This window comes from Hemitrygon akajei, chromosome 2 (assembly GCF_048418815.1).
Source record: "Hemitrygon akajei chromosome 2, sHemAka1.3, whole genome shotgun sequence".
In the NCBI taxonomy this organism is placed as follows: Eukaryota; Metazoa; Chordata; class Chondrichthyes; order Myliobatiformes; family Dasyatidae; genus Hemitrygon; species Hemitrygon akajei.
Window position 1 is genome coordinate 192226114 of NC_133125.1, and position 72089 is coordinate 192298202.

At 42.3% G+C, this 72089-nt stretch overlaps 1 pseudogene; it reads left to right on the forward strand.

Moving 5' to 3' along the window:
- The first annotated feature begins 20027 nt into the window (after positions 1-20027).
- Positions 20028-30755, forward strand: LOC140719438 (zinc-binding protein A33-like; annotated as a pseudogene).
- The last annotated feature ends 41334 nt before the right edge of the window (positions 30756-72089 follow it).

Sequence of the window (72089 nt, forward strand, 5' to 3'; positions counted from 1 at the left end):
GTGGTGGTGGAGGGGAATGGATATGTCCATCTACGTGTAGGGTTCTCAGATTATTAACTGTTATGTTAACTGTTAACTGCATATATAAAATGGCTTCTCTGTAGCGTTATAATGAAATGGCCTCTTTGTAGGGAACTGATGAGGTAATGCTCTGTTTAGTTGAAATGTTTGGGTTACAATTATTGATAACGGAGGAACGAACCAATGGAAGCGATGTTGTTCTATCTGTATGTGTGGGAACCTGAAGTCAGTGGCGGGTTTTTCGGGAGGAGAATTGCAGAGGGAGGATATGCTGGACGCGCTCTGGTCGACCACCGAGGTTGGTCCCCGGTGACGGGTCGAAGAGGTCAGAGAAGATCGACTGGGGACGGAAGGTTTTGATAATTGAGCTCCAACGGTTGCGCACAAACTGATTGAACTTTGATAAGTTTTGGCGCCTTTTTCTTTCTTTTAATATTGTATCGCTATTAATTACCTTAATAATTACCTTGGATCTTCAACTTCCTCACAGACAGGACCCAGGCTGTAAAAATAGGGGACAAGCTCTCCTCTACAATCACTCTGAGTACCGGTGCCCCACAAGGCTGTGTACTCAGCCCCCTGCTGTGCTCACTGTACACCCATGATTGTGTAGCCAAGTTTCCATCGAACTCAATATATAAGTCTACTGATGACACCACAATTGTAGGTCGTGTCTTGGGTAATGATAAGTCTGAGTACAGAGAGGAAATTAAGAACCTGGTGGCATGGTGCGAAGACAATAACCTATCCCTCAATGTCAGCAAGACGAAAGAATTGGTTGTAGACTTCAGAAGGAGTAGTGGACCGCACAACCCCATCTACATCGGTGGTGCGCAGGTGGAACAGGTCAAAAGCTTTAAGTTCCTCGGGGTGAGTATCACAAATGATCTGACTTGGTCTAACCAAGCAGAGTCCACTGCCAAGAAGGCCCACCAGCGCCTTTACTTCCTGAGAAAGCTGAAGAAATTTGGCCTGTCCCCTAAAACCCTCATTAATTTTTATTGGTGCACTGTAGAAAGCATTCTTCTAGGGTGCATCACAACCTGGTATGGAAGTTGTCCTGTCCAAGACTGGAGGAAGCTGCAGAAGATTGTGAACATAGCCCAACACATCACACAAACCAATCTTCCATCCTTGGCCTCACTTTACACCACACGCTGTCGGAGCAGTGCTGCCAGGATAATCAAGGATAAGACCGACCCAGCCAACACACTTTTTGTCCCACTTCCCTCTGGGAGAAGGTACAGGAGCTTGAAGATTCGTACAGCCAGATTTGGGAACAGCTTCATTCCAACTGTGATAAGACTGCTGAACGGATCCTGACCCGGATCTGGGCCGTACCTTCCAAATATCCGGACCTGACTTGCACTACTTAACTTTTCCTTTTCTATTTTCTAATTATGATTTATCATTTAAATTTTTATTATATTTACTTCAATTTGTACTTCAGGGAGCACGAAACACAGAAACAAATATCACTGTGAAGATTGTATGCTCTAGTATCAATTGTTTGGTGACAATAAAGTAAATTATAAGTATAAGTACCTGGTTCTAGTAAGATTTACGAAGCGTAATCTGTAAAACATACATTGTGTGCTGTCTGATATTGTATGTGTGAGTTTGTTCCAATGTGCATTACACCGCGTCTGTGCAAATGGGAGACACAATTTGGGTGGGTGGACGGCTTTTCCCGTAGACAAACACATGCCGACAGCCCCACACGCTACACTTGTGGGGTTTCTCGTCCCGGATTTACATTATCTGAATTTGCCAGATACAGTGTAATACGCCCTGGTTTAAATGAGGGGGATGGATTCAGATAAGATTGAACTCTGGTATGAGATTGAGGACATAACAGTTAATCATGCCTGTGTATTAAGTGGGGTGGTTATGCGTATCTTGGACGAAGTGTTAATTCGATGTTTGAGTACAGTTAGAGCTATCGGTAAGGTCGAAATTGTAGGCAGAAAGATTGGTAAAATGGGGGATTTAGGCTTTGTGTTAACACAGGTTGGTGCTGACGTCTCGGCAGTGGGACTGCCACCGTCTATTGGTGACTCAGTGACATGGGCCATGGGGCGTCAATATTGTCATAAAGGAAAGGTTTGATGGGTCTGATGGGACACCAGAGGCGTTGCCAGCCGCTGGGGTTGGAGATTTTTGTGAGCAGGTCCTATCATTTTTGAAGGATGAAGGAAGGGGGACATGGTCCGGGTGGAGAAGACACAACATGGCCCAGTGTCTTTGTTACTGAGAGAATGGCCTCGGTTGAGGTTGAAGAACCAAATGTTATACCGGGTAACGTCACCCCTGGACCAACCTCAGCATTGGGAGCTGGTCCTGGCTGAGAAGTATCACTGCATGATGACTCTAGACACTTGGGGGTGGAGAAGACCTATGGGTTGCTCAAGGACTGGTTTTATTGGCCCCAAATGAGGTCAGAGGTCAACGACTACTGCAGGTCCTGCATATGTTGCATACGCCGGAAGACGCTGCCTGTACAGGCTGCCCCTTTGTCCCACTTGCAGAGTGCGGGGCCTTTGGATCTGGAGTATATGGATTTTCTGGCCATAGAACCCAATACCAGCAACACAGCGAATGTCTTGGTCATCACAGACCATTACTCCAGGTATGCTCAAGCATTCCCACCAAGGATCAGAGGGCGACTACTGTGGCAAGAGTGCTATTGGAGAAGTATTTTGTGCATTATGGCCTTCCCCGGCGGATACATAGTGACCAGGGATGGGATTTCGAGAGTAAGCTCATCTATGAGTTATTGGATATGCTGGGAATTGAGAAATCGAGGACCACGCCCTATCATCTGCAGGGCGACCCCCAGCCAGAGAGGTTAAATCGGACCCTGCTAGACATGCTCGGGACTCTGGAGATCAGCAAAAAGAGTCGATGGAGTCAACATATTAGACATCTGGTTCACTGTTACAACTGTACATGCAATGACGCTACTGGGTATTCGCCCTATTATCTGATGTTCAGGCGCGAGGCAAGGTTGCCCATTGACCTCTGTTTCGGGACGGCCGCAGGTGAAGTATTGCCGAAGCCTTACTTGAAGTATGCGGCTGATTTGCAGAAGGAGCTGCAAAGGGCTTATGAGTTGGCTGGGGAGGCGGCCGCCAAGCAGAATCGAGGATATAAGAAGAGGTATGACCAGAAAGTGAAGTTCTCCCAACTGCTGCTGGGAGACCGAGTCCTCATAAGGAATTTGGGATTACCTGGGAAGCACAAGCTGGCTGATCGCTGGTCAGGCACGCTCGACGTGGTGGAGAGTCATTTGCCCAACTTACCGGTTTTCCGAGTGCGGCCCATGGATGGGAAGGGGCCCGTCAAGATTCTCCATCGGAATCACCTGTTGCCTCTAGGGCGAGATCTACAGGTACAGCGGGAGCCCGAGGTGCCAGCCGCACGTAGTACCAGGACTTTGCGTCCACTCAGGGTGGAGGAAGAGCCCACACCGGGAGAGGCGGGCCCGGGCCCAGTCCCTGTGAGGGATATTGACTCAGAGGATGATGACTCGGATGATTGGTACTTGCTGCCGTTCGCTGATGCTCCCGTGATGGAGGGGGAGGTTCCTGGCCCTTCCCTCACTGGGTTAGACAGGGTAAGGGGGGGCTAGTGATGGGCATTTGGGAGTACCACAGGGCGTTGGAGAGGAGGATGTGGGGGCCGAGCAAGAGATAGAGGGTTCTGAGGTGCAGAGGGGTTTGGGTGACCACTTGCAGGGGGGTTCGCCTCATGGTTTCCATGAGTCTCCTGTAGTGTCCGAGGTGGAGGAGTTAGAAGAGGGAGTGCGCAGGTCTCAGAGAAGTAGGCGTCCCCCCAGATAGGTTGGCCCATGTGGCACCTGGGGAACAGGCTGTGATCTCTACTGTTTTGGGGAGTTAGGCCACTGCTTTCTGCACTTGGATTGGGCTGTATGTTCTGCAGGAGGGGTTGGTGAATTATCTGAATGTCATGAGGGCATGTCTTAATTTGGTGGTGGGAGAATGCAGGGTTCTCAGATTATTAACTGTAATGTTAACTGTTAACTGCATATATAAAATGGTTTCTCTGTAGCGTTATAATGAAATGGCCTCTTTGTAGGGAACTGATGAGGTAATGCTCTGTTTAGTTGAAATGTTTGGGTTATAATTATTGATAACAGAGGAACTAACCAATGGAAGCGATGTTGTTCTATCTGTATGTGTGGGAACCCAGAGTTAGTGGCAGGTTTTTCGGGAGGAGAACTGAAGAGGAAGGAGGTGCTGGACGTGCTCTGGTCGACCACCGAGGTTGGTCCCAGGCGGGGGGTCAAGGAGGTCAGAGAAGATCGACTGGGGACGGAAGGCTTCGATAATTGAGCTCCAACGGTTGTGCATGAACTGATTGAACTTTGATAAGTTCTGGCGCCTTTTTCTTTCTTTTTATATTGTATCACTATTAATTACCTAGTTCTAGTAAGATTTATTAAGTGTAATCCGTAAAACGTACATTGTGTGCTGTCTGATATTGTATGTGCGAGTTTGTTCTGGTGTGCATTACACTGCGTCTGCGCAAACGGGAGACACGATTTGGGTGGGCGGACAGCTTTTCCCCTAGACAAACACACGCCGATAGCCCCACACGTTACACATGGTTGGGAACGGGTATCCAGAAAGGAACGGAGAGCTCTGAGGCCTTCCTGGTGGGGGATGGAGGTGTATAGGGACTGGACATCCAGAGTAAAAATAAGATGATGGGGGCCAGGGAACCTGAAAGTTCAAGCGCGTGTGTGGTGCCATGGATGTAGGTGGGAAGGGACTGAACCGGGGGGGGGGGGGGGGGGGTTAAAACAGAGTCTAGAAATGCAGGTATGAGTTCACTGGGACAGTTTGTGGATTTTGGGTAGGAGGTAGAAACAGGAAGTGCGCGATGTGGGCTGTGAGAGTCTGTTGGTTTATAATAGACCGGTTCCCTTCCTCCACCATCAACCGCATCTCTTCCATTTCATACACGTCTGCTCTAACCCCATCCTCCCGCCACACTACCAGGGATAGGGTTCCTCTTGTCCTCACCTACCACCCCACCAGCATCCGCATCCAGTGCATACTTCTCTGAAACTTTTGCCACCTCCAACTGGATCCTACCATAAAACACATCTTTCCTTCCCCTCCCCATTTTCTGCAAGGATCTCTCCCTATAAGACTCCCTTGTCCATCCGTCCCTCCCCACTGATCTCCCTCCTTTCTGCAAGCAGAAAGATGATTCACCCTCCCCTACACCTCCTCCCTCACTTACATTCAGAGCCCCAAACTGTCCTTCCAGGTGAGGTGACAATTCACCTGTGTGTCTGTTAGCCCATATGCTGTGTTCAGTGCTCCCAGTGTGGCCTCTTGTATATCGGTGAGACCCGACGTAGATTGGGAGACTGCTACGTCAAGCATCTATGTTCCATCTGCCGGAAAAAGCAGGATCTGTTGAGTTTCTCCAGCATTTTGTTTGTGTTGCTCAGATTTCCAGCATCTGCAGATTTTCTCTTGTTAGTGATTTGACAAATTAATGCGTGGCTGAGAAGCTGGTTCAGGGGGCAGGGCTTCAGGTTCTTGGATCATTGAGATCTCTCCTGGGGGAGGAATGACCTGTTCAAAAGGGACAGGTTGCATCTGGAACTGAGTGGGACAAATATTCTCACGGGCAGGTTTGTTAGAGCTGTTGGGGAGCGTTGAAACTAATTTGGCAGGAGGTGGAAACCAGAGTGAAGGGACAGGATAGGAAGTATGGTAACAAACCAAAGATAGCCTACATTCAGACTGTCAGGAAGGGCAGGCAGGTGATGGGACATAGTCTCAGCCAACAGGGTGAGTATCGGTACTTTAGGAACACAGAATCAAAAAGGGTAGCAAATACAGTACTCAAAGTGTTATATCTCAATGCACAGAGGATAAGAAAAGAGGTGGATGACCTTGTTGCACTATTACAGATTGTTGGGAATGATGACATGGCCATCACTGAATCATGGCCGAAGGATGGTTATAGTTGGGAGATGCACGTCCAAGGTTACATGTTGTATTGGAGGGATAGGAAGGTAGGCGGAGGGGGTGGCGTGGCTCTGCTGGTAAAGAATGATATAATTTCTAAGGTAAGGACATGTTCACAACAGCTTCGTGGGCTGAAGGTTTTCTATGTTTCTATGTTTTTAAATCAGTAGAAAGATGTAAAATAGGATTGGAAGATGTTGAATCCTTGTGGTTTGAGTCAAGAAACTGGAAGGGTATATACAGGCCTCCCAATAGTAGCTGGGATGTGAACCATAGATTACAACAGGATATGGAAAAGGAGTGTCAAAAGGGTAATGTTATTACAGTCATGGGAGATTTCAACATGTAGGACAATTGGGAAAATCAGGTTGGAAATGGATCTCAAGTGAGTGAGTTTGCTGAATGCCTGTGAGATGGCTTTTTAGAGCAGTTTGTCATTGAACCTACTAGGGGATCAGCAATACTGGATTGGGTGTTATGGAATGAACTGGGGACGATTAGGGTGTTTAAGGTAAAAGAATCCTTAGGAGGCAGTGATCACAAAATGATTGACTTCAACTTGAAATTTAATAAGGAGAAAGTAAAGTCTGACATAGCAGTAATACAGTGGAATAAGGGAATTTACAGTGATATGTGAAAGGAGTTGGCCAGAATACTTTGGAAGGAGATGCTGGCAGGGATGACAGCAGAGCAGCAATGGAGTGAGTTTCTGGGAAAATGAGAAGGTGCAGGATGGATGTATTCCAAAAACAAAGGAATAATTAAATGGAAAAATAGTACAAGGGAAGTCAAAGTTAATGTAAAAGCAAAGGAAAGGGCATACTGTAAAACAAACCAAAAATTAGTGAGAAGAAAGGATTGAGAAGTTTTTAAAAACTACGGAACACAGCTAAAAGAATCATTAGGAGGAAAAAGATGAAATATGAAAGCAAGCTAGCAAACAATATCGAAGTGGATAGTAAAAGCCTTTTCAAGTGTGTAAAAGTAAACGAGAGATTAGTGTGGATGTAGGATCGCTGGATAAATGAGGCCAGAGAGGTAATGACAGAAGCCAGGGAGGTGGCAAATGAACTCAGTGAGTGCATATAATTTTACAAGGGAGAAGGTGTTCAAAAAGCTGAAAGACTTAAGGGTACATCAGTCACCCAGACCAGATGAACTGCAGACTCGGGGTCTGAAAGAGACAGTGGTACAGATTGTGGAGGCATTAGAAATGATCTTTCAAAAATCATTGGAATCTGGCATGGTGCCAGATGACTGGAAAATTGCAAATGTCACTCCATTCTTTAAAAGAGGATGGCAGCAGAAAGGAAATTATGACCAGTTAGCCTGACCTCAGTGGTTGGGAAGATGTTGGAGTCAACTGTTAATGTTGAGGTTATGGTGTACTTGGTGACTCAGGACAAGATAGGACAAAGTCAGCATGATTTCATTCAGGGAAAATCTTGCATGACAAACCTGTTGGAATTCCTTAACGAGATTAAACATAGGATAGATGAGGGGAATGTTGTATAAATGGACGTTCAGAAGGCCTTTGACAAGGTGCCACACGAGGCTGCGACCAAGTTAAGAGCCCATGGTATTACAGGAAAGTTACTGACATGTTTAGAGAGTTGGCTGATTGGTAGGAAGCAGCGACTGGGAATAAAAGGATCATTTTATAGTTGGCTGCCAGTGACTAGTGGTGTTCCGCAGGGGTCAGTGTTGGGACCACTTCTTTTTATGCTGTATATCAATGATTTAGATGGTTTAGTTGCCAAGTTTGCAGATGATACGAAGATTGGTGGGGGTTCATGTGATGTTGTGCCATTGATCGGGTGCTTCCCTGAATAACTCCTACAAAAAGTTCTTTACAACCTGTTTATAAGGCTGTCATATAACCTTGATAAAAGCAATAGTTAAAAGGAAATATCATGGAAATCCTACCGGTGCTATTGCTGCCGGCCTTCCACTCCCGGGAGCGTCTGGAGTTGAGAGTCGCGGGAGCAAGGGTGATGAGGCCTGCTCGTCAGATCGTTCCTCTGAGCCTGTGGAAGGTCTGAGGACGGTGGCAGCGCGGCGCGGTGACCTCGCGGCCGCGGTTCATGAGTTGGCCGATGCAGTCCGGACTTTAACCAATAGGATGGACAAATTTGAGAGTCACTTAGATCGTATCATGCAAGAATCTAAGGAAATGAAGCAGACTTTGGAATCTTTAAATTTGCGAACCCAGGACTCAGAAAATAATACGAAGGATGTTGTGAATAGATTACAAAGCCTGGAAAAAGAAAAAAATTCCTGGAGAACTGAGAAAGTAAAAATAATGGATAAACTGGACTCCCTTGAAAACTATAGCAGAAGAAATAATATCAAAATAGTGGGTTTAAAAGAGGGACTGGAAGGAAGAGACACAGTAATTTTCTTTCAAGAATGGATCCCCAAAATTCTGGAAAAAAAGCATTTTAACAAAGAATTAATTATAGAAAGAGCCCACAGGACTTTAATCCCCTGACCACTTCCAGAGCAAAGGCCGTGCTCTATAATTAAACACTTTTTGAAGTATCAAGATAAACAAAAAGTATTATGAGCTGCAGCAATAGAGGCCAGAGAGAGAAATGGCCTATTAGAGTTTGAAGGGGGAAAGATATTTTTCTTTCCGGATATTAGTGTGGCCTTGTTAAGAAAAAGGAAAGACTTCAACTTAACAAGGAGTTTATTAAAGAATAAATGTCTTCAATGTTCTTTATTATATCCAGCAAAGCTGAGAATTGCTCTGTTGGATGGAGGGAGGAAATTTTTTACTAAACCCCAGGAGGCGATAAACTTTAATCAAAAAATATCTGAGACATTGTGATTCAGAATATTCTTCTGGAACAAGCCTAGAAAGATGTATCTTGATAAAATATATGAAGAAAATTATTTGATTTTCTTTATAAATATAGATTAATTTTAACAACATTATAATCTTGAACTTTGATTCTATATGATTATGGATAAAGACTATTATGATTTAAAATATTGATTATGGATGGTTTTTTGAATTATACTACTTAGGAACTATATAGTTCATCTAATTTTGTTATAACTAGTATGAATAGCTTTGATTATATAGATATCATCTTATGATATGTTTAATTTTTGGTATACTGGATATGTATTAAGTTACAATACTTAGGTTTCTTTGAATTCTCTTCTTTATTTGGATATATTGCTATATTAAAGATATTTACTTTCAATATTATAGATTATGTTAGATATTTACTAATAATGGGTGTAGAATATAATTTATTTTTACAGATGTTTAATTAAGGAGTTAATGGGGGAGTGGATAAATTTTTTGTTTTCTTTTTAAAAAAAAAGACTAATTATGCTACATGTTAACGAATGTCCATCTCTAGTGTGATGTTTATCGGACCCCACAGTACGAGGGGTTAAGGCACCGTGGACTTTAAGTGCCAGCTGGGAGGGTTTTTCTCTTTTTCTTTTTCTTTATTTTTTTAAATTTTCTTTCCTCTTTGGTTTCTTTTCTATTTTTTATACTCTGTTGAGAATGGCACCAAATATCTCAGAGTCACTCAAAGAAGTGGGATTAATTTATACGTTTTTTGTGGGCAGGATTTATCAACCAATAAAATCTGATAATTATTAATAGAGCAATTATTTTTTTAAGTCTCAATGTTAATGGGATAAATGGACCAATAAAAAGGAAAAAGGTCCTGGCATATCTTTTAAAAAATCATATTGATATTACCTTTCTTCAAGAAACTCACCTTACAGTGACAGAACATAACAAAGTAAAGAGAGGGTGGGTTGGTCAAGTAATAGCATCCTCCTTTAATTCTAAAGCCAGAGGAGTGGCAGTATTGACAGGGAGGAATTTACCAGTGAAGGTGGAGGGTACTATCATAGATCCTGCCGGGAGATTTGTTATGGTCAATTATCAAATATATTTAGAATCCTGGACACTTTTGAATTTATATGCCCCCAATTATAATGACGAGAAATTTATCCAAAATATTTTTTTGAAAGTGGCTCAAGGATATGAAAATACCTTAATTGGAAGGGATTTCAATTTTTGTCTGGATTCAATTTTAGATAGATCAGTTAAAAAAGTCGTGAAGATCAAGGCAGCAAAAACCACCCTGGACTTGAATATAGTAGATGCTTGGAGATGGCAGCATCCAAGGGAAAGAGATTACTCTTTTTATTCAAAACAATATGATTCCTACTCCAGAACTGACTTATTTCTAAGATCAGCTAAATTAGAAAGTAGAATCATTCAAACAGTATATGCTGCTAGACTACTCTCGGACCATCCACCTTTAATTTTAGCAATTGAAATGCCTGATAAACAAAAAACGTTATATAGATGGCGTTTTAATCCTTTGCTGTTGAAAAGAGCAAAGTTTTGCAGTTTTATTAGAGCCCAAATAGAATTGTTCTGTGAGACGAACTCACCCTCTACTGCCAATAATTTCTTGTCATGGGACACATTAAAAGCATACTTAAGAGGACAGATAATTGGATATGTTAAAGGTATAAAAAATAAATATGTACCAGAATTAAATGAATTGGAGAAAGAAATAACACAAATAGAAAAAGATTGTCAGAATTCAACAACTAAGGAGAATTATTTAAAAAATTAATAAATAAAAAATAGAGTATAACACAAAGCAAACCTATAGAATAGAAAAAATGATACTAAAATCAAAACAACAATACTATGAATTAGAGAACCCATAAAGTACTATCTTGGCAATTGAGGGTGGAAGAAACCTCCAGAACAATAAATGCGATTCAAACAGGGGAAGGTAAGATTTCATATAAGCCAAAAGAAATAAATGATACTTTTAAGCAGTTCTATTTGGAACTATATAAATCAGAATCAGTGGGTGACTCCCTGAAAATTGATGATTTCTTGTCTAATTTACAACTTTCCAAATTGAGTCAACAAGATCTGGAAGAATTGAATGTCCCTTTTTCTTGGCATGAAATTGGAAGAGCCCTAGGCTTATTACAGGCTAATAAAACACCGAGAGATGATGGTTTTCCCCCTGAATTTTATAGAGAATTTAAGGATCAATTAATGCCCCTTTTTATGAGGGTTGTGATCAGGCTGAGGAGACCCATACGCTACCGGAATCCTTTTCAACAGCAATTATTACGTTGATTCTTAAGAAGGATAAGAGTTTCTTTCTTTTCCTGTATCCATCTGGATTCCCATTTATATATAAAATCTTCTGGTATATTTTCTCCTATCTTATCTAACTCTAAGAAAGCTTTTGGGGTGTTAGCTTTCATAAGTCGAGGGATAGAGTTTAAGAGACGCGATGTAATGATTCAGCTCTATAAAACTCTAGTTAGGCCACATTTGGAGTACTGTGTCCAGTTCTGGTTGCTTCAGTATAGGAAGGATGTGGAAGCATTGGAAAGGGTACAGAGGAGATCTACCAGGATGCTGCCTGGTTTAGAGAATATGGATTATGATCAGAGATTAAGGGAGCTAGGGCTTTACTCTTTGGAGAGAAGGAGGATGAGAGGAGACAAGATAGAGGTGTACAAGATGTTAAGAGGAATAGACAGAGTGGACAGCCAGTGTCTCTTCCCCAGGGCACCACTGGTCAGTACAAGGGGACATGGCTTTAAGGTAAGGGGAGGGAAGTTCAAGGGGGATATTAGAGGAAGGTTTTTCACTCAGAGAGTGGTTGGTGCGTGAAATGCACTGCCTGAGTCAGTGGTGGAGGCAGATACACTAGTGAAGTTTAAGAGACTACTAGACAGGTATATGGAGGAATTTAAGGTAGGAGTTTATATAGGAGGCAGGGTTTGAAGGTCGGCACAACATTGTGGGCCGAAGGGCCTATACTGTGCTGTACTGTTCTATGTTCTATATTCTATTCTAATCCATGCCGGTTTATCTTCATCAAAAAAAGATGCAATAAATCTAAGTTGATTTGCTTTATAATAATTCTTCAAATTTGGGAGTTGTAACCCTCCTAGGTCAAATTTACATGTCAATTTTTCTAATGATATTCTTGACATCTTACCTTTCCAAAGAAACTTCCTCACTCATTTATTCAGCTCTTGAAAAACTTCTGTGGTAGTTGTATTGGTAATGTTTGAAATAAATACTGTAATCTAGGAAATATATTCATTTTTACAGCATTAACTCTGCTTACTAATGTTATTGGTAACATCATCCATTTATCAAGATCTTCTTGAATTTTTTTCAATAATGGCAAATAATTAAATTTATATACATTTTTATTTCGTTATCAATTCTTATACCTAAATATTTTATACCATTTATCGGCCATCTAAATTGAGGTATTAATCAACATTGACTATAATCTCCTTTAGTAAGGGGTAAAATTTCGCTTTTATCCCAATTTACTTTATACCCTGATATTTTCCCATATTCTTCCAATCTAAAAGATAATTTATGTAACGAATGCAATGGGTTTGTTAGATAAATCAGAACATCATCAGCAAATAGATTTATCTTATATTCCTCCCGATTAACTCTAAAGCCCGTAATATCTGAATCAGTTCTAACTAATTCAGCTAATGGCTCTATCGCCAATACAAATAGGGCAGGTGATAATGGACAGCCTTGTCTAGTTGACCTTGTTAACTGGAATGATGTTGAAATTTGGCCATTTTTCACTATTTTTGCTTTGGGATTAGTATTTAAGGCTTTAATCCAGTTTATATAAGATTTTCCTAACCCTTATTTTTCCAATACCTTAAATAAAAAGTCCCATTCCAATCTGTCAGGAGCTTTTTCTGCATCCAAAGCAACTGCCACACTCATTTCCTCCCTCTTTTGTGCCGGATGAAGTATGCTAAGCAACCGAGTTACATTGTCTGCCGATTGTCTATTTTTAATAAAGCTTGTTTGATCCATATGTATTAATTTTGGTAAATATTTAGATAATCTATTAGATAAAATTTTTGCTATTATTTTATAATCTGTATTCAACAAAGAGATAGGCCTATATGATGTAGGTTTTAAAGGATCTCTATCATTTTTTGGCAATACTGTTAAAATCGCTGTCGAAAAAGATTCTGGAAGTTTATGTGTTCTTTCCACTTGATATATTAACTCCATAAAGGGAGGGATTAATAAATCTTTAAATTTTTTATAAAATTCAGGTGGAAAGCCATCTTCTCCTGGAGTTTTGTTACTCTGAAGTGATCCAAGAGCTTCTTCAACCTCTTTTAATGTAAAAGGCATATCTAATCCTTTCTGTTCTTCCAAATTCAATTTTGGAAGAGTTATTTGTGATTAAAAATCTTTCTATCTCAGCAACCTTATTTTGTGATTCTGATTGAATCACAATCATAGTCGGTCAAGACTATGTTTTGACAGTATGACAAATACAATAAATGTCTGACTTAGATTAGTACAATATAATTTTTTACATCAATTATATATTACACCACAAAAAGTAAATAGATTAAATCCAAATTTATCTAATCAATGTTTTCAATGTAATCAAGAAATTGGCACTTTTTTACATTCTACTTGGTCTTGTTTTAAAATTCAACCTTTTTGGATAAATTTAAGAGTTTATTGGAAAAATCATTGGAATACAACTTCCACATAATCCAACATTATTTTTACTAGGTGATATTGAAGGGATAAACCCAAAACTTAAATTGAACAAATACCAGAAAAAATTTATAGAAAGTGCATTGGCAGTAGCCAAAAAGGCTATTGCAGTTACTTGGAAATCAGATTCATATTTAACTATGGACCAATGGAATAATGAAATTTTTAGCTGCATTCCACTTGAAAAAATTACTTACAATTTAAGAAATGAACATGATATATTTCTGAAAATTTGGCATCCTTATTTACAAAGGATAGGATTAAGTACATAGGCCCTTTGAAGATAAAGTTATTAGCTATTTGGGGAAATAAATAAATATATATATTAAAGTTATTTTAAACTGCATGGAGCATGTGGAGATCTTCCGATATCCAGGCAATCTTTCTTTCTTTCTTCTTTCTTTTTCTTTTTTCTTTTTTTTTCAGATGGGGATATTAAGGGGGGAATGGTTAAGGGGAGGGGGAAGGGCTGATACTATACTATTGTATTATACTATTCACACTATGTAATTATCTTAAAAATATCGAATAAAAAATATATTAAAAAAAGGATAAGGATCTGCTAAAACCAGCATCTGAAAGGCATATCTCACTTTTAAATGCGGACTATAAAATTATAGCAAAGGCACTGGCTAATAGATTAGCTAGATATTAGTCTGATAATATTGGCAGACTATTGACTATATTACATTTAGCTAAGACAAAGGTGGACCCAACTGTAGCAGTGGCTTTAGATGCTGAAAAGGCCTTTGATAGTCTTGAATGGGACTTTTTATTTAAAACAATGGAAAAATTTGGTCTGGGCCAAATATTCATAAATTGGGTAAGAGCACTTTACCATCAGTCTAAGGCCAAAATAATTATGAATGGGGAAATTTCACCAGTTCTCTAAATAGATCTACTAAATAGATCTAGTAGACAAGGTTGCCCACTATCTCCAGCTCTATTTGTTCTGACAATAGAGCCATTGGCTGAGGATGTTAGACGGGATCCAGATTTTAAACCCATAAAGGGTTTAGACATAGGGCCTTGCTGGACAATTATGGTATAATCTCGGGATGTAAAATAAATTGGAATAAGAGTGAATTTTTTCCTTTAGGTAGAGGAGACTAGGCCCAATATCAACATGGCACTCAGTTTAGATGGGTTAAATTCAACATGAAATATCTGGTGATTAAGTTTAATCGTTATTTGGATGACCTTTATAAACTTAATTATCTCCCCTTGCTGCGGAATATCGAGGAGGACTTACGTAGGTGGATAAACCTTCCTGTCACACTGATGGGCAGGGTAAACTGTATGAAAATGAGGCTAATGCCAAGACTTCAGTATTTTTTTCAGTCTTTATCTATCCCATTACCCAAAATTTTTTTTAAGATTCTCAATGGACATATTCACCTATTTTTATGGTCGGGTAAACCATCTAGAATCTCCATGGAAAAATTGACCTGGGACTATAAATTGGGAGGGTTAAAATTACCAGATTTTAAAAAATATTATTTAGCTGCACAAGCACGTTTTATTGCTTTTTTTTTGGTGAGACGACTATTCCTTCTTGGGTTACAATTCTCTTACATATGGTAGAAGAAGAGATGGCAGAAGAATTTATATATAAATGGGACTCCAAATTAATTAAAAAGAAAACAAACAATCCTCTACTGAGACATGTAATTTATATCTGGGAAAAATTAAACAATTTATGGGTCTAAAAAACGGAATATCCTCAAAGACGCCTCTATCTCAGAACAGATTAACACCCATGACTCTGGGTAGTAAATTTCTAGTCAACACAGTATCAGGCACATTGGAGATTGTTATAATCAGCAGAAGCAATTTATGTCTTTTGAGGTTCTTAAACATAAATATAATTTATCTAATAACACATTCTTCTGCTATCTCCAATTACGATCTTTTTTGAGGGACTGTTTGGGTCCATCACTGGCCCTACCAAGGTGCACAGACATAGAGATTCTAATTCGAAAGGGGAATACAACTAAATTTATTTCTGATATGTATTCTTTAATCCGGGATCAATGCCCAAAGCTTGGTATATACAGATCGAGGGAGATGGGAGTTGGATTTAGACATTGTAATTTGGGCATTTGGGCAGTGTTTCAGGTGTGGCATAGATGTTGGTACCTTTGTGCATTCCACCTGGCTATGTACGAAACTGAGGTCTTTTTGGGGGAGGTACTGGGAACGAATCTGGGGATGGATTTCCCTCTAGACCCAGAATTGATTCTTCTGGGGAACTTAGCAGTTTTGAAAGTTAACCTCCCCAGGAAAAAATCTAAATGTATTAAAATTGCGCTGTCAGTGGCCAGGAAATGCATAGCGGTAACATGGAAATCCTAGTCCGTTGTACATATTGATTGTTAAGAAATGCAAAGTTGTATACCCCTTGAGAAGATTACTTATACCCTTAGGAATGGATACACTATGTTCATTGAGATTTGGCAACCATATTTGGATTACTTAAATGCCCAGATTGTTTAATCTATTTATTTAATTTTTTTTAAATTAATATATCCCTTATTATAAACTAGTTTCTTTAACTGTATTTTAAACTGACTCTGACAGCTGGATGCCGACTCTTCTTTTTCTTTATTTTCTCTCTTTTCTTTCTTCTCTCCTTTCTTTCCTCTGTCTTTTATGTTTTTTTTTCTCTCTCCTTTTTTTCAGATGCAGGGAGATGGTGTTGGGATAGGGGTTCTTTTTTTTCCTCGGACTTATTTATTTATTTAAACTAATTGTTTTTCAATATGTATTAATTGTATTAATTGAGTCCTTGTATTCCTTCTTTAAAAATTTAAATAAAATATATAAGATTGGTGCAGGGAAGGTAGTGTTGAAAAAATTGGTAGGCTGCAGAAGAACTTTCGACAGATTACGAGAATGGGCAAGAAAGGAGCAAATGAAATACAATGTTGGAAAATGCATAGTCATGCACTTTGGTGGTAGAAACAAATATGCAGACTATTTTCTAAATGGGAAGAAAATCCAAAAATCTGAGAATCAGAAGGTCTTGGGATTCCTTGTGCAGAATACCATGAAGGTTAACTTGCAGGTTGAGTCAGTGGTGAGGAAGGCAAATGCCATGTTAGCATTCATTTCAAGAGGTCTAAAATACAGGAGCAAGGATGTGATGCTGAGGCTTTATAAGGTACTGGTGAGGTTTCACCTTGAGTATTGTGAACAGTTTTGGGCTCCTGATCTGAGAAAATATGTGATAACGTTGGACACGGCTCAAAGATGGGCCAAATAGATAATTCTGCTCTTATGTCTTATTGTCTCTAGTTCCCCTTCAGCCCTATTATTACAGCCATATTTTGTGTCTAATTATATCAAGGAGGCAGAGCGAAGTCGTGATGGCTCCCAACGGCAACTCTATAATTAATATCTTTATTTTTTCCTTTCAGGGTTCTTTTGAAGACCCTGACCTGGAGTTACACGCTGACAACGGTTCTTTGCGAGATGGGGTCGGCTTTTGGGGTTCCACAATCTGCCGCTATTCGGCATACTGAAGTCTTGCCCCACGATATCGGCACGTTTTCAGAAGTCTAGGTTCCCAAGCAACTGGAGATGGGCGAATCAAGGGTCGGTGTCCCCACAAGAGACCCGTGTGTCGTTGGTGGAGTCGGAACATCTGCTGGGTCCCTGGGGACGGGGATCTTTGTGATCTTCAGGCACAGAGCTCGGAAAAAGCGACATAATGGACTTTTAACATCGTAAACCAGCAAGCTGTTTGTTCTCTCTCCCGATGGCTGGAAAATTGGGGTCACCCCTCTCTCCCTTATTAGGAGAGAGAGTGCCTGCAGTGTGTCCAACTATCGGGTGAACAATGTAGTCTTTGGGGTAACTGCAAGTCTGTGTCTTTGCTATCGCTTAGCTCACGCTTGAGTGCTGGTAGCGGGTGCACTTTATTTTTGCCGGTGGGGGGAGTGGGATTGCTGCTCGCTGGTGCTTACGTGCGGGAGTGAGGGGAGCATTAGGGAGCTTAGGGGTTCTAACATTTAACTGTCATTCATTCTTTGGGGCACTTCTCTGTTTTTGTAGATGGTTGCAAAGAAAAAGCACTTCAGGATGTATACTGTATACATTTCTCTGACATTAAATTTGAACCGTTGAAATTGTGTCTCATAAACAAGGACAAATGAAACTGTATGTTTTACCTTGCTTAATGCCGTCAAACACTTTTTCCGACGATATCAGCAAATAGGGATGATTGAATTTTTCAGCCAGTAGGGCACCATCTGTCACAGACAATGCCTGGGCATCATCACTGACCCTGTAAATATTATACAGCTGGTTATAAACTGAGCATCAGCAATGTTTGAACTATTTTACAAATCCATACAGAGTACCAGTAAAGACCATTTCCTACCTCCTCTTCCGACGAGCTTCCTCCTGAAATAAATAAAACACAGATCTCAATTGACTGAAACTGACTGTCGGCATCCGAACAGCAGGAATCTGAGTCAAGTTATTACAAACTGCTGAAAATTCCCACTTACTCCCACTAACACACATGGTGAAAGAAACATAGAAAACCTACAGCACAATACAGGCCCTTCAGCCCACAAAATTCTACTGAACATGTCCCTACCTTAGAAATTACTAGGGTTATCCATAGCCCTCTATTTTCTAAGCTCCATGTATCTATCCAAAAGTCTCTTAGACGACCCTATCAAATCTGCCTCCCCCACCGTTGCCAGCAGCCCATTCCACGCACTCACCACCCTCTGCGTAAAAAAAAACCTACCCCTGACATCTCCTCTGTACCTACTCCCAAGCACCTTAAACCTGTGCCACAAGCAGCCATTTCAGCCCTGGGAAAGAGCCTCTGACCATCCACACGATCAATGCCTCTCAACCTCAAAAGGCCGAGTTCACTCAACCTGTTTTCCTAAGGCATGAAAGAGGGACACTGAACCATGGGGGTAAGCACAAGGAGTGTTTATGAAATTTATCCCATAACTGAGAGGATGGAACTTACAGGAGAGACTGGACAGGTTTCATGTTTTTATGTCAGTGAGGATAAGGTGGAGAAATTTAAGATTCTGAATGGATTTGATGGAGTGAGTGTGGAGAAAATATTTCTGCTTGGGCAAAGATCAAAAGTCAAAGTTAAAACATCAGTTGGCTGCCAATAAATGCCACAAGAAACGTAGTGAGGGGGGTCACCAGGAGACCCTCATGGAGTGAGCACTGTTTTAGATTCTCTCCATAACCTTTACTTTTTTAACCTATGATCACCCTTACTTAACTTATTTTTACCTACACCAGAAGATTCTTGTTACATTTTTGGACTTATCTTTAAGAGTATACTATGAATTTTGAAGAAATGAATACAGAAATGGCTTTAAGATCTAAAGGGCGAGACCCTGGGAAAGATTCTAACGGCAATGGAAAGAAAAAAAAAGACTGATCCTAAACGTACTGAATTGACTTATGATACGTTATTGGAGCTCTTGAATAAAACCGTTGTCTGCAGCTGCCTCCTGCTGTTCGGAGACGGGAGCTGTACTGCAGCGGCTGCTGGTGGATCTCTGAAGCTCTCACCACTCCCCTGTGCAGTGCCCCTGCTCTCCGGGGCTGACGGGGTTCAGAAGACAGGCAGGGGAAGAATCATTTCCACACGTGGGCCCTGTTCAGAACAAGTGAGACCGGATCTTTGGAGCCGGGCCGTATGTGGTGAAGTCAAGCAGGGAAATGGAAATCAGGAGTTGAATGTTTTCCACACTGTGACGTACAATGTCCAGTCCTGTGGTGATTCCTGCAGACACATCTTTGTCATCGCCACAGCATCCGTCTCCTCACAGCAGATTCCCTCCACATCCCGTGTTTCATACTATTAACTGATTTAATAGTTGCTATAAATTTACATTAACCACCGCTTTTACACCTCAGTTTAACTATCTTCAGTCCTCGAGCTAAACAAAAGGAACATTTGGAGGAACACCAAGGGTGAGGCATCATCTGTGTAGAGAAATGGACAATCGACAATTCAGTTCGAGAACCTTCATCTGGACTGTCACAGCCCGGAATTTCTCCTGTCTGTTTTTCTCCACAAATGCTGTCTGACCCGCTGAGTTCCTCCAGCAGCTCTCTTTTCCTTCCAGATTCCTGCAATTACTGTCCCTTTATTCTCTCTTTTCAGGACTTGCCCTTTCAGTTCTGCCGTAGACTGAACCAAGCTCTTCTCTCCGGCTTTATCTATGTTAGACTTGTTTAATGTGTTTCTGATCGCTGCTGTGGAAATGAACACGATTCCTGCTCACTGGAAAGGAACATTCATTCCCAGGACTGCAGCGCCCCTAGAGGACAATATCAGTACTGTAGACGTTCAGCAGCTCCCTGAAAGTGAAAGGATCCTGAACCAGGAAGTACCGGGAGTTAACATGGCTTCGAAAGGACAGCTCGAGAGTTTAACCGAAGAGGCAATTTGTTCCATCTGCCTGGATTTCTTCACCGATCCGGTGTCACTGGAGTGTGGGCACAGCTTCTGCCGCTCCTGTATCACACGGTGTTGGGAAAGGGAGGAGAGAAACTCCTGCCCGGAATGTAGAGAGGAGTTTGCAGACCGCACCCTCAAGGTCAATCGGGCCTTAGCAAATCTGTCTAAGAAAGCTCGAAAACTAAACCTGAATCCGAAGGAGAAGGAAAGTAAACTTCACTGCGAGGAACATGAGGAAGAACTGAAGCTGTTTTGTGAGACGGACAAGACACTGATCTGCCTGATCTGTAGAGATGCTCGGGAACACAAGTCTCACAACTTCATGCCGATTAAACAAGCCGTTGAAACCTACAAGGTAAAACTAAGCAGGTTTTGATTAGCTGTTTACTTAGTTGCATATTTTGGTCTAATGTCTTCACTCTCTGATTCCCAGGGTCGGGTTAAATCTTCCTTAGACTCTCTCACTAAAAAGAAATCGGACTTCGAGGAAATGGAGCAACAACAGATAGAGAAGATTTCTGGAGTTCGGGTGAGGCTCCTGAGCAGAATTTACAAATTCGCTGTGTAGTTTTGTTCCCTTTAATGCAGAATAGCAGAGTGTCGCAGCTCCAGTAACCTGGGACCGATCCTGACACCTGGAGCTGTCTGCGTGGAGTTTGTATGTTCTCCCCGTAACCAGTACCTTCCTTTAGTCGACATTGCATGGTTGAACGGTAAATTGGTTACTGTAATTAACCTTGTGAAGTTGGGTGGTCTATGACTCAGGTCGGAATTAGGGGGGTCAGAGACAGTGAAAACGTTTTAGGGAGTCATGGGGCAATGTGATGGGGGGGATTGTTCTGAGAACCAGCATAGACTTTAATGGGCTGAATGGTTACCATCCATGTCAGAAGGAAATACAAAAAGTAGCCTCAAATAGAAAACTAGCCTCTCCTTTCATTTGACAGGAACAGTCACACAGCCTTCAGTCCCACATCACATCCCAGTATGCTGAACTGCACCAGATTCTCACTGAGAAAGAGCAGCGTGCACTCCGAGATCTCAGAGAAGAAGAGGAGAGGATTCTGAATCCAATGGAAAAAAATCTTCGAGAAATTCAAGAGAATTTAAATTCTATTCAGGAGGAAGTCTCAAAGTTACAGGAACGGATGAGTCAACAAGAAAATATCACATTCCTCATGGTGAGAGATTTCAGTTTGGTTCTGTAAAAGTGCACCATCACAAAATGCATTTTATCGCAAATACTGTAGCTGGAAACTGATTTCCACCATGTGGACATCCTGACTGTTCAGGATTGTTGTTTGCTATCCCGAACCGGCCTCCTACTACATCTGTACATCACAGGACAGTCTGCAACCTTCTCGGGAATGAGTTACTCTGATCAGAGCACTGAGCTGGTGATCGTTTCTGTGATTCCCACGTATAATATCCCCTGAGACTCGGAGTAACACCCAGTTAGTCACAGGCTGTGAGTGTGTTTCTGATGTTCTCTTCACCACATTTGTTGTGGGATTTATTAACAACCAACTGATGTTTTATCTTTGACTTTTGGTCTAATACAAGGAGAAATATTTTCTCCACTGCCATCCCATCAAATCCATTTGGAATGTTAAATTCGTCCAACTGATCCTCTCTGACATAGTATCCAGATAAAAATGCACAACCTGTCCAGTCTCTCCTGTAAGTTCTATCCTCTCAGTTACAGTATAATTTTCATAAACATCCTTTGTACTTTCTCCCGTGGTTCTCCTCTTTCTCCATTCGTTTCAGTGGGAGAGAGTTAAGTGGGATTTTTCAGCAGCTTGTAATAACTTGACTCAGATTCCTGCTGTTCGGATGACTTCAGTCATCTCAGTCAACTGAAATCTGTGTTTTATTTATTTCAGGAGGAAGCTCGTCGGAAGAGGAGGTAGGACATGGTCTTTACTGAACCTCTGTATGGTTTTGTAAAATAGATGAAATATTGCTGATGTTCAGTTTATAACTAGCTGTATAATAGTTACAGGTTTTGTGATGAAGAACAGATATTGTCAGTGACCGATGGTGCCCTGCTGGTTGAAAAATTCTATCACCACTATTTGTTCGACATTGCATTGGGAGAAGCGTTTGACGGCATTAAGCGAGGTAAAACATACAGATTCATTCCAGCACCAACCCCACCTGCTGGGACGCATCACTGCCACATGGTCAGCTGGAGAGGTTAGACCCTTGAACACACCAAACCAGGGGAAAATACAAGCAATTCACTGGTCTGTTAGGTGAATCATTGCATCCTGATCTCATTTGCACTGGACAAACAAGCCAATGCACGAGTTTGAATCCTGACGTGGTAGCTCTGGAATTAATATTCCATTAATGACCTTAAGGGGGATAAAATCTGGTATCACTGTGGTGACAGGGTTTGTTAGAAAAATACAACAGTCCTTCGTGCCACACTCAACCCTGTCTGACCTGTCCGTGACCGCAGTCTGATTGACTCAGCTCTGCCCCCTGTTGGATGCATGATCTCACTGTTGTTAACTTTCCAATATTTTTATTAATTTATATATATATATATATACATACACGAAAACAGAGTACAGGAAAAATATATACACGTAAAAACATTAAACTAAATCGCATATAAAGACTCCTTACCCTATAATTGTTTAGTCAATTAGTTCGTAACATTGAAAAATAATAATTTTATTATATAAAAAATCTTATCCCCTACCAAGACCGAAGCTGATTAGTAGAAAAAAAAATAAAAAAAGGATGTTAGTCATCATCTGTGCTTTAACAGCAAATCAAAAGTTTTTAAAATATTTCAGAAAAGGTCTCCACAATATTTGAAAGTCTTGATTAGATTCAAAGTTTGAACATCGAATCTTCTCTAAATTTAAACATGACATCACATCACGTAACCATTGGGCATGATTAGAAGGGGCCTCGTCTTTCCATTTAAGCAAAAGCGTCCTTCTGGCCATAAGAGACACGAGGAAATCTGAAGATGCCGGAAATTCAAAAAACACACACACAATGCTGGTGGAACACAGCAGGCCAGGCTATTCGGAGAAGCACTCTTGACGTTTCAAGCCGAGACCCTTCGTCAGGACTAACGAAGTGCTTATCTCTATAGATGCTGCCTAGCCTGCTGTGTTCCACCAGCATTTTGTATGTGCAGATCAGATGGCTCCAAAATAATATCCAAAATAATATCTAAAATAATATCCTTTCCTCCAACAATACCAAATAAAGGAGTCAAAGGATTAGGCTTGAAATTTACTTTAAAAAGTATCGAAAAGTTTCGAAATACTTCTTTCCAATATTTTCCAAGAGTCAGACATGTCCAAAGCATATGAATGAGTGAAGTTCATTATTACATTTATCACAATATGGAGATATATCTAAATAAAAAACAAGACAACTTATCTTTAGTTAGATGGGCCCTGTTGACCACTTTAAATTGAAGGAGAGAGTGACGGGCACATAACAATGAAGTGTTGACCAATTTAAAAATTTGATTCCAAGTTTCCTCAGAAATTGAAGTCTGTAAATCTTGTTCCCAAAGATTTTTAATTTTATCTAAAGGAACACTTCTCATTCCTAACAGCATATTAAAAATATTAGATACTGATCCATTATAAAAAGGTTTCAGATTAAAGATTACATCTAGTAGATTCTTAACAGGACTTTTAAGAAATGTACCTATTTGAGACTGTAAAAAAATCTCTTATTTGTAGATATCGAAAAAAATGCGTTTTGGGTAAACTGTATTTAGTTGACAATTGTTCAAACGGAAAAAGACTTCTCTCTACAAACAAGTCCTGAAAGCATTTAATACCTAGTCTATCCCATTCTTTAAAAGCCACATCAATCATGGAGGATTTTAAAAAATAATTAGAAAAAATGGTACTTGAAAGAGAAAATCTCAATAAGCCAAAATATTTTCAGAATTGTATCCAAATTCTCAGAGTGTGTTTAACTACCAGATTATCAGTTAACTTACTCAAAGACAAAGGAATTGAGGATCCAAGAAGAGAAATAATAGAGAATTTATTAACAGAATTAGCTTCTAAAAAAAGCCCACATCGGGTAATCCTCACGATTTATATAATATAACCAAAATGTAAGATTTCTTATATTAACTGCCCAATAATAAAATCTAAAGTTTGGTAAGGCTAATCCTCCATTCTTTTTATCTTTTTGAAGATGAATTATTTAATCTAGAATGCTTATTCTTCCATATATAAGAAGATATAATAGAGTCAAGAGAACCAAAAAAGGATTTAGGAATGAAAACCGGCAATGCCTAAAAAAGAGTTATAAATTTAGGTAATATATTAATTTTGATAGAGTTAATTCGACCAATTAACAATAACGAAAGAGGCAACCAATTTGTTAGTATACTTTTTACCTGATTCAATAGAGTAAGAAATTTTTCTTTAAATCGACACATAATCTTTAGTGATTGTTACACTTAAATAGGTAAATTGGTTTCTTACAATTTTAAAAGGAAAGTTAGAATTTATTGGTATCAAATTGTTGAAAGGGAAAAGTTCACTTTTATGTAGGTTTAATTTATAACTTAAAAACTGGCTAAAACAGGAGAGTAAAGAAATCACATGGGGTAATGAAGTTTTAACATTAGAAATATATAGCAACAAATCATCAGCATACAAAGAACGAGACTTTATGAACAGTGTCTCTCCTTAAAATACCAGTGATATCATTAGATTCTTGAAAAGCAATGGCTAAAGGTTCCAAGGCCAGATCAAAAAGCAAAGGGCTCAACAGACCACCCTGTCTAGTGCCACGTTGAATCTTAAAAACCACTATCTTTATTAGTATCTACTTAATGTAGCAACTTAAACAAGAATAATCAAAAGTTAACAGTGTTCTGAGTATACATATGCGTAAATGTAACTCACAAACCACTGAGCTCGGGGAAAGGAAGGTGGGAGGCACCAGGCTTAAAATATTGTGATGGTAAGGTATGAAAGTTCAATTCATCCACGGATTAAATGATGTGAGAGAGATATTTGTAATCCAAGGTGAAAGTCGAGAGAAGGCATTTATGTCATATTCCACAGGTTCCACGGTGGCAAAACAGAATAACAATCACAGTAGGTTTTATCCCTTATCGTTCCAAATCCACTTACGAATTATCACCAATAGTAGCTTATCACAGGGGCACCGTCATCAAAGGGAACTACCATCCAGGCAAGGGTTAACACACAGGTAGACTCCACAAGGTTGCCCCAATCACTCAACGTGATAGCCAGTTATCGATGTGCTGGGTCGATGTTCAACCCACCCATGTGGGAACTCAGATGTTCCAAACAGTGACCCTTTAGTCACTGGCTTCCTTCCATTGTCCGACTCCAACTGCGACTGGCTTTATGTGAGTGAGTGTTCTTGCTTAAATCAAAACAATCTGCAGTGTCAAATAGTTCCGCCCCTCTGTCTCTCTCGGAGAGATTTAGGCCAGTTAGAAGAGTGGGCTGAACGATGGCAGATGGAGTCATCTGCTGATAAGTGTGAGGTGCTACATTTTGGTAGGAATAATCCAAATAGGACATACATGGAAAGATGGTAGGGCATTAAAGAATGCAGTAGAACAGAGTGATCTAGGAATAATGGTGCATTGTTCCCTGAAGATGGAATCTCATGTGGATAGGGTGGTGAAGAAAGCTCTTGCTATGCTGTCCTTTATAAATCAGAGCGTTGAGTATAGGAGTTGGGATGTAATGTTAAAATTGTACAAGGCATTGGTAAGGCCGAATTTGGAGTATTGTGTACAGTTCTGGTCACCGAATTATAGGAAAAATACCAACAAAATAGAGAGAGTACAGAGAAGATTTACTAGAATGTTACCTGGGTTTCAACACCTAAGTTACAGGGAAAGGTTGAACAAGTTAGGTCTTTATTCTTTGGAGCGTAGAAGGTTGAGGGGGGACTTGATAGAGGTATTTAAAATTATGAGTGGGATAGATAGATAGGTTTTTTCCATCGAGAGTAGGGGAGATTCAAACAAGAAGACATGAGTTGAGAGTTAGGGGGCAAAAGTTTAAGGGTAACACGAGGGTGAATTTCTTTACTCAGAGAGTGGTAGCTGTGTGGAACGAGCTTCCAGTAGAAATGGTAGAGGCAGGTTCTATATTGTCATTTAAAGTAAAATTGGATAGGTATATGGACAGGAAAGGAATGGAGGGTTATGGGCTGAGTGCGGGTCAGTGGGACCAGGTGAGAGTAAGCGTTCGACACGGACTAGAAGTGCCTAGATGGCCTGTTTCCGTGCTGTAATTGTTATATGGTTATATAATATATATGTGATTATCATGTAACACATTGTAGAAGCGTATATAAATACCAGTTTTTTTCTTGAACTTGGCTTAGTATCTCGACAGACAATCTGCAATGATATTGCCTGTGCCTTTCACATGCTTTATTACCATATCATATTCCTGCAAAATCAGACTCCAGTTTAAGAACCTTCTGTTTTTGTCCTTTACCTTACTCAGAAACACTAACAGATTACGAGCAGTGTAAACCACAAGTGGTTTCTGCTCAGGACAAATATGGATATCAAAATGTAGTAAAGCCACAATGAGTGACAACAACTCTTTCTCTACAGTGGAATAATTCCTTTGATGTTCATTAAATTTCCTCGAAAAGTAATCTACAGGATGTTCAACATCACCATTATCTTTTAGTGATAACACTGCCCCGGTAGCTTCATCACTGGCATCCACAGCTATAGAGGATGACTTTGTAAAATCAGGTGGTCGGAGCTCAGGTTGATGATATAGAATAGCTTTTAATCGATCAAATGCCTCCTGACAAGTCTCGGTCCAAACAAACTTCTCACCCTTCCGTAGGAGATTAGTTAGGGGAAGAGCGATATCAGCAAAGTTCTTACAAAACTTACGGTAATATACAACCATTCCCAAAAACCTTGTAAGAGCCTTCTTAGCCGTTGGAACAGGAACCTCAGAAATTCCTTGGACTTCTGCCTGAACAGGAGCCAGATTGCTTTGACCAACTACATAGGCGAGATAGGTCACAGTTGCATGGCCAAATTCACTCTTAGCTAAGTTGACTGTAAGGTTGGCCTTGGAAAGCCTGTCAAACAGCTTTTCTACTGCTGAGATATGTCCTTCCCAAGTGCCACTGCTTATGACTAAGTCATCAATATGGGCATCTGTGTTTTCTAATCCTCGAATTACAGAATTAGTTATTCCTTGGAAGGTTCCTGGAGCATTTTCATTCCAAACGGAAAACGTTATATTCATACAATCCAGAAGGTGTCACAAACGCAGAGATTTCTCTGCCTCTCTCCATCAATGGAACACACCAACACCCTTTTAACAGATCAATCTTTGTAAGTAATTTAGCTTTTCCATCCTTATCAATTAAATCATCCACCCTAGGGATAGGGTAAGCTTCTGTCTTTGTTACTGCATTTACCTTCCTATAATCAGTACAAAATTTAACGCTACCATCAGGTTTGGGCACAATAACACAGGGTGATGCCCAATCTGATGTTGACAGCCCGATAATACCATTTTCCAGCATATATTCAATCTCTTACTCAGCCAATTTACTCTTTACTATGTTCATGCGATAGGGGTGCTGCTTAATTGGGTCAGCTTGACCAACATCTACATCATGAACAGTGGCCAAAATTTGTTTGGGTACATTGGGAAACAAATCTTCATACTTTAGAATTAATTCTTTTAGTTGTTGTCGTTGCTTTGGCTGCAAATGGACCAATTTGTTACCAATGATTTCCAAAATAACTGAGTTCATAAGCTTCACTGAGACTATGTTCAGATTGTTAAAATTATCAGACGAGTCAGTAGTCCTATTCTCAGGCCCTCTAGTTTCACATGTTCCTACAACAACGCTCACAGATGGCGTCTCCGGGTCAAAATAACACTTTATCATATTTACATGTACCACCTGTGTGAGTTTTCTTTGATCGGGTGTTTTAATAACAAAATTCAAAGAATCAATTTTAGAGATTATTTCATACAGTCTGCTAAACTTTGCTTGGAGCGGATTTGTCAGCATTGGAAATAACACCAGTACTTTGTCTCCCACGTGATATGTCCTTTCTCGAGCTCGCTTATCATACCAAGATTTCTTTTTGTTTTGAGAATACTGTAGGTTTTATCTTGCAAGGCTACAGACTTGGTGTAATTTATTTTTTGAACTCCACAACATGGCTTAACAAGCTATCATGCACTTTTTCATCAGTCCACTGTTCCCTCAGCATGGTCAAAGGTCCCCTCACTCTGTGACCAAATACGAGTTCAACTGGACTAAAACCCAGCGATTCCTGCACCGATTCTCTTACGGCAAATAGGAGCAAATGTACCCCCTCATCCCAGTCCTTTCCATTCTCAGCACAGTATGTCGTAATCATTGTTTTGAGGGTAGAATGAAATCTTTCTGAAGCTCCTTGCGATTCTGGATGGTAAGCAGACAATGTAATTTGTTTAGCTCACAGACTACCTGCTGGAATAATCCTGATGTAAAATTACTGCCTTGATCAGATTGAATTTCGTTAGGCAAAATGAAAAAAGTAAAAAAAAACTTGGCGAGAGCCTTCACCACAATTTTAGCTTTAATGTTTCTGAGAGGGATCGCCTCTGGAAATCTGGATACAGTGCACATAATGGTTAACAGATACTGATGGCCAGCTGTTGTCTTTGGCAATGGGCCAGCACAATCTACTATAACTTTGGAAAAAGGTTCACCGAATACAGGTATAGTTTGAAGTGGGGCCATTGGGATGGCCTCATTAGCTTTACCCACAACTTGACAAATGTGACAGGTTCTGCAAAAGGTCACAACATCTTCCCCCAGATTAAGCAAGTAAGATTCTTTCCTAATCCTGTTTCCAGTTTTATTCACCACAAAGTGTCCACCTAAAGGCATACTGTGAGCTAAAGTTGAAATTTCAGTCCCATAGACTTTAAGAACTACAACTTGGTGAACAATTTCTCATTCTTCATTCACAGGTACATAGGTGGTTTCCACTTCCTCATCAATACCCCATCCTTGAGATAGTATCCTACTGGCACTTTTTTAAATCTCATCATCTGAGAGAGCTGTTTCTTTTAAAGCTTCAATCTCAAGATCTCGATTTTGTTCTGCTACAGACTCTATCCTAGACAAAGATAATCCTTTCTCATCAGACATCATGGTTTAACATCATGGTTTTGATGTTAAAACCACTATCTTTATTAGTATCTACTTAATATAGCAACTTAAACAAGAATAATCAAAAGTTAACAATGTTATGAGTATACATATGCGTAAATGTATCTCCCAAACTATTGAGTTCGCAGAGAAGGAGAGCACCAGGCTTAAAATCGTGAGATGGTAAGGTATGAAAGTTCAGATCATCCACAGATTCAATGATGTGAGAGAGATATTTGTAATCCAAGGTGAAAGTCGAGAGAAGGCATTTATGTCGTATTCCGCAGGTTCCACGGTGGTAAAACAGGATAACAATCGCCGTAGGTTTTATCCGTCGTCGTTCCAAATCCAATTGCGAATTATCACCAATAGTAGTTTATTACAGGGATGCCATCTTCAAAGGAAACTACCACCCAGGCAAGGGTTAACACATAAGTAGACTCCACAAGATTGCCCCAATCACTCAACGTGATAGCCATTTATCATTGTTCTGGTTCGATGCTCAACCCACCCTTGTGGGCACTCGAAAGTTCCAACCGGTGACCCCTTAGTCACCGGTTTCCTTCAATTGTCCGACTCCGATTGAGACTCACTGAGTGTGAGTGAGTGGGCTCAGGAGACTGCCAAAGAGAACCGGAGAGGTTTATACAGTTACAATGATTTAAAAGACATCTGGACAGGTAGGTGGTTGGGAAAGGTTTAAAGGAATAATGGGCAAATACAAGCAAATGGAACTAGTTCATTGAAATGAGTTGGTCGGCATGAATCAATTCTGCCTTACCTCCTCTTTAAATGCCTCCAGTGTTTATTCACCCCATCCTCATCTGGATACAGTTGTTGCTCCACCCCTTCTTAATACTGAGTCTTCCCCCCTCCCCCACCCCGATCCCCCGGGACTCTCTAATCCTCTGCTTCTCGCCCCCAGTCTCTGTCACCCTGGATGTGGAAACGGCGCATCCGGCGCTCGAGGTGTCTGAGGATCGGAAGAGTGTGAGTTTGACCGGGACCCTGAGAGATCTCCCTGACACCGGGAAGAGGTTCACAGCCTGGCCTTCTGTGCTGGGATCAGAGGGATTCACGTCGGGGAGACATTACTGGGAGGTGGAGGTGACGGGGAGTCGGTGCTGGGAACTGGGAGTTGCCGCAGAGTCTGTGAAGAGGAAGTGACGGGTCATAAGGAGTCCGGAGACCGAATTCTGGACCATCGGGCGGTTTAAAGATGCGATAAATGTTTACACCTCCCCTGTGTCCCGTCTCCCTGACGGTCCCATCCCCGGGAGGGTGGGAGTTTATCTCAGTTATGAGTCCGGGGCAGTTTCATTTTACAACGCGGAGACCAAGTCCCATCTCCACACCTTCGCTGGGAATAAATTCACGGAGAAACTTTATCCTTTCTTGTGGATTATATATAAAAACGAGTGGCTGAGAATCTGCTCCGGTTCCACTCCTGGTCTGTAAACGGGTCGTGTCCCGGGACCGGTGACAGGAGTAAGTCAGTATAAATATAAATGTGCGGAGAGTGAAATAAACACGATATGAGAATTATCGACCCATTAATTTTAAATCGTTTACCGCATCCGTCAAAGGAACAGAAACACTGCGGATTCAGCAGTAGCCGCGGGCGGCGGGTCCTGAGCTCCCCGGCTCCCCCGGGTCCTGAAGTCCACTCTCACCGTGACAGGTGAAGTGGGACAAGTGGTGTTAACTGAAAGAGGGAGGTCAAGGTGAATCTTGGGAAAACGGGACATGTAGTTGTGGTAACACATAAAGCTCCTGGGTCTCCCAGCGTGTCAGATAATATCTGTGGAGGGAAATGGACAGGTGACGATTTGGCTCGAGGCCCTTCATCCGGACTGAAAGTCAGAGTGAAGATGACCTGTGCAGAATGGTGGAGAGAGGGATGGAGACAGAGCTGGCAGGTGATCCAGGTAGATGAGGGAGGGGTGGAGTGTGGAAATGAGTCAGAAACTGGGAGGTGAGAGTTGTCAGTGACAAAGGGCTGAAGATTTTGGAATCTGACAGGAGGGGGAAGTGGAGTGAATAAAGGGAGGGAGGTGGGTAGTAGTGTGTGGGTGATGGGCAGATGGAGGGGGTGGGGGAAGTAGGGGAAAGAGGTAGGGTGATGGGGCTGGTGGATCAGGAGGAGACAATTAAACAAGAAAAGTGACAGAGAGGGAGCAACTACCAGAAGTTTGAGAAATCGATGTTGATGACGTCAGGTTGTCAGCCACACTGGTGGAACATGAGGAGCCATTGCTCGACATTGAATCATATTCATTTTAAGACCATAAGATATAGAAGAAGAAGTAGGCCATTCGGCCCATCGAGTTTGCTCTGCCATTCAATCATGGGCTGATCCAATCCTTCCAGTCATCCCCATCCCCTGCCTTCTCCCGATACCCTTTGATGCCCTGGCTAATCAAGAACCTATCTATCTCTGCATTAAATGCACCCAATGACTTGGCATCCACAACCACTCGTGGCAACAAATTCCACAGATTTACCACCCTCTGACTAAAGTAATTTGTCCGCATCTCAGTTCTAAGTGGACATCCTTCAATCCTGACGTCGTGCCCTCTTCTCCTAGAATCCCCTACCATGGGAAATAACGTTGCCATATCTAATCTGATCAGGTCTTTTAACATTCGGAATGTTTCTGTGAGATACCCCCCTCACTCTCCTGAACTCCAGGGAATACAGCCTAAGAGCTGCCAGACATTCCTCATATGGTAACCCTTTCATTCCTGGAATCATTCTCGTGAATCTTCTTTGAACCCTCTCCCATGTCAGTATATCTTTTCTAAAATAAGGAGCCCAAAACTGCACCCAATACTCCATGTGGTCTCACAAGTGCCTTATAGAGCCTCAATACCACATCCCTGCTCTTATATTCTATACTTCTAGAAATGAGTGCCAACATTGCATTTGCCTTCTATACAACCGACTCAAACTGGCGGTTAACCTTTAGGGTATCCTGCAGAAGGATTCCCAATTCCCTTTGCTTCTCTTGTTACGAATGCAGCAGCAATCGATATGAAACTGAGAAAGGGTTTATAAACAAATCCAGAGATTTGTTAACTTCTGCTCAAAAGTTAGCAAAGTAAACAAACGACTAACTTAACCGGAAGTTAATAGTTCGGCGGCTATATCTAACGAACAGTCAAACGTAGAAACTGTTCTCAACGAGTTCTCATCCAAGCACAGACTTGAAGTGATAAGTTCAAATGTGCATGTGATTTATACAGTCATTAAAGTGAGATTTCCCCGAAACAACGATTCCTTCGAAGTAATGATGAATCTGCCGATCCCACAGCCGAGCGATGCCTTGTTCGAAGAAATCAGGAGGAAATGAAAGGAACTGACCTTTTGACTGGAGGGTGGTCACTGCACAAACCTTCCCGACCTTGCAGGGGTTTCACTCAAATGTGCATGCCACAATTTTTGAACGAAGTCACAAAAGTCTAACATTCCCAAGACGCTGAATGACATTAACTTTATCCAATCCTTTGAACTCGGATAACTCCAGCAATGCCTTCACTCTCTGATACTGGACTGTAAGGGAAAAATAAACATGCAACAAACAAAACCGGTGGAGTCGCCACACCTCCGACCGGCAACAACAACGTTGCACTAAAATTAAAATGAGAACTGCATCACAGACCACGGGCTTTGTTTAAATATCGTCTGGAACATGCCATCACGTGACATCACATCACCCCACGCTCATGAGACAATTACATCATCCCAGTCACAAGACCATTACATCATCCCATGTACAAACTGTGAGTATGTAACACTCTGCATTTTGAATTCTCTCCCCATCTAAATAATAGTCTGCCCGCTTATTTCTTCCACATGACCATACACTTTCCATCACTTGCCTCTTCTTTGCCCATTCCCCTAAACTATCTAAGTCTTTCTGAACGCTCTCTCTCTCCTCAACACTACCCACTCCACCACCTATCTTTGTATCATTGGCAAAATTAGCCACATATCCGTTAATCCCATAGTCCAAATCATTGACTTTTTACATCATAAAAAGCAGTGGACCCAGCATCGACCCCAATGGAACTTCACTGGTAACCGGCATGCAGACAGAATAGGATCCCTTTATTCCCGTTCTCTGTTTTCTGCCAATCAGCTAATACTCCACCCATGCAAGTAACTTCCCTGTAATACCATGTGTTCTCATCTTGCTAAGCAGCCTCATGTTTGGCACCTTGTCAAAGCCCTTCTGAAAATCCATGTACACCACATATACTACATCTTCTTTGTCTACCCTGTTTGTAATTTCCTCAAAAATTTGCACTATTTTGTCAGGCAGGATTTTCAGGTGTAACCCGTCCTTTTTGTACAGGTCGTTCCTCCCCCAATGATCCAGGAACCCAAAACACTGCCCGCTACACCAGTCTCCCAGCCACGCATTAATATGCCTGTTCATGCTATTCTTGCGCTCGTTAGCACTTGTCACAGGCAGCAATCCTGAGATTACTACCCTAGAGGTCCTGCTTTTCAGCTCCCTACCCAACTCCCTGAATTCTCTCTTCAGGGCCTCCTCCCTTTTTCTACCAGTGTCATTGGTATGAACGTGTACCAAGACTTCTGGCTGGTCACCCTCTCCCTTCAGAATACTCTGCACCCGATCCGAGACATCCCGTAGCCTGGCAGCTGGGAGGCAACACACCATGCGGGTATCTCTATCAGGCTGACAGAACTTCCTACCTGTTCCCCTCACTATGGAATCCCTTATGACAACTGCATTTCTCGTCTTTTTTTCATTCTTCACCACAGAACCAGGCTCCAATCGCTGTGGTCATCCTGTTTCGGGATTATCCCCCTCAACAGCATCCAAAACGGACCCGGTACACACTCAGGAAATGCAGTAAAAACACAACAGGTTGGTCAGGATCTGTGGAGAGAGGAACAGGCTTCACATTCCACGTCGGTGACCTCTCCCGGAATTGATTCAAATACTACCTGCTCTGTTGCGGATTGCAAGTAATTTCTGTTTTGTTTTAGTTCTTCCAGCATCTGAGTCAAGAAAAAAATCGGAGTGCAGTGTAATTTCCTCTGGAAGGGGGATAGAGAAGGAGGAATGTTATAGGAGAGGGGAGTGGACCATTAAAGAAATCGATGCTCAGGTTGGATCTACCCAGAGAGGTACGGTGAAGGTGAGAGAGACGGGGACATGATATTTTGGAGCCGGAAGTGTGGCAACACATGCAGGCTGATCGCAGCACAATCCTCGGGCAGACTGTGTTGGTGATTGATGCAATGGAGAAATGTAAATGGTGAAGCCCTCTGTGTATATTTGTGTTTGGGAGGGAGGGAGGGAGGGGGAGAGGGAGAGGGAGAGGGAGAGGAGAGAGAGAGAGAGAGAGAGAGAGAGAGAGAGAGAGAGAGAGAGAGAGAGAGATAGAGAGAGAGAGAGAGAGACCCTGAGACTTGCTCTGAGCTCCCCAGGTCGATGCTGGGATGATGCTTCTAGTTACAGGGGTGTCAGGATGAGGAGGTACAGTAAGGGGACAACTATACAGAGGTGAATAAATGTATTTACACAGCTCACAATCTAACAGGGCTGTGCACATTTACACATCAATTATGTTGAGGAGAGACGTGGATAGAGTTTTGGATACAAAGTGAATCAGTAGAAACATCATGAGCACAGGGAAGTGGTATTGATCATGTCTATGGGAGAGCAGGTGTGAGGGACAGAATGGCCTCCTTGCTTCTGTTTCTGATGTTCTTCAGAGCAGTGTGCAGACTGATCAGAGGGAGGATAGACAGGTTTGGGTAATAAATAGAGGCCTCGCACAGGGGCTATACGGCATTGAGGCGCGTCCCCTGGGTGGAGGATGGGGGATCCCTCATGTGAGGGGTGCACTGGATAATATGGAAGAAGGTGCCGCGAACCAACATAGCCTAGGAGAAGGAACTCCGATTCCAAACCCGGGTAGATAGGACTCGTTAGATGGCAGCCTATCTAGGAGAAGGTAAACTCTGATTTCAAACCCGGGCAGGTGGAGCTCGTTAGCATGGAAGTGCCATCACCTAGGGGAAGGTAACCCCGACAGAAAACCCCTGGTCCTCCAGGTTGGGGATTGTGCAATGGGCTAACAACTCGTTCACGTAAAACAAGCAATTGTTACAGAAACCGTCAACAGATTGTCAACCACTAACCCAGATCTCGGGAAAAGCAGGGCCCCATTCAGGAGGCTGATGACGCACTGCAACCAAACCCGTCAGGAAGCTGCAGGGCTGACAACCCTCCTTCACCTGAGGAAAAACATTATGGAGGTTCCAAAGCTGCTCTCACAGAAGAAATCTATCCTAATCGGAACATGGAATGTGAGATCGCTTTGGGAGACAGGTAGGTGCGCACAGGCAGTGAAGGAAATGAACCGGTACCACCTCACACTCCTGGGCATGTGCGAAGCAAGGTGGAATACTTCTGGTGAGACCAAACTGCAGACGGGAGAAACTCTGCTCTATTCCGGCAAAGAAAAAGAGGAAGACCCGCATGAGGCTGGTGTGGCCCTGATGTTGTCCAAAGAAGCAGCCAGAAGTTTGATAGAATGGGAACCAGTGTCCGACCGTATCATCACAGCCAGGTTCGAGTCCAGATTCCAGAAAGTATCCATTATCCTGTGCTACATCCCAACTAACAACGCAGAGGAAGAAGAAAAAGATCTCTTCTACACCCAGCTTCAAGCAGTAGTTGAAAAGGTACCTAAGCAAGATGTGTTGATCGTCATGGGAGATCTGAATGCCAAAGTAGGCAGCGATAACACTGGCAGGGAGAGAGAGATGGGCCAGAATGGTTTGGGGAATATGAATGAAAATGGAGAACTCCTTACCGACTTCTGTGCCTTCAATGAACTGACCGTTGGAGGTACCCTCTTTCCCCACCGACGCTGCCATAAGATAACCTAGGTCTCACCTGACCATCAAACAGAGAACCAGATTGATCACGTAATAGTCCGCCAGCGCTGGAGAAGTTCATTGCAAGATGTGAGAGCCAAAAGAGGAGCAGATATTGGATCTGACCACCATTTGGTTGTTGTAAAGCTGAAGATGAAGCTGTCAGCCAAGAAGAAGCAACAGAACACGCGAATGAAGTTTGATGTTAGAAAACTACAGACGGAAGAGAACAAGAAAGATTTCCACATCGCCTTGCAAAACCACTTTGGGGCTCTTCAAATAGAGGAACAAGATGAGAGAACAGCGGAACACACCTGATTACCTTCAAGCAGGCCACTGTAGGAGCCTGCGAAGAAGTACTGGGAAGACCACCAGTCAACAGTAAACCTTGGATCAGGGACGAGACATGGCAGAAGGTGGAGGAGAGGAAAAAGCTCAAACAGTAGTTGAATCAGGCCAGAACCCGGCAACAGAAACAAATCACTGCCAACAGGTACAGCGTGATGGCCAAGGAGGTGAAGAAACAGCTCAGAAAGGACAAGAGGTCCTACTTCAATGAAATAGCAGAGCAAGCAGAAACAGCGGCCAGTAAAGGGGACCTCAAGGCACTCTACACGACAACTAAACTTTTGAGAGGGAAGAAAAGCAATTTCAACAGACCTGTTAGAGACAAGACAGGCCATCTGCTCACTTCGGTTGAAGATCAGCTGGCGAGATGGGAGGAACACTTCCAGGAAGTATTGAGTAGACCACCACCACAGAACCCACCTGACCTGGAGCCTGAAGACCCACTCAACATCAATATAGGTGAAATCACAAAGCAAGAAATGTGAAAAGCCCTGAAAAGCCTGAAGAACGACAAGGCTGCTGGAGAAGACAACATTCCTGCAGAAGCATTGCAAGAGGGTGGAGAGGTTATGGTGGACAATTTGCATATACTGCTGAATTTGATATGGAGAACAGGAGAGATCCCATCAGATTGGAAGAAGGGCCTCCTTGTGAAGCTGCCAAAATCTGGAGATCTTTCACTGTGTGGCAAGTGGAGGGGATCACCTTGTCCATTCCTAGCAAAGTTCTCACCAGGGTAATCTTGGAGCAGATGAAAGACGCCATTGACCAGAGACTTAGAGATGAACAGGCAGGGTTCAGGAAAGAGAGATCATGCATTGACCAGATAGCTACACTTAGAGTCATTGTGGAGCAGTCAATAGAATGGCACACTATATGTGTGTTTTATTGATTTTGAGAAGGCATTTGATGGCCTGGACAGAAAGTCAATGTGGAGCATCTTACGACACTATGGTGTACCGGAAGTGATGGTGAATATCATCAAGCAGCTTTATGATGGCTTCTCATGCAGGGTCATCCACGATGGCAGAATGTCCGAAGAGTTCCTGGTCACTACTGGAGTCAGACAGGGATGCCTGCTGTCGCCTCTACTTTTTCTTGTGGTACTCGACTGGGCTACAAGAACAGCCTATGCTGGCTCAGAGAGAGGCATCCAGTGGACGTCAACAGGGAAATTGGAAGACCTAGCATTTGCAGATGATCTCGCTGTTCTCTCACACTGGCTTCAAGATATGCAGAAGAAAGTAGATTCCTTGGGAGAGACCTCACAGCTAATAGGCCTCAAGTTCAGTCAGGAGAAGACCAAATTTCTATGCATTAATAACAAACAAGAGGAGCCAATACGGATTGAAGGACAAATAGTTGATGATGTAGACAAATTCACCTACCTCGGAAGCAAAATCAGTAAATCAGGATGTACAGATGAGGACATCAGAGCAAAGATCGGAAAACCCAACATGTCTTCACAACCCTGCGACCTGTTTGGAGATCTCTGGCCATCTCTGTCAAGACTAAGCTCCGAATATTCAGCTCCAATGTGAAAGCCATCCTGCTATATGGATCAAAAACATGGAGAATCACTAACACCAGTTGCAACAAAATCCAGACCTTTCTCAACAAATGCCTCCATCAGATCCTCCGCTTCAAGTGGTACGACAGAGTGTCAAACCTAGACCTATGGAACAGAGCAAACCAAGAGCCTATTGTATTCCAGATAAGGAGGAGGAAGTGGAGATGGGTCGGCCACACCTTGAGGAAGAGCCAGTCGAATGTCACTCGACAATCACTCGAATGGAATCCACAAGGGAAGAGAAGAAGAGTTCGCCCAAAGCAAACCTGGAGGCGTAGGCTTTTGGATGAACTGAAAGCCGCCGGCCAAACTTGGGAGACTACAAAAACATCTGCTAGAGATCGCAGGAAGTGGAGGACTTTTGTTGAGGCCCTATGCTCCATAAGGAGCGAAAAGGATTAAAGAAAATAAATAGAGGGGTAAAGCAGGAGGGTGAAAAGGTGATTACGTATCAATTATTTAAATTGTTAGGCAAATATCTTTGACACTGAAACGGGGGATCTTGATGCAGCAGAAGATTGTGAGGTGTCGGATACACTGGGATTACTCAAAGACGGATGCAGGAAAACTTCCTGACATCACTCCTGTACAGCCCTGCTCTGATGTAAGGTCCCACTCTTCCTAATTAGACTAATGGAGGTGACAGCACGCACACCGGCCCTTCGACGTAACATGTCCCTGACAACCAAGGTGGCTTCCTCAGCACGTCCCATTTGACTGCATTTGGCCAGCATCCCTCTAAGTGTTTTCAATCAAGAACTTGTTTAAGATGTCTCAACTCTATCAGTGTCTACCATTTCCTCTGGCAGCTCGTCCCATTTACCGACCACCATCTGTGTGGAAAATTTGCCGCTCAGGTCCCCTGCTAATCTATACCCTCTGAGCTTAAGTCTATATCCTCGATTTTTAGACTCCCCTACCCTGGGGAAAGACTGTGACCATTGACCTCATCTCTGCCCTGCAGGATTTCATCAATCACAATAATGTCAACCCTCAGTCTCCTTTGCTTCAGGAAATCAGTCCAGGTCGATCCAGATTCTCCAGAAGCCCTTGAGCCCCGGTAACATTCCTGTGAATCTTGTCTACACACATTCCAGCTGAATGTCATCCTTTCTACAGCTCGGTGACCAGAACTGCACCCAGTACTCTGAGTGTGGTCTCCCCAATGTCTTGTACAGCTGTAACACGACAAACCATGTCATGTACTTAATCCCCGATCGATGAAGGCCAGCGTACCAGACCCCTTCTTCACTGCCCTGTCTACCTGTGTCTCTACTCTCAGGAACTATGTACTTGTTCCCCTGGGTATTTCTATTCAACAACACTCCATACCGTCCATTCCCTGCCTGTTCATTTCACTGTTTAAATGCCTGTTTGAACTGAAGAATTTCAGAGTTGTAAACTTTGATAATAAAATGAGCCTTTGAATCTCTTAAACATCACGATTGTGTCTATTTCCACCACTCCCTATCCCAGCTGTCATTCCAGGAACAAACCACTCATTGTGTCAGGAAACATTCCTTGAACATCCCGATTCCACTTTACCCTTCACGTGATGTTCTCAGAGAGATGTCACTGACTGGGCCAGTCTCAAAATTAGACCAGTACACACTGGGCAGAATGGCCTGTTCCTGTGCTGTACTGTTCCATGTTCAGTGTTCGAAATATCACAGACATAGGCACAGCAATTTCTTCCCTGGATTCCCACCATGCCAGACGATACACTGGGTCAGACCCCCAGGTTTATTTAGCTTTATGTGTTTAAGCTGGGCAGACTGCTTTGTAATGTCAGCGTGTTTCAGGACATTCGTATTCTCCTCCCTGAATTCCCTAGCTTCCATGACTTTCTCCACAGTAAATACAGATGAGGCCGGATTTATTAGCATTTGGAGAGACTTAATCTGATTAGGGATAGTCATGGCTTTGCCAAGGGCAGGTCTTGCCTGACAAGCCTGGTCGAGTTCTTCGAAGATGTAACAAAACACATTGATGATGGTAGAGCAGTGGATGTAGTGTGTATGGATTTCAGTAAAGTATGATGGAGCAGACTGAGTTTACAACTTTCTGCAGCTTTGTGCGCCTGGACCTGTGAACAGCCTCGACCAAACAACCATCACGTTCCCGTCTGATCCCTTCAGCATTCACTTCGATCCAATTCAGAACGAGTCCACAAGCATATCTAACAGAATGATGGTCACCGGTCCCAAAGTGCCCCCACCCCCCCACCCCCACTGACACTTGAAACATTTGACCCTTTCTCTAGTTCGGTATCTACACGTTGCTTGTGAAAACATTCCAGACCACACTCACAAATTCTACCCTGTCAAATCACTCAGCACTATATCAGTCCCAGTCAATGTTAGGGAGGCTGAAGTTACTGACTATTACAACCCTAATATCAAAACACAAAAATACAACTGCAGAAGGTTCTTGGCCCGAAACATTGGCTACTCTTTTCTCACGGATGCTGCCTGACCTGCTGAGTTCTTCCAGCGTTGTGTATGTATTCTACAACCCTAATATTCCAACAGTTATCTGCATTCTCCCTACACATGGGCTTTTCTGATTCTCACTGACATTTGGGATCCTATAGTACAATCCCAACAAAGCGACCATCTCCATATTTCTAACTCCTACTAATATACTCTCACTGACCGTTCCCCACAAGGATCTCTCTCAGTGCTGTGGTGATGTTCTCCCTAATCAACATCACAACTCCCCCTCCTCTCTGACCTCCACTTCTGTCATGTCCTTTGCATCTGTAGCACAGTGAGGTGGTTTTGATCTTATTCAGTGGGAGAGCAGGTGTGAGGGGCTGAACAGCCTCCTCTTGCTGCTATTTCTGATGTTCAGAGCAGTGAACAGTCTGAACTGAGGGAGGATAGAAGGCGTCAGGTAATAAATAAAGGTGTAGAACGGAAGGGTGGTCCCAAGTAAACAGACACCTGGCAAGTGAGCGGCTTCAAAACTAAGTTTAGAAGGAATCAGGATCAGCCTGTCCTTGTTAGAGTGAATGGCAAGACTGGAGGGATGAGGGAACCTGGGTGACGAGGGTTATTGAGGCTCTGGTTCGGATGGAGTCGTAATTCAGGGGAAATCAGGTGGGGCTTTCGAGGAGTAGAAGGGATGTAGGAGAACACAGAAGAGAGAAAATCAGGAGAGCAAAAGGGGACATGAGATAGCTTTTTTAAAAAATTTTAATTAGTTTTTCAAAACATTTTACAAAATTAAAAACCCCAAATCCCAGTGAGGAGCATTAATACAGAGCAAGGTTAAGCATACAATAACAATATGCTACAAAGGAAGAGAATTTAACAAAAAAGCACCTAAATTAAAGACAAGTGAGCTTAGTGTCCTCCCCAAACCCCACAACACAAGAAAAAAAACAATAATTCCAGACCAACCACCACACAATATAGAGAGTATAAGTCCGGACAGTCAGACTCCCAGACTGTGAATACACTTAGCAACAGAGGATAATAATGCCTACTACCAGAAAAAAAAGGGAGCTGAAAGCAAGGGACCGAAAAGAAAAAAAAAACCCTAGTCAAGAGGAAGGTTATGAAAGTACTCGATAAAAGGCCCCCAGACCTTATGGAACTTTAAATCCGAATTGAGAACTGAATAATGAATTTTTTCGAGGTCCAAGCAGGCCATAATGTCGTTAAGCCATTGCGCATGAGTGGGCGGGGCAACATCTCTCCATCTAAGGAGGATCAAGCGTCTCGCCAGGAGAGAGGCAAAGGATAGTATTCGGCATTTGGTCGGACCCAGACATAAATCTGTCTCGCCCCAAAAACCGAACAGAGCAATTAGGGGGTTAGGTTCTAGGTGCTGATTCAGAATACCCGATAGTGTAGTGAAGACATCTTTCCAGAATTTCTCCAAGCTAGGACAGAACCAATACATATGGATGAGAGAGGCCACGCCCCTCTTGCATTTATCACAGAGCGGACTAATGCCAGGGTAGAATCGAGATAGTTTAGATTTAGACATATGGGCTCTATGAACAATCTTAAACTGTAAGAGACAATGGTGAGCACAAAGAGAGGTTGAGTTAACCGACTTGAGAACTGAGTCCCAGCTCTCCTCGGATAAGGAGATATTTAAATCCTGCTCCCAGGCCATTTTAATTTTATCCACAGGGGCCCGTCGTAAGGCTGCTAGTTTATCTTGGATAATTGAAATTAAACCTTTACCTAGTGGATTAATGGAGAGAAATAGGTCCATAGCATTTTTCGCAGGCATTTCAGGAAAGTTAGGAATTAAAGGAGTGTTACGTACCCGTGACACGTGACAGTGGTACCCTTGTCACGTGACTGGGGTTGTAGTTATACTGGACATGAGGTAATGGTCTTGTGATGGTGGAGTGATGTCATTTTCCCGACAGTAGAGGTCATGTGACAGGTTTTTTTTTACAGGGTATAAAAGGAAGACCCACCCTGTCAGGTGGGGCAGTTCGTGGCGGAATTTGCCAAGATGACTTCATGTCCCTGCGTGATTTAATGTGATGACGCAGTTTAGTTAAAAATTAAGTTCTATTTCATGCCTAAAGTTTAAAAGGTCATTGCCAGCGGTTTCTTTGCTGGTGGAAAGTGAAGAAAAGTTTGGAAGATAAAAATCGAGGAGAACCGATTTTCGAAGGTGGAAAGTTCGACCTTATTTGATCCTCATTCGGAAGGATTTCGTTGACTATTCTCGCTGTTAATCCCTGGGATGACCAGAAAGGATTTGAGAATAGTGTGGAAGAAAGGTCAGTACCTTTAAGCCGTTATATTTTATAAAATTCTTCGTGGGAAAGTTCGACGCCGGGGAATCGAAGGACAACGACGTGGAAGAGAATTTAAATCGCTTTAAAAAGTCTCTCCTTTTAAAAGGACTGTGAGCTTTTGAACTTTCGGCATACCGCTTTAAAGAACTTTTTTTTCAATACCGCTTTAAAGACTGTTTGGAATTGCAGCGCTATTAAGAACTGTGAATATGTCGCACAGCAGCTGAGTTCGGGTTAGGTTTGAGTTTGTTTACTTTTGAGGGGGGTTTGTTTTCAGTGTTTAATAAACATGTTAGTTGTTATCAAACCCTTGCCTAACTCATCTATATTTATTGTTGCCTGAATACGTAACATTTAATTATGGGGGCTGCGTCCGGAATTGGATCGTTTGAGTTTAAAATGCTTTTTGAATTTTGAATCGGTGTTTTGGATACGGGGATTACTCGATTCTTTTGTTTGTTTGGCTTGTGAGTGGTATTCGGCAACGATGAATATTGATGAGTTTCTGGATTCGCCAGCTGCGGGTTTGTTAGTGAAGGCGAAAAAAACTGAAGTATCTGAGATTGCTAATAGATTGCAACTTAAAGGTATTTTGGCGACTACATCAAAAGCTGTAATACAGAGAAACATCGCATCACATTTTGTGGCTTCGGGTCATTTTGATGAATCGATTTTAGAATCGTTTCCAATAAGTAATCTGGAGATGCAGTTGCAAATCGAACAAATGATGTTAGAGAGGTGTAAATTGGAATCTGACCAGAAAAAGAGAGATTTTGAATATGCAATGGAGAAATTAAGGTCTGGGAATCAGTCTTCTGATTTTAAAAAACCGTTTATTGCTAGCCAAGAAATTAAATTGGTCCCTCCATTTAGTGAAACAGAAGTGGAGAGCTATTTTCAACATTTTGAAACTATTGCTCGGATGTCAGAGTGGCCAAAAGATAAATGGTCAGTGTTGTTACAGAGTGTGATTAAAGGCAAGGCACAACAAGTTTACACAGCTTTAACTGCTGCGCAAGCATTAGATTATGATATTGTGAAAACGAATATTCTCAAAGCATACGAATTAGTCCCAGAAGCTTATAGGGAAAGATTCAGGAGTTTGAAGAAGTCTGTGGAAAAGACTTATGTGGAATTTGCCTATGATAAAGCTATGTGTTTTGAGAGATGGGTTTCTTCTAAAAATGTAAATGAGGACTATGAGACTTTGAGAGAGCTGATTTTAATGGAGGAATTTAAAAGAAGCATTCCTGTTGAAGTAAGGACCTACTTAAATGAGAGGGATACTGATAAATTGCAGGACTGTGCTAGATTAGCTGATGAGTATGTTTTAATCCATAAGAATAAATTTCCTCAGGGTAGAATTTTCAAGAGGAAAAATAATATGGAGACTCAAGGTAAATCAGAAATTAAATCAGAGGTTAATGAGAAAGGTAAGGAGGAAGGAAAACCTGTGAAGGAAAGACAGTTTGGTCTTATTTGTAACTATTGTAAGAAGCCTGGCCATGTAATAGCTAACTGTTTCAAATTGAAAAAGAAAGAGAAGGAAGCAGTTCCAGATGCTTGTGTGCAACATACTGAAGCACCTGTAAAGTTACAGGGTTTGGTAAACACAAATGAGGATTTGTTAGAGTCTGACCAAGTTAGAAAGGGATATGATCATTTTATAACTGAAGGGTTTGTATCCTTGAAAGAAGGATCTACTCTGGTGCCAATAAAAATTCTTAGGGATACTGGAGCTTCTCAATCACTGATGTTAGATAGTGTGTTGAAGTTTAATGAAGAGAGTGATACTGGTGAGGTGAATTACATAAGAGGTGTTGGAAGTGATTTTATGCCTGTACATTTACATGAAGTAAATTTAAAGTCAGGGTTAGTTACAGGATTTGTTAAAGTAGGATTACAGCATAGCTTACCTGTGAAGGGTATTTCTTTATTGTTAGGTAATGACTTGGCGGGTGGACAAGTTTTTCCTGAAGTGCATTTGACAATGGAGTCAGAGGAACCAGAGGTGAATTCTAACACAGATTCTTCCTGTGTTGTGACTAGAGCTATGGCTAAAAAAATTGATGTGCAGAATGAGGTTGTTACTCATGACTGTTCAACTCAGGATTTGAGTTTTGAGGATGTGTCAGAGACTTTCTTACCTTCGTTGTTTGAACAAGATTCTGGGAGTAAGTCTGACTATGAAGATTTATCTCTGTCTCGGAAGGAGATGATAGCAGAGCAGAATAGAGATCCTGAGATTATAAAATTAAGGGAACAAGCTTTACTAGGTAGTGAAATTGAGAAGGTGTCAGTAGGATATTATTTGGAAAAAGGAGTGTTGATGAGGAAGTGAAGGTCGCCTACAATTCCTGCAAGTGAGGAATGGAATGTTGTTTATCAGGTAGTTGTTCCTAAAGTTTATCGGAATGAGATTTTGACTTTAGCTCATAGTGTGCCTTTAGGTGGACATCAAGGGGTAAGGAAAACTGTGGACAAGATTTTAAAACATTTTTACTGGCCTGGTTTAAGAAAAGATGTGGCGATGTTTTGTAAGACTTGCCATACTTGTCAAATTGTGGGTAAACCAAATCAGGTTACACCAGTAGCTCCATTACAACCTATTCCAGCATTTGGTGAACCGTTTTCTAAAGTTATTGTAGATTGTGTTGGTCCATTACCAAAGACAAAAACTGGTTATCAGTATTTGTTGACTATCATGTGTACTTCGTCTAGGTTTCCAGAGGCAGTACCACTGAGGAATATAAAAGCTAAAACTGTGACGAAGGCTCTTATAAAATTCTTTACTTATTTTGGATTGCCTAAGGAAATACAAACTGATCAAGGTAGTAATTTTATGTCTGGATTGTTTCAACAGATAGTTTATAAATTGGGAGCTAAGCAAATCACTTCGTCTGCATACCATCCAGAATTGCAAGGTTCTTTGGAGAGGTTTCATTCTACTCTCAAGAATATGATTAGGACATATTGTGTGGAAAATGAAAGTGACTGGGATGAGAGTATAAACTTACTTTTATTTGCAGTAAGGGAATCGGTACAGGAATCTTTAGGTTTTAGTCCATTTGAACTTGTGTTTGGGCATAGAGTTAGAGGACCTTTAGCTTTATTGAAGGAACAGTGGATTAGTAAGGAAGTGCATACTAATTTGTTGGACTATGTTTTGAAATTTAAGGACAGGTTACATAAAGCTTGTAGTTTAGCCAAGGAAAATTTAAAGTTGGCTCAGGAGAAAATGAAAACTTGGTATGATAAGGAAGCTAGGATGAGGATGTTTAAGCCTGGAGATAAGGTGTTGGTTCTTTTCCCAGTGCAGACAAATCCTTTTCAAGCTAGATTTCATGGTCCTTATGAAATTGTGTCTAGAATCAATGATGTGGATTACGTAATAAAAACTCCAGATCGCAGAAGGTCAACACAACTTTGCCACATAAATATGATTAAACCATATTTTGAGAAACAATCTGATACTGTGACTGTTGTGGTTAGTGAGAATGAGTTTGATTTAACTGGGAACATGATAGACGATTCATCTGACTTTCATTCTAAATCTAACATTGTTTCTGTTAGGTTACCTAATTCGACCATTTTGGAAAATATGGATGAGAAATTAGCACATTTACAGCTAGAGCAGAAACAACAGATGAAAGAATTGATTTTTAAGTATAAGGATTTGTTTCCAGATGTTCCGAGAAGGACTACTATAGCTTCACATGATGTAGATGTTGGAGATGCCAAACCTATTAAACAACATCCATATAGGATGAACATGGAAAAATGTGAACTTGCTGAGAAAGAAATTGAATACATGTTAGAGAATGATATTATTAGACATTCTAACTCGAATTGGAGTTCGCCATGTGTTATGGTGCCAAAACCTGATGGTAGTATTAGGTTTTGTACAGACTATAGGAAGGTGAATGCTGTAACAAAAACAGATGCATATCCAATTCCTAGAGTAGATGATTGTGTAGATAAAGTTGGGAAAGCAAAGTTCCTTACAAAGATTGATTTATTGAAAGGGTATTGGTGTGTTCCATTAACGGGCAGAGGTAGAGAGATTTCTGCATTTGTAACTCCATCTGGGTTATATGAGTATAATGTTCTTCCATTTGGGATGAAGAATGCCCCAGGTACTTTCCAGAGGATGATTAATTCTGTGATTCAGGGATTGAAAGATACTGATGCTTATATTGATGATTTAGTGACAGGAAATGATACTTGGGAAGCACACATAATTGCGGTGGAGAAATTGTTTGAAAGGCTTTCAAAAGCTAACTTGACTATTAATTTAGCCAAGAGTGAATTTGGACATGCCACTGTGACTTACCTTGGTTATGTTGTAGGTCAAGGTAAGGTAGCTCCTGTTCAGGCAAAGGTTCAGGCAATTTTAGAGATTCCCACTCCGACGGGGAAAAAAACTCTCAGAAGGTTTTTGGGAATGGTAGGATATTATCGAAAATTTTGTAAGAATTTTGCTAATGTTGCCCTTCCATTAACTAACCTTCTGCAGAAGAATGTGAAGTTTGTGTGGACAGTGCCTTGTCAGGAAGCATTTGAAAAATTGAAAACAATGATATGTCAACAACCTGTGCTTAAGGCACCTGACTTTGAAAAACCTTTTTCATTAGCTGTAGATGCGCAGTATTGATGCAAAGGAATGAGGGTGATGAGGTTGATCATCCAGTAGCTTACTTTTCTAAGAAATTTAATAAGCATCAAAGAAACTATTCAACAATAGAGAAAGAATTGTTATCTCTTGTTTTAGCTTTGGAATATTTTGAGGTATATGTTGGCACAACTCAAAAACCACTTATTGTTTACACTGATCATAATCCGCTAGTTTTTCTGAGTAAGATGAAAAACAAAAACAGAAGATTGTTAAATTGGAGTTTGATGTTACAAGAGTACAATATTGTGATAACTCATGTTAAAGGTAAAGATAATGTGGTTGCTGATTGTCTATCTCAATGTTGAATGTACAATGTAATTTTTTTTTTGGAGTGGTTTTTTTATTGTAACACTCCTACTGTATTGTATATTGTGTATGTTATATAATTTATACATTTGTTTTTTCTTGTAAGTAATTGTTAAAATTTTTGTTCTTGTCAGACCAAAAATGTTTTTTTTGGAGGGAGGTGTTACGTACCCGTGACACGTGACAGTGGTACCCTTGTCACGTGACTGGGGTTGAAGTTATACTGGACATGAGGTAATGGTCTTATGATGGTGGAGTGATGTCATTTTCCCGACAGTAGAGGTCATGTGACAGGTTTTTTTTACAGGGTATAAAAGGAAGACCCACCCTGTCAGGTGGGGCAGTTCGTGGCGGAATTTGCCAAGATGACTTCATGTCCCTGCGTGATTTAATGTGATGACGCAGTTTAGTTAAAAATTAAGTTCTATATAATGCCTAAAGTTTAAAAGGTCATTGCCAGCAGTTTCTTTGCTGGTGGAAAGTGAAGAAAAGTTTGGAAGATAAAAATCGAGGAGAACCGATTTTCGAAGGTGGAAAGTTCGACCTTATTTGATCCTCATTCGGAAGGATTTCGTTGACTATTCTCGCTGTTAGTCCCTGGGATGACCAGAAAGGATTTGAGAACAGTGTGGAAGAAAGGTCAGTACCTTTAAGCCGTTATATTTTATAAAATTCTTCGTGGGAAAGTTCGACGCCGGGGAATCGAAGGACAACGACGTGGAAGAGAATTTAAATCGCTTTAAAAAGTCTCTCCTTTTAAAAGGACTGTGAGCTTTTGAACTTTCGGCATACCGCTTTAAAGAACTTTTTTTTCAATACCGCTTTAAAGACTGTTTGGAATTGCAGCGCTATTAAGAACTGTGAATATGTCGCACAGCAGCTGAGTTCGGGTTAGGTTTGAGTTTGTTTACTTTTGAGGGGGGTTTGTTTTCAGTGTTTAATAAACATGTTAGTTGTTATAAAAACCCTTGCCTAACTCATCTATATTTATTGTTGTCTGAATACGTAACAGGAGCAGTGAAGAGTCGGATTTGACGATATCTGAAAAAGTGAGCATTAGGCAGGTTGAACTTAACAGAGAGCTGTTGAAAAGAAGCAAAGCGGTTATCAATGAAGAGATCTTCAAAATGTCTAATGCCCTTCCTGTACCAAACATGGAATGCTGAATCGAACGTGGTAGGTAAAAAAAGGTGATTGTGTGCGACAGGGCTAGAAATGGAAAACCCTTGGAAACCATAGCATTTCCTGAACTGAGCCCATATACGCAAAGTGTGTCTAACCAGAGGATTAGCTATTGATCTGGGCAGACTGCTAGGGAGTGCAGAGCCAAGAAGTGCAGATATAGATAATTCTTTAGTGGAGCTCAACTCCATTGCCACCCAGTTAGGGCACTCAGGTTGACCGTGGAAGAAAGACCAGAAGGCAGCACTACGTATATTAGCTGCCCAGTAATATAAGCGAAAGTTAGGTAAAGCCATGCCACCCTCTTTTTTAGATTTTTGGAGGTGGATTTTATTAATTCTAGAGCGCTTATTCTGCCACAGATATGACAAAATAATAGAGTCTAAGGAATCAAAAAAGGATTTAGGAATAGAAATTGGGATAGATTGAAATAAGTATAAAAATTTGTGGAGAACATACATTTTGACAACATTGATACGACCTACCAAGGACATAGATAGAGGTGACCATTGTACCAGATTCTGTTTTGTAGCATATGAAAGATTGACAAAGTTTTCACGAAAGAGATCTTTAAACTTCCTTGTGACTGTAATTCCAAGATAAGTAAATTGATTATGGACTACTTTAAAAAGGAGATCACGAAATATTAGTTCTTGTGCTTCTTTATTAATTGGGAAAAGTTCACTCTTATGTAAGTTGAGTTTATAGCCAGAGATCTGGCTAAACTGGTCAAGAAGTGAAAACATTAGAGGTAAGGATGTAGACGGATATGAGAGAAAGAGTAGTAAGTCATCAGCATAGAGAAAGACTTTATGCTCAACACCCCCTCTCCAAATCCCGGTCAGTTCAGGACATTTTCGAAATTCTATCGCCAGAGGTTCTATAGCCAAATCAAAGAGAAAGGGACTTAAGGGGCATCCCTGACGGGTGCCACGTTTGAGATTGAATACTTGGGATTTCTGAAAGTTAGTTAGAACAGAAGCAGTAGGACACAGGTACAGCAATTGGATCCAAGAGATGAAACTTTGGCCGAGGTCAAATTTTTCTAAGACTGCAAAAAGGTAGTTCCACTCTATACGATCAAATGCTTTCTCCGCATCAAGGGAGATAACACATTCAGGAGTCCCAGTTGGAACTGAGTATAAAATATTAAATAGACGCCGAATGTTTAAAAAAAGGGAGACGGTTTTTAATAAAGCCTGTTTGGTCATCAGAGATAATGGAGGGAATAACGGTTTCTAATCTATGAGCCAACACTTTAGCTAAGATCTTTACATCAACATTGAGCAGAGAGATCGGCCTGTACGAGGAACACTCTGTTGGGTCTTTGCCCTTTTTTAAAAGAAGAATAATAGATGCCTCATTGAAAGAGGGTGGCAATTTGCCATAGTTAAACGAGTCAGTTAATACTGAAAGTAACTGAGGAGAAAGAAGTGAGGAGAATGATTTATAAAATTCCACAGGGAACCCATCAGGTCCAGGAGATTTCCCTGAGGACAGTGCAGAAATTGCAGAAGATATTTCTTCTAGTGAAATAGGCGCATTAAGTTTGGCTTTGAAATCAGATGAAAGTGAGGGGATATTCAGATTCTGTAAAAATTGATCCACAGAGATATTGTCATTCAGGGATTCAGAGGAATAAAGCCGAGAATAAAAATTTTTAAATGCGTCATTAATTTCTAAATGATCCGATGTAAAGTCTCCGTTCTCCTTCCGGATCTTTGTAATATGTTGTTTGTCTTTAGAACGCCTCAGCTGATTGGCTAGGAATTTACTAGGCTTATCCCCATGAATGTAAAAGCGGCTCTTGCTTTCGAGAAGTTGGCGTTCGACAGGTTGAGTGGACAGAAGGTTAAATTTAGTTTGGAGTTCAACGCGCTTCTTGTATAATTCAGGGTTCTTAGTTTGGGCATATAATTGATCCACATCTTTGATCTGGTTAATGAGGTCTGCTCGATCTGCACGGGATCTTCTGTTGAGATTTGCTGTGTAAGAGATTATTTGACCCCTCAAATATGCTTTCATGGCATCCCAGACAGTCTGGGATGGCACTTCAGGTGATGTATTAGTGTTAAAATAGAAGGTTATCTGGTCTTTAATAAATTTTATGAAATCATCATCCGATAATAAAGTTGAATCGAACCGCCAGTGTTTGTTCCTCTGAGGGAGACCGGGAAAGTTCAGAGAGAGGGTAATTGGGGCATGGTCAGAAATCAGTATACTCTGATAGTCACAAGTGTGGGCAAATGGGATAAGTTGGTTATCGAGTAGGAAATAGTCAATTCTAGTGAAGGTATGGTGAACATGTGAGAAAAAGGAATAATCTCTCTCCGTAGGATGGAGGAAACGCCATATATCAGAGATACCAAAATTAGAGAGAAACGACTGAATAGCTAAGGCAGAGTTTGGTAGGTGATCTGGTAACAGAGGACGATCGGTCCAGTTTAGGATTCAACCAACAGTTAAAGTCACCACCCAATATAAGAGAGTATGAGTTTAGGTCTGGTAGTGAGGAAAAAAACCGTTCAAAGAAGTTAACATCATCAAAGTTGGGGGCATACAGGTTTGCTAGTGCAACTTTAGTGTTATATAGTTTACCAGAAACAATAATAAAATGGCCATTTGTGTCCGATATTTTATTATGGAGTTCAAAAGGAATATTTGAGTTAATAAGGATGGAGACTCCCCTAGCTTTGGCGGCAAAGGATGAATGAAAATGCTGACCCACCCACTTGGACAGAAGCCGGGAGTTATCAAAACAACGAATATGAGTTTCTTGGAGGAAAGCAATGTCAGCTTTGAGTTGTTTAATATGTGAAAATACCTTCCTCCTTTTAACAGGGTGGTTCAGTCCCTTTACATTCCAGCTCACAAATTTAAGTGCACTAGCCATTATCAATTACTAATGCATAAAAGGCAGCAGGCATATAAAAAAATCAAGCGGTACAATAGCAGTCTGGGAGCAGAGATGTAAACATAGATTCGTAAGGTCAAAATATAAACATGTCCTAAACAATAAAGAAATGTTGGAACTGGAAAACCCATCCCACCCACACAACCCAGAACTAGACGGCTACCAAAACAAGTAGCTAGCTCTACCAAAAAAATTAACCCAAATACAACTTCCAGATCTGTGTCATTGACAGCAGTTCCGTATAAATACTATAACAAACAGTAACTAGTTTATGCACTAGAAAACATAACTACAGATTAGAGCACCTTCTGCCGAGATATACAACTTAATACAGAGAAAATCGGAAGAAAACCAAAACTAACCTACCCGCGAAATATTATAGAAGAGTAAAGTAAAGAGAAGGGGGAAAAAAAAGGTAAGAAGGAAAAAGAAAAAAGAGGAAGGGGAAAGTTATAAATTCAAGACGAGTATTTATCAACCGTTTACCGAGAAGGGAGAAAAAAAAAATCAGAGAATGGATAAAAAAGGGGTGAAGAAGAGAAAGAGATAAAATAAATAAATATTTAAAACAGAGGAAAAATAAATCAGCAGTTGAACTGTGAACCAACAAACAGGGAGGCCTTCACTAAAGACTTCAAACCTCTAAAACAAGTTAGAATTAGTTGTAGAACTCTGTAGGTAAAGTTATACAGAGGTAAAAATAGATTACACACACACCAGATCCCGGGAGAGATTGTCAACAGCCTTTAGAGTTTCAGTGAATAATGTCTGAGTGATTCAAGTGAATTCCGAGTCCAGAGAAAGTAATTTTACTACGAGGAGTACTTATCCACCATTTTAGGAGGCCCGATCAGATTCCGAAGATGACTGGATAGCCGGAAGACTTGCCACAAACGCTTCAGCTTCCCTCGCTGATTTGAACCACTTGAATTCCCCGGTATTAAACTTGATTCTTAGGTCAGCAAGGTTACGAAAGGAAGGTTTGAAACCACGATCAAAAAGCACTTTCATTGTGCCTTTATACTCAGCGCGCATCTTTAAGGTCTGGGGTGCAAAATCTTCCACAAAGCGAATGGTTGTATCCTGGAAAGAAAAAGAGCCTCTGCGACGTGCCTCCACAATCAGACTGTGTTTTACCTGGTATTGATGGAAACACAAGACTACTGGTCGTGGACGGGATCCCAGAATTCCGAGAGGGACGTTAACTCTGTATGCCCGTTCGAGCTCGGGCGGCTTCGGAAGCAGATCCTTCCCAAACATCTCACAGAGAAACTCGGCGAAAAACTTCACGGTTGACCCCTTCTCAGTTGCCTCTGGTAATCCCAGAATTCTGATGTTGCAGCGTCTGCTGCGATTTTCGAGATCCACCGTTTTGGAAAGAAGTTTGTTAGATTTTTCCTCTAAGCTGGAACAGAAAGTCTCCAAGTATCGAACCCGACTTTCTAAAGCTTCAGAAGTCGAATCGATGCGAGATAAGTGTTCAGCATGTTTGTCCACTTTATCGTTGGTCCGATCCAGTTCCTCTTCTAACTGTTTGAAAGCGGTTTTAATTTCCTTTAAGATTTTGTCTCGGAGATTTTCAAGCGCCTCCATCGTCACGTCCGACGAAGTCGTAGTTTCTTTTCTCCCGGATTTAGAACTCTTGCTAGACATTGTAGGTTAGATATATTCACAGGCAAGTAAGAGATACCGAAGTAATTCCTAACTAAGCTTTATAAAATGGAGACATTTAGTGCAAAGGTAGCGACAGTAACGGAACAAAAGTTCGGAGCAGCTAAGCAATCGCCATCTTACCGGAAGTGCCTCATGAGATAGCTTTAGCAGGTCAGATAAAGGTGATTCCAAAACGACTCTGTGAAAGGGTAACTAGTGAGGGAATATGTCCCTTGAAGGATCAATGTGTTCATCTACGTGTGGAGAAACAGCAGATGAATGAGGTTTGAAATAAATGCTTCTCATCTGTATTTACTGTGGAGAAGGTGATGGAAGCTGGGGAATTCAGGGAGGAGAATACGAATGTCCTGAAACATGCCGACATTGCAAAGGAGGCTGGCCAGATTAAAGACATTAAGATGAATAAATCCCAGGGTCTGATCCAGTGCATCCTCTGTCATGGTGGGAATCCAGAGAAGAAATTGCTCGGTCCCTGGGTGTGATATTTCAAACACTGAACTCTGAACAGTACAGCACAGGAACAGGCCATTCTGCCCACGCTTTCTATGCTGACCGTGATGTAATCACGTTTGCCTGCAAATGATCCAAATCTTCCATTCCCTATCTGTTCATTTCCCTGTTTAAATGCCTGTTAAGCAGCACGATCGTATCTGCTTCCATCACTCCAAATCCCGGTCGTGCATTCCAGTAAGATACCACCCATTGTGTCCAAAAACATGCCTTGAAAAATCCCGGTTCAACATTGACCTTCTTACTGTAAAGCTTTACCCTTCACGTAGTGTCCTCGGGGAGATTACACTGACTGAGACTGTCTGATAATCAGAAGAATAAGAGGTGTTCTCACTGGCACAGACAGTCTCACTGGGTATTGACAAGGTAGAGGCAGGAATGATGTTTCCCCTGGATGGGGTGTGGAACCAGGGGTCACAAACTCACAATCAGAGGTCGCCTCAGCAGGACTAAATTAGGAAAAATTCCTCACCCAGTGTGTGGCGAATCTTTGGAATTCTTTGCAAAAGATTTCTGGATTTAAGAGGAACAGCGATGATGGGATGATGCATGAAATTGGCACCAAGGTCAATGATCAGCCATGCTCTGAGTGAAGGGTAGAACAGGAGAAATGGGCCGAATGGCCATAACTGCTCCTGTTTCTCATTTTCTTGAAACACAAATCGATCTTTGTGTCTTTTAATTTTTTTGGTCTTCAGTCTGTTGGATTACACAGGGGAGCGGTAACCAATGCACTCTGTGTAAAGCATCCTTTGTACCCCGTGTTGACTGTATTCACTCCACTGTCCCCAGTGTTTGTAACAGGATGCAGAGTTTGTTGTATTCATTGTTTTTGTATCCAGTGAGAAACACGTCTGTGTAAGCACCCGGGACACTTTACTGCATTTACACAGCGACTGTGCCAAAATACCAGTTGTTGTTGTTGTTGTTGACTGCTGCATCCACAACTGCTGAACACAGAACATTGAACAATACAGCACAGGAACAGGCCATTCAGCCCAAAAGTCTGTGCTGAACATTGTGCCACTTCAGTCTCATCCCATCTGCCTGTACGTGGTCCACAACCCTCCATTCCCTGTCTGTTCATGTGTCTGTCTGAATGTCACTGAAATGTTGTTGTTGTATCTGTTTCCACCCCCTCCCCTGACAGCACGTTCCAGACCCCGACCACCCTCTGTTTAAAAAACTTACCTCATCAATCTCATTTAAACCTTCTCCTCTCACCTTATATTTATTTCCTGTAGGAATTGACATCCCTACACTGAGGATAAAGAGGCTCCGACTGTCTATTATGTCTGCGTCAGTTGTTGTTGGCTATTTTCTGGATAGTATTGGAGTATAAAATATTATGGAGTATAAAACTTGTATTATTTGCTGTGTAACCAAAACTATGTGAAATGCTAAAAACTATGTGGAATGTTAGAGACAATGGTGTGTTAATATATGCTAATGAGAGGTAGTCAGCTTTGAAGTTTGCTATGGGCTCTGCATGCATCCAATTGAATGTAGACGACAATGGTGTGGTGATAAAAGGTAGCTAAGAGATGTTTTGCTTTGAACTTGTCTGCTGTGTAACTAAAGCTATGTAGTCAGCCTTGATGTAGATTATGTAGTTTGAACTTGTTATTTGAAATCTTAAGAATGTAGGAGACAATATGTGTTAATAAAAGGTGGCTAAGAGATGTAGACTAGAACATGAATAAGTCAATAGGTAGAAACAATAGGGACAAGATAGTACGTGTGATATGCAACTATAGCAACTGGTCCAGGAGATTGCTTTAAAAAGCTGCTGTGTCCGAGAATCGGTGGACAATCAGCGACTAGCTCAATGACTGTCTCAGCTTTGATTTGCAAATTAAAGTTTAACCCTTCTTGAAGAATCTTCTGCATCTCCTGGTCATTTGTAAGGCACGAAAAACCACGACATAATTGGCGTCACGAACAGGATCGGATAGAGACCCGCGGAAGGGAAATGGCAAATTGGGAACGCTTCCCGGTCCTCTAGGGACCCCCACAAGGCTAATAGAATTAAGGGTGCACCCAAAACAAAAGAAAAGCGCTTTTTGCGACAATTTGGACTAAGAATTCTGTTGGCTTTGAGGAGGTCTTGGAGTCTCGGAAGTGTGGAACCGCTGCCAAAGGGTCTCTCCGGTCCAAAGAATCTGGCAGAATTGGGGGTTAACGGAGGAGGCTCAGAGGATTGCTCAAGAACACTGCAGTGAGGGTAAGTACAAATAAGTTAATACGTTAAGAAAAAGTCCTCGTCGTTACCGCCTTAAGAGAGAAGGGTCTGCTCGGGCGAGGTGTTAGAGTAGAATTAGGGTAGAAAGTCCTCGTGGTTACCGCCTTAAGAGAGAAGGGTCTGCTCGGGCGAGGTGTTAGAATAGGTGTAGAATTAGAGTAAATAATATTATCCAGTAAACAAACTGTGAATCTCCGAAATACCTTAACAAGAGAGAATAACATGACAGGTAAAGGAACAGCAGTAGAGATTCTGAGCAAAAAATTCTCATTTTTTTCAAAATGAAATCACAAAAACTTCAGAAAAATGGGAAGAAAGAACCAAAAACCTGGTCACAAAGTGGCCAAAAGAAGGAACATTTGATGTAAGTTTGTGCGAAGAAATGGAGGGACTAATTAAAAAGTACAAAGCAAAAGATAAATCTAAGAAAAGATAGCAAAAAAGAGAACGAGAAATGGAAGTGCTAAAACTCTTCAGAACGGAGGGAGAAAGGCTGAGGAGGACAGGTAGAATATTGATTACAAGCGAGGAAGACACTAAGGTGCTGGAGAAACAGCCTATTAAAAAGAAAGAAGGGTACGATGAGAAGCTGGCTTCAGCTCCGTACCCGGATGCGAAAGAAACAGAAAAACCCCCTCCCTATAATGAGGAAGGAACCCCCAAGCAGTGCACCCTGCTGACGGGAACAGTAAACATGCAGGGAGAAGTCCAAGTTTGGGATAATGAGGAGGAGAAATAACAATATGAGAAGGAAAAAGCGGCGATATGGCAGGAGATACAGGCAGAAAAGATAAAGATAGAACAGGTACAGAGAGAAATGCAAGAACAGATTGAACGGATGATATACTTGAGAGAGGCAAAGGAATATGAGGAGTACCGATTGTACCAAAGAAATAAACAGACTAGAGAAGGTGACTCATTGGAGGAGCAAGAGTTAAGTGGAGAGAGAGAGGATGCGAGAATTTATGGGGAAGAGGTAGGGGGCAGAAGCCTAAAAGGACAGAAGGAGGCAGTAGGGGAGCGGCTTGCGGAAGTAGAGAGAGAGTCAGATAAGTTACAAAAAGGGGATTGCCAGGAGAGATGCGGAAAATATTCAAGGGGCCAACCAGGTATTGAATCAAGACAGAAAGGAAGGACTCCACAGGGAGACAGAGGGAAGAGCAGAACCCCGGAGACATTTGTGTGGGAGGCAGTAAAGACATACCCAGAGACAGATGGGGAGTCAGGTGAGGAGGAAAGCCAGGGCAGGTGGGAAGGAGGAGGAAGAATGATGCCGTTGTTAGTTAAAGGATCAGGACAAGTGCAGTATATCCCTTGGGGATCCCAGGACCTAGAAGGGCTGAAAAACACTCTGCCCAATTTACATGAAGGAGCAGGAAAATGGATTAGAGCCTTTGAAGAAGAAACAGCAGGACGATTATTGGCTATGGGAGATTTGAAGGCACTGTTGATAAGGTTGATGGGAACCTCCAAATTTAACGAACTAATGGAAATGGCTGGCATAGTAAACTCGAACGACCCAAGAACTGATGGAGATGGGTTTGACAGAGTGAAGCAGAGGGTATGGCAGGCCCTCAGAAAGCTTTATCCACCCAAAGTGGACCCCAAAGCCTTAAAAGGGGATCCACTGGGAGACACTGAAAACCCAGCAGCCTACGTAGAAAACCAGTTGAAAAGGTGGAGACTGGAGACTGAGCAAGAGGTGGAGAATAGCTTATTTACGACCTCACTGTTCCGACATAGCATTTTGGATGCAATGCCGCCACAAGTAAAATCCAAACTGGAGGAGGTGGTTGGGCTGACGTCAATGACCCCACAAGAATTCAGAGACCACGTAGTCCATGCGGTTGAGAAATACCGGAATGACAAACGAAGGTTGGCTGAGCAGCAGGAAGAGGTGCAAAGAAAATAAACACAAATGCAGCTCGAAGAACTCAAAAAGAAGGAAAAGGAGAAAAACAAAAAGATGCTGCCAACAACCACCAGTTCGAGTACAGCCATCGAAGTGGACAAAACACTGCTATATGGAGGGGCCGATCATACTGTAAGACAAGGGCTGGAAAACCCCATGCCAATAATTAACTTTGAGGGAGCATCCCCACAAATGTTCTATCAGGAACAAACTAAATTCAAACAGCCCAGACAGGACTGGAAGTCCCAAGGAGGGGGACAGATGAGCTATGGGCAAAGGAGACCAGTGAGAAGACAGTGGGAAAGAGAGGTAGAGAGATTGTGCTGGGAATGTAATCAGCCAGGTCACATGAGAAGAGATTGTCCGTTTATACTATGGCCTGTCACACACCAACAGGAACCGATAAGAAGGGAACTAAAGTTTAGCCAAGGACTAGCCCCCACCGGCCCAAGCGGACCTGTGAACCCCTATGCGAGGTATTAGGGGTGCCCCGAGAACTTGAGTGGGAAGGGACATTACCCAATGATAACAAGGGAGGCAGAGGAGGAACCCATTGTTCAAGTTATGTTAGAAGGGCAACTGACACCAATGATGATAAATACTGGAGCCACGTACACTTGTGTACAGCCACAGTATGCCCTTCACCTTCCCATGTCAGGAAAGTTTATTAAGACAGTAGGGTTCTCGGGGAAAACACAGTTAACACAGTGCACGGCTCCAGTGCGGTTGAGAATGGGAAATAAAGAAATTGTTTTGCAGGTGCTAGTATTTAAAGGGACTCCGATTAATTTGTTAGGCAGAGATGCCTTGTTGAAACTGGAATTAAAATTAGAATGCACCAGAAATGGGCTGAGTGTGGAAAGAGCAGGGGCTCAACTGATAGTGCAAGAAGACAAGAAGGCTAATGTCTTTTGGATAGGAGACATCGCAGACCAGATTCAGGAAACCTGGGAAAAATGGAAAAAGGGCGTGCAGGCTATATTACCCAGGGCGGTAATGCCCAAATCTGAGCTACATTGTACAGTGATTTTTGACGAGACTCAGAACAGGGAGTTAGAGGAGAGATGGCACCTGGAGGCATGTACCCAGCAGCACCTGGAAGGGGAGGCTGTGATAATTGGAAAGCAAGGGGCAGCTTTACAAGTTAAGTGGAACACCTTTTTAGAAAAATGGTACAGGATACCGGAGGCGGCGCCCCACGTAACGTTGTTGATAAATAAGGGATATCAGTCTAAAGACTTAGGACCTTTAGTTAAGTGTGCTGAAACCGTGACAGTGTGGAGGAAAATCACGCCAGAGGTGTGGATATCAGAAGACAACAATTGTATTAAAATAATGGTAAGTGTAGATATGGTAGGGACAGTGAGAGAGGTCAAAATAACTCCCCAACCACACTTGCCCGTGCTGGGAAAGGAAAGAGGCCAGCAGAAAGATAAAAGGTTAGATGAGTTGCCGTCTATTCTGTGGTCACAGCATGACACGGACGTAGGGAAAATAAAAACAGCTAGTCCGGTGGAAATAAGGCTGAAAAGGGGAGCAATTCCACCCAGGAGACCACAATACCCACTAAGACCAGAAGCAGAGGAAGGAATAGCGTCGACAGTGCAGGGGTTGCTTGAAATAGGAGTGCTTAAAAGAACAAACAGTCCATGCAATACCCCGTTGCTGCCGGTCTTAAAAGCAGATAAATCTAAGTGGAGATTGGTGCATGATTTGCGAGCGGTAAACGATGTGGTAGAGGATTGGCCAGCGGTAGTCCCCAACCCACACACGCTTTTGACTAACGTTCCACCAGAAGCAAGTTACTTTTCAGTGATCGATTTGTGTTCGGCTTTCTTCAGCATTCCTCTGGCTGAGCAATGTCAGTATTTGTTTGCATTTACCTACAGAGGTGCTCAGTATACCTATACCAGAATGCCGCAAGGATTTAAACATGCACCACACATTTTTAATCAGATATTGAAGACAGACCTGGAAGGCATGCCATTGGAAAGTACATTGTTACAATATGTGGATGACCTGTTGATTTGCTCCCACAGCGAGGAACAGTGTAAGCAGGACACTGTAACTCTGTTAGAGAAGCTAGCGCACGGAGGACATAAAGTATCCAAAAAGAAACTGCAATTCTGCATGCAGCAAGTGGAGTACTTAGGCAGGGTAATATCCAAGGGAGTGAAGGCGATAGCACCAGATCAGATTGAGGCAATAGCTAAGGCCCCAAAACCCCAGACTGTAGGGCAGATGATGACATTTTTGGGAATGGCAGGGTACAGCTCAGATTGGATAGGAGAATATGCTGAGATTGTGGCACCTTTAAGAAAGATAATGAAAGAAGCAGGACATACAAATTTGAAGAACGGCTTACTGTGGAATGGAGAGGCGGAGATAGCTTTCAATACTATTAAGCAGGAATTGCAGTCAGCACCAGCATTAGCTTTGCCTGACTACGAGAAGGTCTTTTATTTGTATGTATCCACTCGACAGGAGGGTTATGTTACAGCGGTTCTAACACAAGAGACAGGCACAGGAAAAGCAAAGCAGCCGATAGCATACTACAGTACGAGACTAGATGAAGTGGCTCAGGGGTACCCACTCTGTTATCAGGGATTGGCGGCGCTGTACTATGCATATGAAAAGGCATCATTGGTAACCCTGGGCTATCCTGTGACTCTGTACACACACCACAAAGTAGCAGAACTGCTGGAAAGAGGGAAATTTGTGCTGACGCCAGCCAGGATAGCTGCATATCAGATGCTATTGACATTTCCTGACATAACTATACAGAGATGCACTACCAGTAATATAGCCGATTTTGTCCCTTTAGACTATGAAGGAGAACTCCATGATTGTGTAGGGAAGACGATGGCATTCGCCAAATTGAGAGCAGATTTACGGTCAGAACCACTAGAGGAGATAGATAAAAAGGTTCTGTTCGTAGATGGCTCTTGTTATAGGGATTATGATGGAAATCACGCAGGATTCTCAGTGGTGCAACAGGATCAGTCGAGCTATAGGATTATTAGGATGGAGTCCTGTCCCCAACCGTGTTCCACCCAACTAGCAGAACTCAAAGCCCTGACAGCTGCGTGTGAAATGATGGAAGGTGAGAAAGTAGACATCTATACTGATTCAGCATATTCTCACGGAGTATGCCATTTGTTCGGGGCAGTGTGGAAGCAGAGAGGCTTTAAAAAAAGTAGCAGAGCTCTCATACAACATTGTCAGCAAATTCTAGACTTAATAAAAGCCATAATGAAACCTAAAGCATTGGCTATAGTCAAATGCCAGGCACATAAAAAGGGAAACGATGTAATAACAAAGGGAAATCAAGCTGCAGATGAGGCAGCTAGAAAAGCGTCTGGGTGTACGTCAGCTGTCATTGCCCCCCAGGTAAGCCTAACTCCAGAACCTGACGTAGAGGACCTAATTGAAATACAAGGTAAGGCAACTTTGGCAGAACAGACAATGTGGAGAAAAAGGGGGGCCAAGCAGAACCCGGAAGGCTTGTGGAGCATGGAAGACGGTTTGTTGGTAGCGCCCACCCCTCTACTGACGATTCTGATTTCAGAAGCACATGGGATGGACCATTGTGCAAAGGGGGAAGTGATAAGGAAAATAAAGAAGGATGGTTTTTGGTCACCTTATTTACAGGCTTCAGTGGACTTTGTCTTATCACAGTGTGAGGTATGCGCACAAAATAATGTTCGGAAGGGAATTACAACCCCAATAGGCCACATTCCTGTACCTGAAGGACCATTTAAACATTTAGTGATCGATTACGTAGACATGATAAAGACAGTGGTAAAATTCCTGACAAATGAAGTGATCCCAAGGTTTGGAATACCTTACCGAAGTTAGCTCAGACAATGGTTCAGCTTTTATCCAGAAAGTGGTCAAACTGGTACTACAGGCGCTGAGGATAAAGCAAAGGTTTGGATGTGTATATCACCCTCAGTCGCAGGGCATGGTAGAGAGAATTAATGGAACCCTGAAAGCCAAACTAAACAAAATTTGTGCAGACACTAAACTCAATTGGGTCGATGCTTTACCGTTAGCATTGATGAGTTACCGCATGCAAACTGATTGACTAACATGCCTGACACCACACGAGATGCTCACTGGGAAGCTATCATACCTGTGATAGGGGTAAGCAAAAATGTTGAATGGATAAACTATATATACTATAATCAACAGAGGTTCATCAACTACACCGATGATGCACTGGAGGCCTTAGGGCAACAGCTGGATGCAACTAGCAGGGTGGCGTGGCAAAACAGGTACTGGATTGGCTTTTGGCAGAGAAAGGGGGTGTGTGTGTAATGTTTGGAGAACAATGCTGCACTTTCATACCGAACAATACTAGCCCAGAAGGGTCTTTCACCAGAGCAATGAATAAGTTAAGGAACCTGCGGATGGAGGTCAAACAGAATGCAGGGTTCGGACATCAGTTCTTTGATTGGTTAGAAAGTAGACTCGGAGGATGGCGAGCATGGATGACTAAAATAGCAATAACTGTCAGTATTGTATTGTTGAGCTGTGTGCTTGTGCTGTGCTGTTTTCTTCCTTGTCTCAAATCTCTTGTAGTGCATGCTGCAACCAAACAATTTCCGATGCTCGTGACGATTGCTGAAGCTAGCGTAGTGGAGACAGAAACACCGAAAATGTATCGTTACAGCCTACAACACCTGCAGGATGAACAGGAGCAAAACGACAGTGTGGGAGTAGATTGTAAGGGCTTTTGAGTCTTTTTCCCTGTCTCAGGTACAAAGGGACAGGTTTTTGGCTCAGCGGCCCAGGGTTACAGGGAGAGAATACTTTGAGGTCTTGGCGCAGGAAATTTTAGTTTAACCCGAGATTTGGGAATAAGTGCTTGAGTTTATTGGGGCTTTTGTGCGCAGACTCTTAGTCTTCTCTCTCTGTGTGAGTGTGAGATCCAGAGGGGTCTCAAAGGGGGGATATATTGGAGTATAAAATATTATGGAGTATAAAACTTGTATTATTTGCTGTGTAACCAAAACTATGTGAAATGCTAAAAACTATGTGGAATGCTAGAGACAATGGTGTGTTAATATATGCTAATGAGAGGTAGTCAGCTTTGAAGTTTGCTATGGGCTCTGCATGTATCCAATTGAATGTAGACGACAATGGTGTGGTGATAAAAGGTAGCTAAGAGATGTTTTGCTTTGAACTTGTCTGCTGTGTAACTAAAGCTATGTAGTCAGCCTTGATGTAGATTACGTAGTTTGAACTTGTTATTTGAAATCTTAAGAATGTAGGAGACAATATGTGTTAATAAAAGGTAGCTAAGAGATGTAGACTAGAACATGAATAAGTCAATAGGTAGAAACAATAGGGACAAGATAGTACGTGTGATATGCAACTATAGCAACTGGTCCAGGAGATTGCTTTAAAAAGCTGCTGTGTCCGAGAATCGGTGGACAATCAGCGACTAGCTCAATGACTGTCTCAGCTTTGATTTGCAAATTAAAGTTTAACCCTTCTTGAAGAATCTTCTGCGTCTCCTGGTCATTTGTAAGGCACGAGAAACCACGACAATAGCTGCTGAAGCACCGTGTTCCCACATTTCTGTACTTGTATGCCCCTTCCCTGGTAAAAAGACATGGAGTGTGGACTAGAGTAATTCCCCATAATTCCTGCAGGACAGTGGGGAACAGGGAGTGTGCACTTGGCATCTGTTAGCACGTTCTGTCACGACTCGGGAGAAAGCTGAGTGTGAGAGCGAATAACTGGAGCAATAACCCCGCCTGCTGGCCAGATAGAGAAGTGCACCTTCTCCAGCAGTCTCTCAGATTTGCCTGCAAAGTATATTGACCAGTCAGGGAACTATCAACTTCCACTTTAAAGATACCCACAGACTTGGCCGCCACTGCAGTCTGTGGCAGAGCGTTCCACAGATTCAAAATCCTCATTACCTCTGTTCTAAAAGGTTGCCCCTCAATTTTAAGGCCGTGCCCTCTCGTTCATGATACCCCCATCATTGGGATCACCCTCTTCACATCCACTTTATCTATTTCTTTCAACATTTGGAAGGTTTCATAGAAACAGAGAAACATAGAAGACCTATACCAGAATACAAGCCCTTCGAGCCACAAAGTTGTGCCAAACATGCCCTACCTTTGAAATTACTAGGCTTACCCATATCCTTCTATTTTTCTAAGCTTCAAGTACCTATCCAAAAGTCTCTTAAAAGACCCTATCGTATCGGCCACCACCACCGTTTCCAGCAGTCCATTCCACGCACTCACCACACTATGCATAAAACACTTACCCCTGATATCTCCTCTGTACCCACTCCCCAGCACCTTAAACCTGTGTCCTCTTGTGGCAACCATTTCAGCCCAGGGAAAAGCCTCTGACTATCCACACAATCAATGCCTCTCATTATCTTATACACCTCAATCGTTACCTCTCATCCTCCGTCCCTCCATGGAGAAAAGGCCGAGTTCAACCAACCTGTTTTCATAAGGCATGCTCCCCAATCCAGGCAACATCCTTGTAAATCTCCTCTGCATCCTTTTTATGGCTTCCACATCCTTCCTGTAGTGAGGCGACCAGAACTGAGCACAGTCCTCCATGTGGGGTCTCCAGGGTCCTATATAGCTGCAACATTACCTCTCGGCTCTTAAATTCAATCCCTCGATTAATGAAGTCCAATACAACATATGCCTTCTTAACCACAGAGTCAACGTGCGCAGATTCTTTGACCGTCCTATGGACTCGGACCCCAAGATACCTCTGCCAAGAGTCTTACCATTAATACTATATTCTGCCATCATATTTGACCAACCAAAATGAACCACCTCACACTTATCTGGGTTGAACTCCATCTGGCACTTCTCAGCCCAGTTTCGCATTCCATCAATGTCCTGCTGTAATCTCTGACAGCCCCCCACTCTATCCACAACACCTCCAACCTTTGTGTCATCAGCAAACTGACTAACCCATTCCTCCACTTCCTTCTCCAGGTCATTTATAAAAATCACGAAGAGTAAGGGTCCCAGAACAGATCCATGAGGCACACCACTGGTGACCGACCTCCATGCAGAATATGACCCGTCTACAGCAACCCTTTGCCTTCTGTGGGCAAGCCAGTTCTGGATCCACAAAGCAATGTCCTCTTGGATCCCATGCCTCGTTACTTTCTCAATAAGCCTTCGATGGGGTACCTTATCAAATGCCTTGCTGGAATACATATAAACTCAATCTACTGCTCTACTTTCATCAATGTGTTCAGTCACATCCTGAAAAAAATTCAGTCAGGCTCATAATGCACGGCCTGCCCTTGACAAAGCAATGCTGACTATTCCTGGTCATATTATACCTCTGCAAATGTTCATAAATCCTGCCTCTCAGGATCTTCTCCACCAACTGTGGAGTGTTGTGGAGCCATAGTGGGGTGTGTCAGGAATGGACAGGAGGAGGAGTATAGGAAACTGATACAGGACTTTGTGATATGGTGCAACTCAAACTACCTGCGTCTCAATATCACCAAGACCAAGGAGATGGTGGTGGACTTTAGGAGATCTAGGCCTCATATGGAGCCAGTGATCATTAATGGAGAATGTGTGGAGCAGGTTAAGACCTACAAGTATCTGGGAGTACAGTTAGACGAGAAACTTGACTGGACTGCCAACACAGATGCCTTGTGCAGGAAGGCACAGAGTCGAATGTACTTCCTAAGAAGGTTGGCGTCATTCAATGTCTGTAGTGAGATGCTGAAGATGTTCTATAGGTCAGTTGTGGAGAGCGCCCTCTTCTTTGTGGTGGCGTGTTGGGGAGGAAGCATTAAGAAGAGGGACGCCTCACGTCTTAATAAGCTGGTAAGGAAGGCGGGCTCTGTCGTGGGCAAAGTACTGGAGAGTTTAACATCGGTAGCTGAGCGAAGGGCGCTGAGTAGGCTACGGTCAATTATGGATAACTCTGAACATCCTCTACATAGCACCATCCAGAGACAGAGAAGCAGTTTCAGTGACAGGTTACTATCGATGCAATGCTCCTCAGACAGGATGAAGAGGTCAATACTCCCCAATGCCATTAGGCTTTACAATTCTACCGCCAGGACTTAAGAACTTTTTAAAAGCTATTATTAATGCTTTTTGAGATGGTGATTTAGATGCATATCATATTTTTTTACTGAGTTAAGTATTGTATGTAATTAGTTTTGCTACAACAAGTGTATGGGACATTGGAAAAAAAGTTGAATTTCCCCATGGGGATGAATAAAGTATCTATCTATCTATCTATCTATCTATCTATCTATCTATCTATCTATCTATCTATCTAACTTACCAACCACTGAAGACTCACTGGTCAATAATTACCTGGGCTATCTCTACTCTCTTTCTTGAATAAAGGAACAACATCCGCAACCCCTCACTCATCCAGAACCTCTTCCATCCGCATTGATGATTCAAAGATCATTGCCAGAGGCTCAGCAATCTCCTTCCTCGCCTCCCACAGTAGCCTGGGGTACATCTCATCTGGTCCTGCCGACTTATCCAACTTGATGCTTTCCAAAAGCTCCAGTACGTCCCCTTTCTTAACATCTACATGCTCAAGCTTTTAAGTCTGCTTCAATTCATCACTACAATCACCAAGATCCTTTTCCAGATTGAATACTGAAGTAAAATATTCATTAAGTACCTCTGCCATTTCCTTTGGTTCCATAATACACACTTCCCCACTGTCACACTTGATTGGTCCTATTCTCTCACATCTTATCCTCTTGCTCTTCACATACTTGTAGAATGCCTTGGGGTTTTCCTTAATTCTGCCCTCCAAGGCCTTCTTATGGCCCCTTCTGTCTCTCCTAATTTCCTTTTTAAGGTCCTTCCTGCTAACCTTATAATCTTCTAGATCTCTAACATTACCTAGCCCTCGGAACCTTTTGTAAGCTTTTCTTTTCTTTTCAACGAGACACACGTGGCAGCAACACAGGCAATAATGAGAAACAGGTGAGAGACAGAGTATTCAGTGATACAGAGGCAGGCGTAGAGCAGGAGTGTGGACAGGAGCACATGGCAATACAAAACCACAGACTGACAGTTAGGGGGAAACACACAAAAAGACAGAGTTCAACTGGAGTTACTGACAGCAAAAATGCAATACAGATAGAACAATCAAAAACTCTACAGTAGTTTCAGTGCAAAATCAAAATGATTCTTATCATCCACTGAGCTGATCTCTGCAATGTCAGAAGGGCGTCACAGATCCAACAATTTTTCTCACAGCTTCCCATACCTAGTCCCTCTCCCCTCGTCCCTATCTTCTCTAAATCTCAGCACTAACACTGGTGGTGATCTAGCCTCAGACAAAACTCACCCATTGTACAAAGAAAATGCCCCTTTTTATACCATTTAAGATTCCATCAAACATAACATAATCATCGCCCCAGTATTTTTCTGTAGCTTGGTGGTTCCAGCTAAACCCTCTTATCTATAGTGACCTGCAGCCCAGACACAGAATTTCGGAAGAAGGTAACAATGGGGATGTAAGGAGGAAAACATTCTTCATCGGTATTTCATCTTCATGATGTGCATCCAAAATAGGGACAAGACATTGGTGAATCAGAGGGAAAACAGACCATTACCACATCTCAACCTGACACCATTTTGTCTTTGAACTTCCATTTTATTTTGGCATGTGCCAAGGAGGAATCACAATTAACTCTTTCCTCACACAGGGAAATGCACCTTCTCCAGTGTCTCCCGGAGTTGAGGATGACTCATTTCCACTCCAGGACTGAGGTGACCAATGAGACCAATCTGTGATCTGCAGTGTGATATTAGTGTAAGAGAGTGGATAATGGTTGATGAGATTCGGCCTGTATCTGAGCTGCATTTTGCATTTCAAACGTGCCTTTCATTCATAATAAAAATATGTACAAAATACTGAACACTGCGTGAAAAATATTTTACATTCTGAGTGCCATTTGGTCAATCCAGTCGGTCATGTTCACATTGTTTAAACCATTGCCACTAGGTTGTCTCAGAGGTGACGGAGCTTTTCAATGTCGGCAGCATTCCCTGACGGACATCTGGCTGTGCTGGGAGACCAACAGGTTTCGGGCCGACCAAAGAGCATCTCTCACTGAGCTGATGATCTTCCAGCAGCAGTTTCCGTGCTGAATGACTCAATGACACCGAGATCACCGGAAACAGGAACATCAGCACTGAGGCCGGCAGGTCAAATGTCTCTTGTTTACAGAGGGACGATGAAATATTGTAATCTGCAGGAGCCCTGGCCTGGCTTGAGAGTCCTGTCTTCTGTAAGATCTCACTGTTGTGGAGGGAAGGAGTTGTGTTTACAGTTGTGTGTGTGGGGGGAGGTGATCTGATGGATGAATGGAGAGATTATGGGATGTTGGGAGGGTTTACACACATGATATGAAGAGGTCGGATCAGACAGGTCACTGGGCCTGACTAATCTGCGGAAACAGAATCAGAATCGGGTTAATTATCTCTGTTATATATGATGTGAAATGTGTTGCTTTGAGCAGCAGTGCAGTGCAGAGACATAACATCACTATGAATTATAAAATAAATAGTGCAAGTGAAGGAATAATGGGGGAGTCAGTGGGAATCTGTGTGTCATCCCCGGCACAAAGAAGATGGTTGTGGTGTTTGGAGCCGATCATCTCAGCCACAGGACATCTCTGCAGGAACTCCTCAGGACAGAGTCCACGGCCCAAACACCCTCAGCCGCTTCCTCAACGACCTTCTGTCCATCGTAAGGTCAGAGGTCGGGATGGTCACTGATGACGACACAATGTTCAGCACCATCTGCCACCCCTCAGGTAATGAAGCAGCCCACAACACAGATGCAGAAAGACCTGGACAATATCCAGGCCTGGGCTGATAGGTGGCAAGTGACAATCACACCACACAGTGACAGGCAGTGATGTCTGAGGAAGGAATCTCTGGGAATCATGAGAATTGGGGAAATTGCTAAATATTCAAACTAGCTGCCTTACCATTTGGGAAATTATAGTGGTTAGACCAAGGGAGAAGGTGACTGAGAGGTGATGATATGACAGTCAGGTCAGTGATTAGACTGTGGACGTGTTCAGTCAGCAAGGTGAAGCTCACTGGATCAAAGGTAAACAGGTGGAGGTTGGATTGCAGACCACGGCAGGAGAGTTTATCATCAGATAAGGAGAGTCACGGCAGGAAAACAGGGTCAGAAATGAAGACAATGAATTACAGAGAGCATTGGGAAATGGCGGCCAGTCAGATCGAGAGAGACCACATAGAAATAATCAAAGGTCAAATACTACAGAGAAATGCAGGTTTCTGATCATTTTTTGTGTAATCCACATGTCACCATTGTATAACAGGAACCCGTAAGATCACTGACTCAACGGACTATCTTTGAGATCACACTCGAAGTGTTCCCCGATGTTCACTGTAACAGGGGCTGAATAAACTGTCGAGTTCCCGAAACTCACCACTGCTGTCTGGCAGGTTCTTTCTGTGCTGTTCCATCTGAACCGTATTTAAGTGGGAGACTGGTCCCCACACCCACAATCCAACCCCCAGTCCCTCTGTCCCTCGAGCTGCTGTTGTGGACGCTGCCTGATGAAGACTGTCAGACTCAGCGACGTGGAGATTGCAGAGCAACACACTCAAAATACTGGAGGAACTCAGGGGGTCAGGCAGCAGCTGTGGAGAGGATAACAGTCCTCGTTTCAGACCGAGACCCTTGAACGCAGTTTATTCCTCTCCATATGCTGCCTGACCGGCTGAGTTCCTCCAGGATATTGTGTGTGTTGCTCTGGAATTCCAGCATCTGTAGAATCTCCTGTGTTTGTGAGTGGAGATTCCAGCCCAGTGCCCCTGCTCTCTGGGGCTGACGGGGTTCAGAAGACAGGCGGGGAAATCATTTCCACATGTGGACCCTGTTCAGAACAAGTGAGACCAGATCTTTGGAGCCGGGCTGTATGTGGTGAAGTCAAGAAGGGAAATGGAAATCAGGAGTTGAATGTTTTCCACACTGTGATGTATAATGTCCAGTCCTGTGGTGATTCCTGCAGACACATCTTTGTCATCGGCACAGCATCAGTCTCCTCACAGCAGATTCCCTCCACATCCCGTGTTTCATACCATTAACTGATTTAATAGTTGCTACAAATTTACATTAACCACAGTTCTAACACTTCAATTTGACGATCTTCAGTCCTCGAGCTAAACGAAAGGAGCATTTGGAGGAACATCGAGGGTGAGGCAGCATCTGTGGAGAGAAATGGACAATCGACATTTCATTTCGAGAACCTTCATCTGGACTGTCTCAATCCAGAATATCTCCTGTCTACTTTTCTCCACAAATGCTGTCTGACTGGCTGAGTTCCTCCAGCCATTCTATTTTCCGTCCAGATTCTTGCATTCATGTACCAGATTCATGTACCTTGTGTCTCTCTTTTCAGGACGTGCGACTTCAGTTCTGCCGTAGACTGAACCAAGCTCTTCTCTGCGCCTTTCTATATGTTAGACTTGTTTAAAGTGTTTCTGATCGCTGCTGTGGAAATGAACACGATTCCTGATCACTAAAAAGGAACATTCATTCTCAAGACTGCAGCGCCCCTAGTGGACATGCGCGGTAGCGCAGGCGTTCAGCAGCTCCCCGAAGGTGAAAGGATCCTGAACCAGGAAGTACCGGGAGTTAACATGGCTTCGAAAGAACAGGTCGGGAGTTGGACCGAGGAGGCAATTTGTCCCATCTGCCTGGATTTCTTCACCGATCCGGTTATACTGGAGTGTGGACACAACTTCTGCCGCTCCTGCATCACACGGTGTTGGGAAAGGGGGGAGAGAATCTCCTGCCCGGAATGTAGAGAGGAGATTGCAGACCGCACCCTCAAGGTCAATCGGGCCTTAGCAAATCTGTCTGAGAAAGCTCGAAAACCAAACCTGAATCCGAAAAAGGAGAAAAGTAAACTTAACTGCGAGAAACATGGGGAAGAACTGAAGCTGTTTTGTGAGACGGACAAGACACTGATCTGCCTGATCTGTAGAGATGCGCGGGAAAACAAGTCTCACAACTTCATGCCTGTTAACGAAGCCGTTGAAATCTACAAGGTAAAACTAACCAGGTTTTGATTAGCTGTTTACTTAGTTGAATATTTTGGTCTAATATCTTCACTCTGATTCCCAGGGTCGGGTTAAATCTTCCTTAGACTCTCTCACTAAAAAGAAATCAGACTTCGAGGAAATGGAGCACAACAGAAAGAGAAGATTTCTGGAGTTAGAGTGAGGCTCCTGAGCAGAATCTACAAAGTCGCTGTGTAGTTTTGTTCCCTTCAATGCAGAATAGCAAAATATCGCAGCTCCAGTAACCTGGGATCGATCCTGACCCCTGGAGCTGTCAGTGTGGAGTTTGCATGTTCTCCCCGTAACCAGTACCTTCTTTTATCCGACATTGCATAGTTGAGCGGTAAATTGGCAACTGTAATTAACCTTGTGAAGTTGGGTGGTCTGAGAATCAGGTCAGAGTTAGGGGGTCAGAGACGGAGTATATGTTTCAAGGAGCCGTGGGGGAATGTGATGGAGGGAATTGTTCTGAGAACCAGCATAGACTTTAATGGGCTGAATAGTTACCTTCCATGTCAGAAAGAAATACAAAAAATAGCCTCAAATAGTAAACTGGCCTCTCCTTTCATTGACAGGAACAGTCACACAGCCTTCAGTCCCAGATCACATCCCATTTTGCTGAACTGCGCCGGGTTCTCACTGAGAAAGAGCAGCGTGCACTCCGAGATCTCAGGGAAGAAGAGGAG